General features: G+C 36.6%; 4 protein-coding genes and 1 long non-coding RNA gene across 5 annotated transcripts; 1 reads left to right on the plus strand and 4 right to left on the minus strand.

Moving 5' to 3' along the window:
- Positions 1-12823: 12823 nt before the first annotated feature.
- Positions 12824-13323, minus strand: LOC114518550. The gene is made up of 3 exons (XR_003686501.1): positions 13291-13323; positions 13179-13212; positions 12824-12988 (listed from the first exon to the last, which is right to left on the minus strand). It is a non-coding gene; the product is annotated as an uncharacterized LOC114518550 (long non-coding RNA).
- Positions 13324-13551: 228 nt separating this feature from the next.
- LOC114518701 (ATP-dependent DNA helicase PIF1-like) lies at positions 13552-14561 on the minus strand. The gene is made up of 2 exons (XM_028538704.1): positions 13661-14561; positions 13552-13574 (listed from the first exon to the last, which is right to left on the minus strand). Exons 1-2 carry the CDS (start codon positions 14559-14561, stop codon positions 13552-13554), a joined length of 924 nt encoding a protein of 307 aa, XP_028394505.1.
- Positions 14562-19865: 5304 nt separating this feature from the next.
- Positions 19866-20828, minus strand: LOC114518702. Its single transcript, XM_028538705.1, has one exon. The coding sequence runs from the start codon at positions 20826-20828 to the stop codon at positions 19866-19868; it is 963 nt and encodes a 320-aa protein (XP_028394506.1).
- A 55-nt stretch (positions 20829-20883) lies between these two features.
- On the minus strand, positions 20884-21432 carry LOC114518703 (zinc finger MYM-type protein 1-like). The gene has a single exon (XM_028538706.1). It carries the CDS (start codon positions 21430-21432, stop codon positions 20884-20886), a length of 549 nt encoding a protein of 182 aa, XP_028394507.1.
- A 16095-nt stretch (positions 21433-37527) lies between these two features.
- Positions 37528-38844, plus strand: LOC114518705. The gene has a single exon (XM_028538707.1). The coding sequence runs from the start codon at positions 37528-37530 to the stop codon at positions 38842-38844; it is 1317 nt and encodes a 438-aa protein (XP_028394508.1).
- Positions 38845-72089: the final 33245 nt, after the last annotated feature.

Consider the following 72089-nt stretch of genomic DNA (forward strand, 5'->3'; position numbering starts at 1 on the left):
AGATTAAAGTTTTGTTTTAAAAAGTTTAGGTAAGATTTTAGGATTATCATTCCAATGAGATTATCATCAAGTAATCATTCTTAATATTGTTTATGGCTGAATAGAAAACAGTGTCATTGTCTATATACATTTAAATAAACTATTGAAATAGACAAGTTGTCTACACAATGTATTACATTTATTCAGGATTATAATCATTATATGTCTGACAATTTTGGGTACAAGGTTGATACATGGCATGAAAACATTATCTTGGGGTTATAGAACAGCCTTTCCTGAATTCTGTAACAAACTAGTTACTGATCTTGCTGCTATTGATAATTATATTGAACAAGAGCTATTCACAGGAAAAAGTTTAGCAAAACCATTAATGGTTTTAAAAGTGGGGAACAATACATTTCCCATTGTAGATTCCCATTAATGGGTAAGGCGAATAATTTACATGAATGGTTTTCATTTTCATAACCATTAATGGTTTTAAGTATTTACCATTAATGTTAATAGAAAATACCATCAATGGTATGAATAGTTAATATCATGTTAATTACTTTTTTCCCATGAACAATATGAATGGTTTATATCCATATTACATCATGGTAATTACTCTTTTTCCATGAACAATATGAATGGTATATATCCATATTACATCATGGTAATTACGCTTTTTCCATGAACAATATGAATGGTTTATATCCATATTACATCATGGTAATTACACTTTTTCCATGAACAATATGAATGGTTTATATCCATATTACATCATGGTAATTACTCCTTTTCCATGAACAATATGAATGGTTTATATTCATATTACATCATGGTAATTACGCTTTTTCCATGAACAATATGAATGGTTTATATCCATATTGTCATGGTAATTACTCTTTTTCCATGAACAATATGAATGGTATATATCCATTTTACATCATGGTAATTACTCTTTTTCCATGAACAATATGAATGGTATATATCCATATTACATCATGGTAATTACGCTGTTTCCATGAACAATATGAATGGTATATATCCATATTACATCATGGTAATTACGCTTTTTCCATGAACAATATGAATGGTATATATCCATATTACATCATGGTAATTACGCTTTTTCCATGAACAATATGAATGGTATATATCCATATTACATCATGGTATTTAATCTCTTTCCATGAACAATATGAATCATGGTAATTACTCTTTTTCCGTGATCAATATTAATGAATTTATATCTATATTACATCATGGTAATTACTCCTAATTTTTCTGTAAATGATATGAAAGGTTTATCAATATGTGTATGTTACATCATGGTAATAACTTTCTCCATGAATGGTTATATAAATGGTTCATTCATGCACAACACTGTGGACAATACAATTTACCATATTTGGCCAAGGAGAAAAGTGTGTTTTTTATTATGAAAGGTTGAATTCAATAATACTGAAGCAGATATAAGGTCACAAAATAAAGCTATAACAAATACAAAATATGACCACCCCATAATTTTAACATTTAACACAACTCAACATTTGAAGTTTTATATACTGTAACCTGTAATGGTGCTGTTACAGTCGAGCCAATTTTTGCTGCAATGCAATTTCGGACATACTATGTGTATGTTATGCAAAAATTAGGTTGACCAAGAAATTGCAAATCTGAATCTCTCTTTCCCTCTTGGTAGACATGTCTAAATGGCAACAGTGAAGTGAAATGCGGGCTTTGTATGTTCACAGCATTTCTCTATTTACAATTTGCAGCAACAATTGCCTTGTGTAACAGCGCCTTAAAGTAACCAAGTTTAACATCTTGATCTTACTACAACAATATCAACTATTGTTCCAATGGATAATCATCACAATTGATATCTAATTAAAATGCTTTTAATCTAATAATCTCATCTCGAATAAGGTTCTGCAAATTACTACCTCCTTTTTTAATTTTTATGTACCCTGCATCTATAAGAGCTGTGGCCAATGGCACGAGAAACCCTTCTTTGCTACAACATTTCAACTTTAAATTTAGTGTCTTACTGGCTGAGAGAAGCTGGGTTCTTGTAATACTTTTTATGTTGATTGCTTGAAATGCAACTGAGATAATAAGTGCAGCTGACTTTACACTCATATTTTCCATCTCTGCTAGCGCTGCTGGCCTAACTGTAAAAAAAACATACAAAAGTGAATTATAAGAGTGTTGTTAATGCATGTATATTCCTGTGGTAAAAATAAATGTTATTGGCAAACTTACAGCTTACTTATGGCAAAACGTTATACAGAATAAAATAAATTGATCCTGCCATACTTCTCACATAAGATTGTGCATATATAATTGTACATATGTACATATATAATTGTACTATAAAAAATAATTTAGTCACCTGTGCTTGCATTAAAATTACACTGCTGTGGAGTTTCCATCTCATCACCACTTGATGAAATTCATTGACATCTTCCATTTCACTTTCATCATGTTCAATATCTTCTTCACTATCACTACCTTTAGCCTCATCGTTGCTTTTATCAGATTCATATTCACTTTTATCACTATCAACATACTGTTTCGGCAGTTCTGGAAACTTGCATTTCTTTGTACACAGCGGTCTTTGTTTCTGCTTTGGATCATTTAGACCAACAGACTCTTTTTCCTGAACAACTTTGGTGTTACTTTCTGCCTTTTTCCCTCTACCATCCCCCTTAATCAGATTATGAAAACAAATCAAAAGTTTCTTTTAAATAAGCAACTATAGTAATTCACATGATAAATTGACATTTTATCTGCCATGATTAAGTAATTGCAATATTTACCAAAAATACATTGCATATATGTATATGTGAAAAGAGTGTATGTCAAACACATTTTTCAAGAAAATTTTTCCTATTAATTACTTCCAGGCAAAACCTGAGAAATCGGGGTTCCAGCTGGCACCACGCTTGCTCTTGTCAGCTACCTCTGTAGCTTAGTGGTTAGATCATTGCACCGGCATCGCAAGGGTGTAGGTTCAATTCCTTCCAGAGGAGCTAAAGTTGAAGAATTTTTCCTCAACTGTTCCTGGCTTGAAAGTGATATTTGTATGATTTCCACTTGAAATTAAGAAACATTATCTCCCAAGAATTTATCTATAAAAATGTATAAGTGCCTGTATGTACGTACCTTCAATCAATCAATCAATCAAAAAATTTAATCAAGATACCTACAAATTATTACAAGAGGTAGGTCCTTGCAGGAGGAATCGGAAGGTTAACCCTATTTTAGAACCCCCTTAGGAAGATTAGTATTGATAAAAAAAAGTTATTTACATTAATAGTTTGTTAAAATTTAGAAAGCATATTAGTGTGTTATTGTTCTAGTAAATGTTCATGTGACGCTTAAGTTCCTGCTTGAAGCTGCGGAAACTATTCGCTTCCACAACATTTTGAGGTAATGCGTTCCATGGACTAACTATTCTAACAAAGAAAGAGTGCTTATAAGAGTTAACTCTAGAGAGCTTGGGATAAAGTGAATATTTATGATTTGATCTAGTTTTCCTCGATTTCTTAAATTCAAAAATTTCATCGAAGTTTATGCCATTTAGGCCAAGGACTGTTTTATAGCACTCTATGAGAGATAAGTATTCTCTATGTTTCTCCAAAGTATTCCATTTTAATAAGTCACAGCGATCTGGGTAGGACATCTCTCCCCGTTTCTGTTTAAGTGCAATCCGCGATGCTCTTCTCTGTACGGATTCGAGGGCCTTAATATCCTTTAATAAGTAAGGTGACCAAACTGGAGCAGAATATTCCAATATAGGTCTAACCAAAGCTTTATACAATAAAGTGAATATTGCTGAATTGGATGACCCGACGGTCCGCTTAACCAGACCTAACATACGGTTTGCTTTACTAGTGATATTGTGGACATGAGATGACCAAGCTAGGTTATGTGACATCATAATACCTAGATCTTTGAATTCGTTTGTTACTTCGAGTTTCCTGTTTGATAAATAGTATTCAGGTAGAGTGAGGTCTTTAGAATGTGTCATCCGCATTACTTCGCATTTCTCAAAGTTGAAATTTAGTTGCCAATTTTCAGTCCAGTTTCTCATGCGGTCTAAATCAGATTGTAAGATATTACTATCAGCAATCTTGTCAACCAATTTACGATAAATTTTTGTGTCATCCGCGAAGAGCTTGATTGAACTATGAATTTCCGAGGGTAAATCGTTTATGTAAATGAGGAACAAGATAGGACCTAGGATTGTTCCCTGGGGTACCCCTGATTTAACAGGGGCCCAACTTGACTGCGAGCCACGTACAATGACACGTTGATAGCGGTTCGTGAGGAAGTGTCTGAACCAATCAAGCAATGGTCCGTCTATACCGCATTGTTTCAATTTGTATAATAAGCGCTCATGTGGCACGCTGTCAAAAGCCTTGCAGAAGTCCATAATTACTACGTCAGTAGGAATAGCTTCGTCTCTAGTTTTGGCCCAGTCATTGAAACATAGTAGCAATTGAGATAGTGTAGACTTGTTTCGTTGAAAACCAAATTGATCTTCACAAAAGATATGTCGGTCCAGCCAAAATTGAACACATCTGTCTTGAACTATCTTCTCAGCAACTTTTGAGATAACTGACGTTAGGGAGATTTGGCGATAATTTTCTTTTTTGTATTTCGACTTTCGTATATGAATAGGGGCGATATTTGCAAGCTTCCAGTCACGCGGGAGTTTACCAATAGAAAAGGATTCATTTAATATAGTTGTTAGGGAAGGTGCAAGCTGTGTGCAACATTGTTTTAAAACTTGTGGGGAAATATCGTCTGGGCCAGGAGACTTATTCGTAGTCATGCCCTTTGTGAATTTGTCTTCTTCTCTCATTTAATGTATCTAGTATGTGCTGTCTTATACCATCTTTTCCAAATCCAGCAGGTGCATAAGTGCAACTCTCAGCCAGTTCATTCACCAAATGTTCAAGGTCATTTAAAGCAGTTTTATTTTTCCGAAAAATCGGAATCCCATTTCCTGGCCACCGCTTAACTGCACGTTCTTGAACAGTACGACGCCTACACACAAAAGAAGGAAGTGCAAGTTTCCAAAAATATAATCTTTGGTAATAAATAAAATAATATACATACTCTCTCTACATATATATAGCCCCCCCCCCCTCATAAATAAGACCTCCCTCTCTAATAAGCCTCCCTTTGAAAAGGAAGAAAAACTATAAAAATCTTTATCAGATATATATAAAGACACCGAAGTATACTTACTTAGCTTTGTATATTTTTGCATCTAACACAGACATACTTTTTAACGCATTGCGCGATGGCTTTTTACTTGATGCAGATGACGAAGGTGTGCTTGAGCTGTAACAGCTAGGCGAAGGAGGTACGGATATAACTTCATGTGTATCTTGCTGTGAAAACTGTCTCACAAGACGCTGAAATTTCAGTTGTGAACCTATGTCATCCAAACCGCATTCCTTTAACTGCTCTACTGTGCCATTTGCTGCCATATATTTCAATAAGGAACCTTTTATATTTTGCTCTACATAAAAGAAATTTATTTATATTAATCTTTGTCATGGGAGAAGTTTAAAAATAAAATCTTTAATCCGAAATTGAGTGATTTAATATAAATAAAAAGCACATTTAAATAAATTTACTAAGCTATGTAAATGTATGCAAAAAACTTAATAATACACAGTCAATTATCTTAAATGTGTTTCTATGGTCAAAGAAACTACAAATTTATTAAACAGAAGTAAATATTTGGGTAAAATATATAAACATTTTACAAATAAAACCTTTGAATTTGCCCGCCGTTTCTGCGTTGAAATGCTTCAAAATCCATTGGGAAACTTCGACTGTCGTCCAATTTTCTATGTCGGTTAAATCGGGTGCTTCTGATACATCCATATTCCAGTACTTTTGTCTTTAAAATAATAAAACTTCGACATATTACCAGTAAGAAGTTTTCAACAACAACTCTCAGTCTCTCACAAACGTTATTACGTTACTGTAATTTTCCCGCGCAAAGGCGGTTTTCCACTTACCACAACGTTCAGCGAAATTTCACTAATTGCGAACGGGAAAATTCATAGCATATAGCTCAGAGAAGAGTTCAAGAGTGACTGAGTGTTCAAATGCTATCTGATTTATGTTCATTTATAGACAATATTTATGTTAGCATTACTAATTTTCATAGTTTATTTGCCACACAAAATGACGTAATCTAATCTCAGTACTTTATACTATGATTTACAATACGTTCATCTAAGGAATTTTACGGGGAAATATGGGGAAAGTTTGAGAAATTTTTCAGAATTCTTAAATTTATTTGTGACGACAGCACTGACAGTCTGACAGACGTATCACGTGGCAGCATTTCAACCAATTTTCGCCCCTAATATTTTAAGTATAAGTATCTTTTCCTTTTTTTATTTCTGAATGAATGAGGAAAATTTATCGTTGGCTTGGTCAAGAAATGAAGTTTCAACGTGTACGTGCGATGAGCTCAGTTATAGACACTCGCATTGTCCATGTAATTATTGCAATGGAAAAGCCGTTTTCCTTCCACTGAGTATAACCACTGGGAAAGAAATAACCTATTGTTTCAGTAAGTTTTTAAAATGCAGTATTTATTAGACATATCTGGAAAGAGATTTTCTAGGAAAAATGATATTTTGTTGGGCAAATAGGATGTCAGTTCTGCGCATGCGCTAGAGGAATCATTCCATTGTGCAATCTTCATGCATCAGACATGTGCACAGCCAACCTCGCAAGCCAGGCTCTTTGGTGCACAGCTGGATGGGGTACCAGAACTAAGAAGGGTACCAGATCTAGAACTAGGATGGCTGTCATGAACCCCCTTGCATTTTCCCAGCAGGGAAGGGTGGAGAAGGGGGGTAATATAATGGTGTTGCTTGCAAGACAGCGAATTATCCATTTTTTTAAGAATATTTAAGAGGAGATTTTTTTCCATGTCACGTAATATGTGCTCAACACCACCTAATGCCAATTTAATGGTTATATTGTGCTTCAACATATTACTGAATTTTTCCACTTTCTAAACATTTTGCAAACTATAAATGCATCTAGAAAGTATGTTTATAAAATAACATGTATATACCGCGTGTTCTGATTGGTCGAAGCCCGTGTTTGGATCAGGCCCTCCAAACATGGAAATTTGGCGGGAATAAAACTCGCCTTTGGCTCGTGTTTTGCGCGCTTTTCTTAACCCTCGCAACATTCCCCCGTGTTTGGATCAGGCCATCCAAACATGGAACCATTAAGTAATTGTTTATTACTGTATAATCTACGAATAATGTTAAAATGAAGAGATTTCTCATGGTATGCATTATATTTTGGTAAAATCATTGTTGCTTGGGTTTTGGCAGCTCCCAAATAATACTGGTAAAAACTTAGTTTATGCAGAATAAAGTTAAAATAAAATAATTGTGAGTGGGTTAAGTTTTGAACATTTTCCTGCCAAAATACACAACATATAAAAAATCTCCCCCTAAAAACATGTATGTTCCAATGTATTCAATTGTAGCCTATGTGTAATAATATATGCAATCTTCTACACCTCTTTTATCATAATGGTCCTGTACTTCTGTTTCAATTTAGTAATTGTACCACAACTTCCCAGGGCAGTTCTAGACATAGTGAAGGTACATCAAGTAGCAGTGATGATGAAGGTAGTTCCAATGGATCCCTGCCAGACAGTATAGGTAGTGAACTTGAAGACAGCTTAGGTGATTATCACATGGATGAAGACATCAATATTGATCCACCAGGGGCCGAAAGCTCATCCGCAGACTCATCAACACCTAGTAAAACTATAAGCGTGAAAGATGAAATAGTATTAAATATCCTTAAAGATCTCATGCTAGCAGATGAAATGAAATCATCAGCCAAAAGTATTGAAAGTCTTTTAAATTATGCAAAGGACCTTTACTACAAAGGTGACAAAAACCTGGAGCAGTATTGGCCACCTAATTGGAGGGAAACTGAAACGTTACTGAAAGAGCTGGGTTATGAAGATCCGAAGGAATATTTCATATGCCTGGATGAAAGCCATTATGCTAATTATGATGTTATGGAAAGTAAAGATTCCCAATGCAGATTCTGTGGAAAACCTGGGACTATACAGTATTATTATATTTTCCTCCATCAAAAAGTCAAATTGTGGTGCTCTGATGATTCCATGTGTCAGAAAATGGCTAAATTCTGGGATGAGAAAGACCATTGGCTTGGTCATGAAGGGCCTTGGTTTCCTCTTAAAGAAGTTTGGGACGGCTCGCGATTTAGTGAAGTCTCCTGGTTTTGGGATCCAGATTCTGAGTGGTTATTACCCACCAGATGTTGTTTGCGTTCATCAGTTATAAGTGCAAAACAAATTGAAGAGTCCTATGATGGTAATAAGTACGATGTTACTTGCAATGAATGTGGTTCAGTGACTGCTTGTGCAGGTGAAAAAGCTCATGGTGATCCTAGAAATATTGCATTGATTGGGCACTGGGATGGGTGATACCCATTTCGGGGGAAATCTAGTCACACATGTGGTGCTATAGATGTGTCAGTCCTTAATATGTCAAAAAAAGATCGGTGCACCACAAGTGAAGTCTACGTTGTGGGTTTTGTCCCTTGTTATAAAGTCCCCAAAAGGCGTCCATGTGCTTTGGATGCCTTTTTGGAACCCCTTGTTCGAGATCTAGAGGACAGCTTTATCGAGGGGACGAAAGTTAATTATGCGAGAGATATTGGTCCATATAAGTGTGGTGAGACAATTGTGCGTTGTATGCTATTACTGTGGACTGGGGACTATCCAGCCCAATGTGAAGTGGAATCTATCCTTGCAGAAGACATCATCTGAAAGGTACAAATAAAGAATGTGCGAGTACTTATTATATTGGAGATAACAGGTATTGTGCTAGGTTTCCCGTTGCTTCTCGCATTTTGGAGGATGAAGTGCAGACGATGTCAAAAATTGAAGATGAAGATTGACCAAATGTTCGATCTAATCTAGCGAAGGAAAGTGGATACACTGGTTTGTCTATACTCCATAGACTCCACAAATTGTATGGTTTTAACGTGATATCAGATACTGTGTTTGATATGATGCACAATATTCCCCTTAATGTCATAAACAAACACATCAACCGCTTTTTCAATGATGGTGCAGTAACCTCCGCCACCAAGTCAATTTTGGATAAGAGACTTGAAGCAATGCCTTGGACTAGTGAGCTAAAAAGTGGAAGAGTTCCTAAATCTTCTGCTAAAATTGGCAAATGGAAAGCAGAAGAATACAGAAAATTTGCATTTCCCGCATCTGAGTGTGTGTTGGGAGGTCTTGTTGACGATGAATACTTCAAAATTTGGGTTTTAGCAGCACGAATGGCTGAAATGGTTTACTATTTTGGAAGGAATGGTTGCAAAGAAGATGACATCACATTATTTGACAATTTGGCAAAACGTCACATGATCCTTGTAGAAGAGCAGCTTGGACTAAACCAAGGTGTTGTGACTGCTCATAATCTTGAGCATGTAACTGAAGATATTCTTCGTTTTTCCTCACCTGATAATTACTGGTGTGAAGTTTATGAGAGGGCTGTTTCCCAATTTATTGCCACTTCGTCGAACAAAAAGAACATCGAACTGACTTTTGCAAAAAGTGAAGCGAGAAGGGAACTCTTAAAAAGCCACAAGTGCAAGATATATTCGCCACAGAATACAAGTTCGGGACACTGCAACCAAATTAAAGGATGTGCAAGCAGCATATCAGAAGCACAAAAACTCCTTGCAGAGCAACTTTCCACGTCACAAAATATCGATAGTGGAATCCTAATTGGTAAACAAGAAGGCAATAATTTAAAACTATCAAGTCACGAGAAGGACCTTATCCAAAAACATTATTCTCAATCTCAGAGAATTGAGACAGAGGGTCTTCTTTTTCTTCTTCTTCTTAATCTACAATTGACCATTTACTTTTAAACAAACTTTTTTAACTGGGAAAATTCATTAGTATAAGTAGCGATACAAATAGCATCCTAAGTTTAATAAAATTGCAAAGTTTGGGTTGCAAACTATGGAAAATATAGCGTTGCGAAGTTTATTTTATATACTTTTAATTTGTATTACGTACGCAAAATTCTTACCATTTTCTACAAGTGGTAAGCAATTTCCAGGTTTAATACAAAAATATACAAAATTTTTGAATTTTTTGTCTAAAAAGAAAATGGTACATTGACAACGTAATTGTCTCTTTTATAGTTACAGTAGATGTATTTTGATATATAAGTCAGTTTTAAAACCGAAATACGCAATATCGATCAACGAATTATTCATGCATAGAAGTCAATCGAATGCCAATCGAATATTGAAAAGTTAATTGAACAATGAATTTGCAAGGGGCAGCCGGGCAGGGCATTAGAAAATTGTTTGTTGGGGGACACAAAATCATGCAAGGCAAATTAGCAGTGTTGCCAGACTGTTAAATAACTAAGGCAAACATTGTTATAAGTGGTCCTTTTTCAATGGAATTTTATTGATATCCCATTTTGAAATTACCATTTACCATTAATGGGTTTCATATACCAAATAATAACCATTAATGTGTATTGCAATAACCACTTTGGCACTTTTACCACCTTGGGTTTTTTTTGAATACATTGATGGTAAAATGAGCAAATGACTTAAGAATCATTTTCCCATCTGTGGTTTTGAAGTACTTGGATGGGTTTAGTGGAAAATTCATTTTGTAATGTGAACCCATCAATGGTTTTTCCTTTATTGTTTCTTCATTCCATTAATGGTATTTTTTTAGTAATGGAAGCTACTCTTATTCCATTATGGTATCATCATTTACCGATATTGGAATTTTGGACAGAATAATTTTCCCATCTATGGTTTTGAAGTACTTGGATGGGTTTAGTGGAAAAACCATTTTATAATGTGAACCCATCAATGGTTTTTCCTCTATTGTTTCTTCATTCATTAATGGTATTTTTTTATTAATGGAATCTACTCTTAATCCATTATGGTATCAACATTTACCAATAATGGGATTTTGAATTTTTTTTCCTGTGATTGCTGTAGATAGTGTAAATATCTTCTATCAATCTCAAGATATTGTTATAAAAGTGAGGTTTAGATTTTACTTCTGTTACCACTATCATTTACAAAGGACCCTGGGCCAATCAATCAATCCGATAATTCAATCAGATGCATACTAAGCCAGTGAGAGGTGATAGTCTAATCTCAACCTCTATTCATTCCGAATATTCATTCCAATACAGGCTCACATAAATTTCATTTACAATTCAGTTCAATCTCTGCTGAATCAGAGCATTTATTTAACTAATGTTCTAGTAAAAATATTGACTACAAATTATCACACATGGCAGCCATCATGGAATTTAGGAAAGTTAATATCTCATTTATAAATGAGATCTGTTATCACATCTATATATTTGCTAAAACCCATATCGACTTAAAACGTTTTACTTGCAGTAGTAATTGAGCTAAGTAATAGTTGTTTTTAAACTAAATATTATCTTTTAAAGATTGACAATCTGTTCATATAAACTTTTCATGTAGATGAGAGTGTTTAAAATGTCTACTCAATACAGGATCTTTTCTAATGTATTTAACCCGAATACAATAATTTCATACAACCTAGCACAATCCTGACCCTAGAATAATACTTTTAGTTCCAAAAAGAAGTAAATTTACTTACTACTAGTAATACTCAAATATTAGTGAAGTGTGTTCGACTCCGAAAGATCAATTCAATCTAAAAATATATTGCAGAAGATATCAAGCCATTTTCATAGGGAAATCAGGCAAGTTATTTATTTACTTAATAACAAGGTGGGATATAATCACATAATATAGTTCTAATGGCTGTAAATAGATTAGAAATTACAACTGTAACAAAATTTAATAATGACAAAAGTCATGAATACAACGCCCTAATATAAACATGATGAAATGGTCATACAGTTCCTTGTTGTTCCTTGCATTATGAAATGAAAATATAAAATTAGTAAAGTTAAATTGGAACAAACCAGTGAAATTGAACTCTAGTACAATAGTTTTTAATGTCATAACGATTCAGTGGTGGTGTGGTCGAGTCGCATTTGAAGATTCTTCGTTAATTGGTCTTGTTGCTTGACAAGAATTCGTAAATTCCAATTAACATTACAGGTTGAAGGAAGCTGCTGCAATTTGCAGAAGCGGCACACAGCTTTGTTGGATGAAAGAATCTCGAGGCCTTGTTTTTGACATCCATTACAGGACAGGGTCTTGGAAGCTTGTTGGACTCCAATAATTTTGGCCATAACTTCTGTTGTTGTGTCAATTTCATGCTCATACGCAGCAACAGGGGCATCAAAGGCTGCAGATTCAACCGCAGAAAACTCTTCGTTCTTCGGTGTGTTGAGATAATTTTCGAATCTGGTACACTTTATTCTTACATTTTTCAAGACGTAAGTGTGGTCTACATCAAGAGTATTGACAAAGTCGCCCCATAGAACCAGTTTAATATAACCACTTGGATCTGCTACGATGACATCTTGTTTTTTGACCCTGCCAAAGCGCGTTGCTTGTACTTTCTGACCCAACACTTTTAGGACTTTCCCTTTAATAGTTATCAATTGCTCCGACACCAAATTGGATACTGAAGAAACGGAGACAGGTTCTCCAGTTGCAGACTGGGATAATTCTTCAGAAAAGGCAAAGTCGACCTCGCCTTGTTCGACTGGGGTGATCGTGGTATACTTTGTTATTGTTACGTTGTTTTCATCATTTCTTGCTCGTTTAAAGCTTGTAATCTTGACTGGACTTTTGGTGGTTGCGACGGCGCTCATCTCAGATCTCTTTTCTGGCGAAAAACATACGCCTCTCAGTGCCCTGTTATCACACTGAACCACACAGTTGAAGTACTTTCGTTTTGATTCAGTTGCTGTTTTAACTTGCGAAATGTTGTGCAAATAGCACAACAGGGTTTCTACATATAACACAAAAAGGAATGAAGATAAGTATTGAATAACATCGACAGCTGGTGGAACTGGTGTTATCAGACCCTGATCAAAATACACTGTTTCGATAATTACGTTATTTGGCCTCGTACCCTAGCTTTCATGAATCGTGAGCCAATCGCCTTGCGTCTGTTACTATTATACCTATACAAGACTTACCTGGTGGTGTATTAGAATTTGGATCATCAGCCATCTGCAAAAAAGAAATGTTATTAATGTTGTTACTGATAACTTTATTATTTTAACAATAATTCAAAAAAATAGAACTTACTTTATTTTGATATGACCTCAGCGGAACTGTGAAAAGAATACTTCACTGTCTTATGAAAAGCAAGAAAGCTGATGGTAATTAACTGTACAGTAGCATAAAGTTTGAATTTACGAACAATTAAGCAAAAATAAATACAATTACTATTCTACGATTATAACTTTTAAAATAATTCCCCGAGGAAGCGGTAAAATTTCCAAAAAATAAAATTAAAGATTTTGCCCTATAAATTGTTCAAATGTTTTTTTGGCCATTTCATGTAATCTATCCTCCTCTTTTCGTCTGTACTGGAATGTTTTCAATGAATTAAGTTTTGATAAACGCTCATAAGTCATAGGCTCAATGACACACGATGAGAGTGTTCTCACTCTACTTAAAGCCACATATGTCATTCCGGGACAACTTTCTTTCTTTCCAATATTAATCCAAGCTTTAGATAAAGTAAGACCTTGACTTTTATGTATTGTAATGGCCCAAGCTAATCGTAAAGGGAGTTGTTGCCTTTCATGGAATCCATCTAATGACTGGGTAGTAACATTGATGGGGCATATTGGTACATAGTTCGAGAGTGTCTGACAAAGAGATGGACCTCTGTAATTATCAAATTTAACAACAACTGCTATTGGCAGATCAGGAGGATGGTGGTTATTTTCATATATAAAATATTCAACAGTGCCTGTCGCACCATTGCAAAGACCAACAGTCGGCCATAAATTCATTGTCAGCATAATCTTTGCACCCTTAGCTAAATACAGCACAGGCTGAAGGCCAGAAAACTCATCTGCAGGAATTTTTCGAGCGGTGGCAGAAGAATGTCGAGCGTTTATTTGAGCAATTGGTTTTTGAAGTTTGACAAGGTTTTCATAATTAAAATTAGCAACTTCCTCATTGCTATAAAACAATCTTGTTGCATCATTAAATTCGGATAAATTGGAAATTTTTAAAGGTTGTCGAGTCAAAAGCAGTTTCCAGTCATCTACTGTTGATTCACCTTTTCTTAGCCTCAGCAATAACTCTCTAAATTGTGTTTGCTCTGGGTCATTTCCCTGTACACGCTGATTAACATCGAGTTTAACTACATTATCAAACATCTGATATGTAACATATCCCTGTTCACCAATACTATTCGTTGGTACCGCATGATAAAGCGGCTTGTCTGCTACTGGAGGTAATTGGCCTGGATCACCACATAAAATCATAGATTTACCACCAAGCAATCTGTCTTGGTAACCAGACACTTGCTTACACCATCTAACTATCCAACCAAATGTCATTTGACCAAGCATGGAATATTCGTCAATTATGATATAATCAATTTTGCTCAAAGATTCTTGTAATCTTATCTTGTAATCTTATCGAACCAGTCAGGTACATTTTCCTTTGCGTATTGTGTTTGAAGAAATTCTTGCCATTTACTGATCATATTTTCATTTGATGGCTCTACATTATCCCAAGCACTTTCTTGTGTTATTTGCCAAGGCTTGTATTTTAAAAGTTGATATTTGCAATACTGAGAAAAGTTTGGACCTGCTGGATTTGGTGAATATGTAGGAAAAATTCTAGGAACTACATTATCTGGAAGCTTTGCAAGCTTATTGTTCACAACTTTAAATTGTGTCGCAAATTGAACAAAATTTAATTTGGCTGTATCAATTGCACTGCAGTATTGCGCACGATTAGCGTAAATATCAAGTAGGGAATTGTTAGAACAGAGTTCACCATCTGCTGAAAACACGTTATTCCTGCGTGACCCATTCAAGCAAACAGGTATCACATTGAAGCTTGAACTGTGAAGTTTAAGAGAGAGCAGATGATGCATTGTTTCTTGTGCAGCATAATCTCTTTCACCAACAGTTTTCATAATAATTTTTTTAATAGCTTTATGAGAATTAGCATTGCTAGGAGTATTATTTACAATCCTGTTAAATGCTTCTTTAAGCACAGTGGTCCTAGGCTCACATTTTGCAGTGTATTTGGTAAGATACTCGACACAAGCATAGTGTTCAATAACTATTTGTATATCACAATTCGCTCTCCAACCTTGCAGTTGAAGCTGCTGGTGGTTATTTAGCCGAGAATCATTTCTCCTTGTGACCATTTTAGCTCTAAATTGTTGCTCATGACCATTAGTATTAACTTCTTCAAATTCTAGCCTCGTCTTACAGCATTTTTCCTGTGGATAATTAAATCTACATTTTGGTTCAGAATTAGGGGGCTTTTTTCTTAAGCAATAATTGGTGCTACAACGTGTATGGCGTTGAACCATATTTAAAAGATCACAAAAATCGTCATGCATATCACCATCTGAAATGTCATCATAGCGCTTTTGGCATGGATGTGTTTCTGGTCTAAGCCACAATCCATCATCTGGTGGATTTGGGTTCAATGTAGAAAGCAACCAATCTACATACTTACAAGCTAATTCAGAAGCTTTCTTACCAGCAATAATATCATTGTCGAGCGCTAGTGTGTTTTCAAGTTCTTTGTTTTCATTTTTGAACCTTTGTGCTATGAAGCCCTTAAGAGCAATCTTAGTTAGATCACACAAACCAGGGTCATTGTTTAGTTTTGCAATCCCATGGCAATGTATACCAATGCAATCTATACCAATGCCATTTGGCATCAAGTGTTTTGTACAACCAGTGCTTGATGAAAATTTCAAGTCTTTGAGTAAAAAACCAATCTACAATATGTGGGTTATTGATTACTGCTTGTCGCCTTTCTTCACTAGTGGCATTGACGCTCCCAAGTAGTGCATGTAAATCTGGCCAATGCATGTCTGCTGATGAGAATGTAAAGAAAAATGTAGGGGTTCCAACTGTTGTTACAATGGCTTTGAGTTCTTCTCTTACTTTATACCAGTAAGCATTAAAGCCAGCAATATTTGCTACATATCGGGATAATTTAGAAAGAAAGGCATTACTGTTACTAGAACTTGTAGCCATTTCACACAGTTCATCTATTGTCACCTGGATTTTGTTTAAGAAATATTCCGCCTTGTTGCAAGGTTCGTTTTCTCTGTATCATGTTAAATACCCAATAGCTAAACCTCGGGTGACTGGCGAATCTATAAATCCAATTGCCATCAATGTTTTCAGCAAATTTGATTAGGTGCTTTACTCTTTCAGCCAAAGGAATATCCTTTAAAAGCGAGGGATTTGTTGGATCTCCTTTACCAACAGGAAATAGTGTAGGAAATGCTAGTGTAGCTAAAAAGGGTGTTTCATATTCATTAATGGGCTGGTCATCAACTGTGGGCGAATTTATTTTTTCTTTTTGACAAATATGATTTTGTATGGCAACTACTTCTTGTGGTTGTGTTTGATTAACTGGCATAAAGCTACTAACTTCTGTTGTCTGATTATAAACTTTATCTTCATCATTTTCAGTAGGAGGACCCAAGTCAGGTAACGTAATTTCTTCAAGCACACTATCACTAATAGATTCAACAGTCATGATCTCAGATGGTACACCATCAACTGGTAATGACTCCAAAGCTTGTTTACTAATAGTAACATTTTTATAATGTGGATTGTTTTGCAAAAGCCATAATAAAGCATCCTGCACTTTTTTCCTTCTAACTTTTACATCTTTAAATGTATTGCCCTGACCTTTCATTTTTACTATAATTATAGACAGGTCCTTAGGATACCTGGGCAAAACTGATGCAAGCTTTTCAACATGCTGAGGCAAATTAATGCAATGTCCAGAATAAGCTCTCTGCCCACCAGGTTTAACATAAACCCTCATTATTGGAAGGGTTAGCATTAGCAATTAGCATTTCTTCTGTTTGAGTTAAACCTTGTAACTCAACAGGTACTGATCCTGGTATCATGGCATTGTCTTCAGAAAATCTTTTTGGAATGTTTTTATCTCTAGAGCATCGTAAGCAAACATATGTATCAGATTTTGGTTTGGTGTTGATTGGCCATGCCTCACAGCAGACTGTGCATTGGAAAATTGAATATTGCATAGATTTGTGAAATTGATTCATGTTGAATTTTGCCTTTTTTATGCTATCAAATTCATTCAAATATTCAGTTTTAACTGAGTCGCCAAGATAATCAGAGGCACTGGATGCCTTTTTCTTTTTAGCACACTTAGGGTTCACTACATCTTTGCTTTCATTTGCTCTGCATGATTTATTGAATGTGGTCTGCTTTTCAAGCCGGAGTTTTTTTGCATGCGTAGTTTCATTGGATTGCTGTTGCTTAGCAATTACTCTCTTTTTTGTAAGCATTTCTTTTCTTTTATTATCAGTTTCCTTGTCTGTACTTGGTAAAGTAGAGACATAATGTTTATTATTCAGATAACCCAGAAAAACAATATTTTGCCTCTGAGGCAATTTAACAGGTGTTATAATGGTTGCATTTGGATTTGCACTTGAATCAGTAATATGAATAGTACAGCAGAGTGCATTTGCCACTGCTTGCATGATTATGTTATCACACCAAGTTCCAGCTTTGGACATTTCCTGGATATATCTATCCCATGACATGTGCACAATATTTTCAATATAAAGGCTTGGATTGTTAATTAAATGTTTATTCCAGCAGTACGAATTTGAAAATGATAATCTGATTTTTATACAAAGCATGGCCCATGGATGCAAAAAAACAATCACCAAGTGGACCTTCACAATCATGGGGAACTCGACCTAGTAAAGCTAACTTTTTTTCTAAGTTGATCCACAACAAATCCCAGTCATGAGCAAAAGTCGTATTTGCTAAACAAATTTCATTAGTTGGTGGTTTTTTGCTAATTATAACTTTTTCTTTGGGAAGCAATTTTTTTCCTCTATGATTTTTATTATTACTTTTTTCATCTCTACTTAGAAAAGTAGAAACATAATGTTTATTATTCATATAGCCTAGAAAAGCAGTTTTTTCACTCTGAGAAAAATTGTTAACAGGTGTTATAATGGTTGCATTTGGATTTGCACTTGAATCAGTAATATGAATAGTACAGCAGAGTGCATTTGCCACTGCTTGCATGATTATGTTATCACACCAAGTTCCAGCTTTGGACATTTTCTGGATATATCTATCCCATGACATGTGCACAATATTTTCAATATAAAGGCTTGGATTGTTAATCAAATGATTTATTCCAGCAGTACGAATTTGAAAATGACAGTCTGTATCATTATACAGAGCATGACCAATAGATGCAAAAAACAATCACCAGGTGGACCTCTGCAATCATGAGGCACTCTACCCAGTAGAGCCAACTTGATCCACAACAAATCCCAGTCATCAGTACAAATATTATTTGCCAAAGGCATACCGCCACACAAGCCGAATTTAGCACAAGCATATCCTTTCAAGGATGAAATATTATATTCTTCTCTGACACAACTGCCAGATATTGTATCCAAACGTAACCCAGCCGAATAACTGGGTTGTGCATATATATTTCTGTGACCACCTTCTATAGACATGGTCATTGTGCTCATATGAGACCCAGCCAAATAACTGGGATTTGTGTAGATCTCTGTGCGAACACCTGCTGTAGGCACGTTGGCAAAGTCATATTTTCCAACGCTACAACTTGGCGAATTTACATAATCAATAATGTACATCTCATTTACATTACTTGACAAAGTAGAACATGTTGACCAGGTATCTACATCACTGATGCAAAGCGATACTAAATTTGCTCTAAACACAAACTGATCGAGAAAAATATTACTCTGATTACAGCTAGGAAATGTCGAAAACAGTGCAGCGCCGAGTTTCGGACATTTCATCGTCTGATTTCTACTGGAAAAAAACTTGATCCAAAGCTTTCTGATTCTTTGATAAATATATGTAGTCATATTGAGCATAATATATAAAAAAAGAAATAGAAATTTACTTACCCTTCGAAGAAAACAGCAATAATCAACGCCCAAGCAACAATTAAACAGACTGAGCACATGGAAAAGAATGAAAATCAACTGTCTTGCTTATAAGTAATATCAATGACTTGGTTATACACGTCATGCTCGAGTAATAATTTCATTGGACAAGATGTCACGACATCGAGGCTAACTCCACAAACATGAATTCTCAAATTCGCGTGGCATATCGAAACCCCCCGCAAAGACACAATTAGAATGCGTTCTCCTTCGTCGAACGCAATAAAGACGATGAGAGGCTTGAATAGTTGAATTCCAGAGAGAACAATCTCTTAACTGCTGCCAGTAACCACATTTCGTGAAGTGTGATGAAAATGATGGAACACAACGTGGGTTCACGATGCCTTGACGAAGATGACGTCACTATCGATCTACATATGATTGCGGAAATCGCGGAAAGCGCGATTTGCCGAAAGATACTGGAAGCTAGCTTCTCAAATATTAGTATACGAATAAAAAATACAAATTTGCTATCAGTGGCGGATCAAGCCTGCGCGGGGCCCCTGGCGCATCATTATTGGCTAGTTGATGCCCCCCTGAAAAAAAATTTTACGAATAACAAAAAAAAAGACAAGAAGAAAGAATCGGAAAAAATTTATAAGTGATGAAGACAATAATATTTACAAACAATGTTCCGGCAAAGCGATAATATTTACGAACAATGTTTTTGCAAAATGTTTTATGCAAATGGCATTTTTCTAGCCTTTGTAGAAGCAAAATCATTTGCTAGCTTATGGAAGTCAAGCGATCGTAAAATATCGGATTCCATGCTCATTATCGATAAGGCAGTTAAACGTTTTTGTGCCATCGTGCTGCGCAAGTCACTCTTTAACCGTTTTAGCTTTGAGAATGAGCGCTCCCCAGTACAGTTACTAACCATCATGGCAAGATAAATTCGTAAAGCAATTTCCACATTTGTGAAAGTTTCACTTAGCTCATTTTCTTTGAGACTGAGAAACATCAGTAACTCAACGGACCTCTTCTCGTCTTCCTCTTGTGGAACTCTCATCTTCCGAACACGTGCTCCAGGTTGCAATGGCTCGAAGAAATAATTAGTAAACTGGACGAGCTCATTAGGGAAGGTTTCTTCCAAATCATCTGGATAGGCTTTAGCAAGATTTCTGGCAGCAGCTTTCACATCCTCGTTGCACATGCTGCTAAGCTGAGAAAGAAAGCCAAATCTCTCAGAGACGGTTTTGTAACCATCGATTCTTTGTTTCAGAGCAGCGCAGATATGATCGATAATGGTATAGAACACTTCCACACGAAATTTGACACCAGCCCGCAAGACTGTATTCTCAGCTGGACCTTCGTCGCCCAGAAAGATCCGTTGATTTCGTTGGCGAGTACGTCTTGAAGAATCTGCATACTCGCTATGGCCACACTTTTCTGCACCTTTCTTCTCGTAATCATCAAAGTCCTCTCGGAGTTGCTCCACAAACATCAAAAGTGAATCCAACAAATTTACGGCAGAGTTCAATGGTAAACTGGCTTTCTGAAGAGAACAACTTGTTTTCTGAAACCGTTGTAGGATGTCATTCCACAATTTGAGTAAAATTGCAGTTTCAAGCTTTTCAAGACGTTTTATAAGGCCAGATGCTTCGTTTCTTGTTTCCGCCGATTGGTCTAGGTCAGCAGCCATTTCTTTTAGGGCATTCTTGTTCTGTTCGTAGCCATTGTTCAGTGCTTTCGCTGCATCACCTCGTTGCTGACCGGCGTGTCTCAGACAAAGATTTATCGACAGGCAGTCCCTCAAGATTATTCTTCAGAATTGTCCAGCGATGAGTGGATCCCGAAAAAAAATTGTAGAGACTCTGGATCAGGTTAAACATTTCACTGCCGTCTGAACAGGCCTCTGCTACATGTTTTCCCACCAGATTTAGCGAGTGGGCAGAACAAGGAACATACGCGGCATATGGTGAACTTGCTCGAACAACAGCTTGCACTCCTTTGTACTTTCCGCTCATGTTCGACGCATTGTCGTACGACTGTCCACGACATAGTTCAATTGGAATACCTTGCCCGGCCAGAAACTTCAGCAAATAATCGGCAATTTGGGCTCCAGTATGACCATACATGGGTAGAATTGTCAGGAATCGCTCGACAGGACCGGTGAATTTAACGTACCGGATTGTTACTGCAAGTTGATTAACGTGCGTTACATCTGGGGTGGAATCAACGGATACGGAATAGTGAATCAACAACTTGACTTCTTCTACAACGGTAGAAAGAACTTCTTTGCCCATGAGAACAATAATCTCTTCGCAAATTGACGATGACAAATAGGAAGCTTGTCCTTTGCCTTGGTTTCCATGCTTTTGGATATGCTGGGCCAGAAAGGGGTCATATTCGGCCAAAAGCTCCAGAATAGGCCCAAGTAATTGCTATTGTGTGCTGACCCAATGTGCTCATCTTTACCGCGGAGGGCTAGACCACGTTCGCATAAAAACTTGATGACACTGATCAGTCGCTTCAGTAGCTCCTGGCCATATGACACTTCATCCTGGTATTGCTTCATCAATGCTGCATCAACAGTGCCGCCTCTCTGCTTTCGTTTGTGCAGTGCTGTTTTCATGCTTAGAGATTTGCTCGCCTGCATGTTTCCAGTCGTTATAACCGACAACAAACTGGGAACTGGAATTCGTAGACATTACTTTGCACGCAAAACAGTATGTCCGCCCGGTTATTTTTGAGTAGCACAGCCATTTGCGATCATTTTCTTCTCGCCTGTGCGTGGAATTTTGGTGAAATATGGAAGCTGACAGTAACGATAAATCTGCTTGTTTCCACATTTTTTGGCTGATTCAGTAAATTTACCTAAATTGTCAATATGTCGACAGTCATCGCTTCCGTGTGCAATCCAGAAGTCATGCATACCATTAGGTATTTTATCAGGCCAAGCACCAAGATTGTTTGTGAATTTGCGCGAGTCGAACGCTAGCTCAGGTTGTTGAACATTTTTCGACGCGTTGCTTTCGGAAATATCATCATCCCTAACACGCTCGGTACCGGTTTCGCTAGCATCTTCATCAGCAGTTGCAGCGATGCCCTCAACGGTTACGGAATTTTCATTGATCGCGTTGGAATGATCTTCAGAAATAGAAACATTGGTAGTGGAACTGGATTGCGAGACAGTGGCATCACGACCAGTACTAGAGGTTGTCAAGTAAAACTGATCAAGACGGTGCATTTTCGCTTGTTCCTTATTCTCTTGCTCTTCTCGTTTTTTTTTTTTTGCGTTTTCGATAGCAGACAAATAATCAGCACGGCCAAGGTCTCTTTTCCTACCACCGCCGGATTCTCCAGACATACCGTTCTTTTACGCAATTAAGCACCTGTGACTCGTTGAAGACAATATGTGATGTGTTGTAAGCTTGGCCACAATTTTACTTTCCAGATGCGAAATTAGATGCCATTCATAGCCCATAACAAAACACCAAATTGACATCTAGAGGAAACACTTGAAAGTGGAAACTTTGGCCGCTACTAATCAGTTGCCAATTAACCACACGATTTTCCACAAAAAGTATTATGAAAACCTGAAAACGTTGTATGGTATTCCATACATATTTAACTTTTATTAACCCTTTATACAGCACAGTTGCTTTGTTTTGGCATTGTTTTGGCATTGTTTTGGCAACAAAATATTCCATCCCCTCGTGTATGGGGGCTTGGGCGCAAATGAAATTTTAAATAGTGTTACATCAAGTACTGCAAGAAAGAATTCATGGATAAACATGGCGGCCAGATGCAAGTCTTTTTTGATGGAATAATTTCAAGCTAAACATTCAAGCTAAACATTCAAGCTAAACATTGGTGAGATTGAAATCCGAAACCTCCAACGTCTTTTATACAATCTGTTAATCTGGCAATTGCTCGACACCGTGTGCTTGCCCGTGCAGGCTACAATATACAGTAGACGCGGCATATCCTTGAAAAAAGATGAAAAAAGACTGGCTTTGCGATGCGTGGGCATCCTTAATAGCGCGGGGCATTTGCCTTTCTGTTTGCCCTGCAACATACAGACAATATCCTTGAAAAAAACTGGCTTTGCGAAGCGCGGGGCCCTTCAAAAGCGCGGGGCCCCTGGCACCTGCCCATGCTGCCCCCTTGATCCGCCACTGTTTGTTATCTTGTTCGAATATTTCAAACAAGTTCTAAGCAGCTTTTTGAAATCGAAAACGTTCTTAACTAATTTAAAACGATAATTAAAACTTTTTATACGGGCTTGATGTTTATAAAATTTAAACATCACACAAAACGGCAAATGTTTTGTGTCAATCACAACGTTTTGAGAACCTATGGCTTAATTTAAGCCGGTGACTAATAAAATGTGATATATAAACATACTATTATCTCACATTTTCAAAATAATTCCATATGACGGTCTGTGAACGTTTATATTTCACAGTTCTGAGAACGTTCTGTCAACGTTAGTGAAAGACGTAATGAGAACGTTCCTATAACTTTTTGAGAACGTTGCTATAACATTGTGAGAACGTTCAAGAACGCGCGTACCGATTTGTAATTTGATCAGTCAATATAACAGGCAAAGATACGTTCCGATAACGTCCTGCCAACGTTGGTAAATTACGTAAAAGAAAAACGTTCCAATAACGTTCACACAACGTTGTGTGAATGTTTGGTCCAACCTAACCAAACCAGAACCATTATACAAGGTTTGGTGAACGTCCGTGCTAGCTGGGAATGCACTTTGGTATGTTTTATATAAATTTAAGGTTATGTTTCAAATTGCAAATTGAACATTTTTAATTACTTTTATGGCTGTTTCGCTCTATATCAGAGCTCGTCAGCATGCCTAGGACGTGTTGAAAGATGTTGATGAAATTTTGATAACATCAGTGAGTCCGACATGGACAGCCTGGCCCAAAAGGGTCTGGGGGTTTGAAATCAGAGTTTTCCTTCTCTTAGATGGACTGCCTACCATGGCTAATGAGCTCCATCTACCCAGAGTTTTTGAGTTTAGCTTTTAATCAAAATCTAGTTTTGTGTTTTTCAACAAGAGACTGCACTGAAGGTGGAGGAACTGCAGCTATATTGGGGGCAATCCTTCTAGGGTCATCACTATCCAGACCAATTCTTATGTCTATGGTTCCCTCTGAACTGATCCTTTTTGCAAAGACCTTAAGCAAGAGGTCAGTAATATATGTATATTCCTTCGGCACTAGGACTCTTGTTCGGCACCACTGCTTTGTCCGTTTGCTGTATTTACGTCCATATCTGGAAAATAAAAAAAAACACACAAAGTCAATGTTGAAGTAGCTAACATTCATTTTTTGTTCGTCCATATGAATATATCTTCCCTTCATGCCAAGGAATCAAAATTATGGTCAACCCATTAGGTAAATTCATTTAATACTAAAACATAGTGTGAAGGATAAAACAATATAACAATCCACTTACTTTGGTTCACCATCAGCTGTAGTTGCAAATGCTCTACCTCTGTGGTAATTAGAATCTAAGGCAGCTAGAAGGTTCCTTGCTTTGTATACTGAGTATCTGGCAAAAAAAAGAAGGGTTCTTATATCATCTGAACTTTGTGTTTGAAATAAAGTAATGGTTTACATTTTTCAGTTATACCGTTTTTGATTACTTACGAATAAGCCTGGCGTTTGGCAGCATACATCAAAATCACATTGTGATATGACTCTAAGAATCCAGTGTGTCTAAAAATATATTTTATAAAAATTTTAAATTTGTATACAAATGAATTTGTCTTCATAAAATACAATAACAAAATATATTAACATAGCATGACAAATATTACCTGAAATTGACATAATAGATCAATGTGTTCAAGAACCGCACATCCAAGACAATCTTTGAGAGAGCTTTGTGTGCTGTTGACTCCTTTTTCAACCAGGGCTTTGTTCTTGCTTCTTCACCCAGTGGGTCATGCCCACATTTCCCTCTGTTAATGCCCTCCTCAACCACCCATTCATGTTCATTCACAACATGGTGAAGAATGCCAATCCACTTCTCCTGTTGAAGGAAGACATGTATATATGATGCATGTGAGTTGCTCATTTTCACTGAAAATATATTAAAAAACTATTGCTTTATTGTTAGCAATACTTTACAGGCTTACCTTGAGATTCTTGGAATTTTTGTCACAGGTCTTCGCACAGTGCCAGAAATGATTCCGGAGATAGTACCCAAAGTAGCAACTGATCATTTCCTTTAGCCTTAGCTGTCTAAAAAGCAATGATGGATTTGTTTGTATTTCACACACTATATCAATATGTATAGAATAACTAATTGACTAAAAAAGTAATTCTTCATGGTATACATACAGCATTCATTTTCTTTGTGATGTTTTTTGCACCATGCCACATATCATTCTGATGCACAACCCTTTGTACTTGCTTTCTCTTTCTGAAAACAATTTAAATCACATACAGCAATGACAAAATTAATTAAGAATAGCATAACAATAAAAGAAAATGTCCAGCAACTCTATTCAGTTTGACAATATAGTTCATGGAATATATAGACAGTCACACACTACAAATAAAGGATACATACTCATCAATGCGGCAGTTTCCAGGTGGCCATCTGTCACAACTTCTTTTAGAATCATTGGCGAGGCAAGCAGTGCATCCATCCCTCTCTCAAATCCTATCCTTTCCATATTATTACTTTTCCCTGCTGCTTCTCTCACATCAACAATGCTCACTTGAACAATCGCTCTATCCTGCGTATCTGCCAAACTGTATGTACAGTGCTGTGCCCTGGGGAATCATTTCTACCATCACCACTCAATATGATTTCTTTTCCAGCTTTCTCATTCCATAACTTCTGTTGGTGTTCACTCCAGCACTCATTTATAGCAGGGATGATGTACAACTTCTGATACTGATTAAACAGTGTAGATGAAAAATACTGCAGTTACAGAAGTTGAACATCAGCCCTACTTTGGTATATGAGTTTCCAGATAATAGTAATGCTGATGCAAGCATCAGATTTCATGCTTTCAATTTAGCACAGGATGGTTGAGCTGCCCATCTTCCACCAAAATGACCAGCATTACAACTCCATGAATCAACAAGGCATGTCCCAATATATGTCTTTCTATATGCTAAGACACGACCACATCCCTCTCGTTTACAAACACACCCATGTAATGAAGTTAAAGGTGACATGAGGGTGTCTGTAAAGACAATGCATTTCTCCATTTTGATTGCTTCCGCTGGGCTGATCTCCTCAACAGTTGACCTGTATTCTGATGGTTTAGTGCTACTTGTTCCACCTCTGTTTTTACCATCTTCTGGATCATCATTTAATTCACCTTCATCATGTCCTTTGATTGTTATGTTGAGGGTATCATCATGTAAAGGGTCTTCTGTTGCAGTAAGTGTTCTAAAACATGATTTACAACCAGACATAAAATAAAATGCTCTCAAATGCACATTGTATAAAGATAGTAATAAGAACTCTTTTAAATGTACAGCAATAAAATCAACTTACTTAGAGCTTTCACCCCAAGGATTATCCAGGTCATCAAAACTGGAATCACTACCCCCCTCTCCTTCACTGGCAGTAATTGTGTCTTCAGTTAATGAAGTCCTTTTAATAGTACTATAAAAAGAATGTATAAACAACAATACACCATATATATGTATTAAAAGCTATTAAAAAGTTGACAGACCAACCTTTGTGTCTTCGCAGCATGTGGTGAACTGTCAACATCAGACAACAGTCTTTTTCTCGCTGATGACAGTGGAGTTGAGGAAAGCACTATGCAAAAGACATAAACTAGCATGTTATTAACGTTATTCTAGGTTTTTAGAGTTGTCTGTAAATGATATAATATGAAACAACTGAACAGAAATCCACTCACGTTGCGACGGTAATCTCCCTGTAATTTGAGGACTAATTGTCACTTTTTCGGACGTGCCTACTGTCTGAGTTTCGACGTGGCTAAAATATATATAAATTCCAGACTGAAAAAAACTGTTAAATAAAGAGTATTCTAACACCAATCTAATATATCCTTATATCTTACCATGTTTTCTTAGCTGACACTTTTTGGTACAAATTAAGCAGCATCTCGGCAACTTGTTCGTCTGTTTTTAAGTGGTTCTCCTCTTTAACCGCTTTCCACCTATCAAAAGTTTCAAGGAGGCAAACCTTCGTAGCATTTCTTTTCGAAAAATACTCTTTTCTCTTTGATTCTTTCTTTTTTTCACCGCAAGAAGCGGGATTTGTTGATGAACTCGAAGGTTCTAACTCCTGTGAGTCCGCCATCTTACTCGAGTAATAAGTAGACAGCGCGCAAACTTAATAGTGGAGACTGAGACGACTCAAAATGTAAACAAAAGTGTGAGCACACTTCGTACATGCGCAGAAGCGACTGTAACCTGTCTTTAATATATTTATGGAAATATTTTCTATTCATTTAATGAAAACTTTTTGTGACTTTTGTTTCTTGGGGTCAGTGGGTAATGATCAAATACCCTAAACCTGACATTGATAATGACAAACTACATTTGATGATACTGATCATTAAACAAAATTTCCATATTTTATTTATTATAAAATTTACCAGTGTACAGGGTGTCTAAAAAAAAACTCAACCACTTAATATTCTAAAATTCATATTGTTCATAAGCTCAATAGATTTTACGCCCATTTTATGCTAACTGTCGACCTTGTAAAATAAGTTGTAAATAAAAATTTACTCATTAAATACTTTCAATTCAGCTCGTTGGTTTACGCACCCGACTTTGTTTACGGACGATTGTGCCGCCTGAATATGATTACAAGCTTTCTCGCATTCCAGGGGCCAAATGTCTTTTGTGTTGTAGAATAAAGAGGATATTCATGAATATTCAGTGATTGCGTTTTTTTTATACACCCTGTATATTGCTGACTAAAATACATCAATTATACAAGTACAAATACAAGTTTACCATTTTGATTTGTCTCCTTTCATTTAACATTTATTGCATCAGATAAATTATGGCTATGTAAAGGTAGTTCAACTGAGTTACACTCATTGGAGCAATTCTACTGATTTTAGCAATTATTAAACATGCAACAATTCGACTATTTTAACAATAATAAATATTAATCAATTGTATATCTGTAATTAATAGCATTTGCTACTTCAAGCATTTAGTTTGGCATATTCAAATATTTAGTAAAACCATGTACAGGTACTATAAAGAATCAAAACATTAGTTCTGTCTGTCACAGTTCCTGCCTTTAATATCCCGTTGGAAATTAAATTTGGTAACAGTTCCTGTCCTGCCTTATCCAGTTGGAGATTAAATTTACGAACGGTTCCTGCCAAATTGGGAATTTTGGTAACACTTCCTGCCAATATGCAGTCGGACATTAAATTTGCTAACAGTTCCTGCCTTATCCAGTTGGACATTAAATTTGTTTCTGCCTTACCCAGTTGGAGATTAAATTTGCTAACACTTCCTGCCAATATGCAATTGGAGATTAAATTTGCTAATATAGTTTGGAAATTTTGGCAAATGCGCCTGTTGAGTCACCTGGTCGGTGAAGTACCTTGTCCAGTGCTTGACATGTGCTCGATGTCTGTGGGCTTGCATGGTGCAAACTCGAATATGGGGAGTAGAGAAGTTTCTGGTTATGTCCATAACCTTTCTTCCATAAAGTAAGGCCCAAAAAAGAAGTATTTTGACTTTAACCTTTAAACTGGGAAACAAGTTGTTGTGTGATTGATATGTTTCTCTCCATCAAAGTGAAGACGCGCTGAAGAGGCCTTGGAGACATCCTCTCCTATTAAGATCACAAAGTCTTTGGATGACAAGAAGCAAGGATCGACAGATATCTTAATGGGCGACAAAGTTGTTATTGCCCATCTTAAAGACAAAGATTTGCCATTTCAGAGAGAAGATTTGGTTCCCCCGAATATGAATTTGTCTATGTTGCCCATGATAACGCCAAATCAACTAATAATGCTGCAGGCAAAGGTTGGTGAATTTACAGAAACCGGAGAATGTTCACCCAATTTAATGCTAGCGATGGTAGAATTGTGAGTGTCACTTGCAACAATAGTAGACTTCAAAAGTCAATCTTGACGATGCTGAGCCTTTTTTTTAATAGCTCACCAATACCACATTGTTTGTTATTGATTGTTGGGCACACATAGTTTGTTTTGTTGTGCCAAGAGACCTGTGATAGAATTTCACTTAAATTGTTGTTCACTTCAATCAAAAGCGACAATGTTTAAATATGTGTTATTTTACTTTATATCTATTATTTAATCAGATACATTGATTTGATACCATTAACTATTGGGTAAATATAGTGTGTTATTTTGATGGTGATGTATATTATATTTGGTGTTATCTTAATAAAATTATTACCATTTGCGTTCAAGCTTGCGGCATGTGATTTTAAAATGTATGTTTGCCGTTTCAAAACGTACGTTTGCTGTTTCAAAACATAGGTTTTGTCACGCCCCCTTTCATGTTTGTGTTATTTGTAAATACAGTTTTAAAATACTGAATGCAGCTATTTGAAAAAAGAAAACTGCGCCTATATAGGTTTACTTTTTCAAAACATGCATTTTGAAACGGCAAACGTATGTTTAAAACATGAATCGTATGTTTTATTGTAAAATTGCATGCCTCAAGCTTGAACACAAATGGTAATATATCAAGCGGCGATCTGTTAGATGTACAGGTGTGCCTTAGTTAGCGAAAACAGAAGATATTCACAAATCTTGTGAATAGGTAAGACGTATACGGTCGTGTTTGATATTTCATGAGGAATGTCAAGGTGCTTTTCGTTTTCTCATTTACCTCGACAATTTTGTCCTGCACAGCAGGCAATTTGTTTTGGTGGCAACAAAGTGTTACACACACAGAGTGTTAGCAAAAACAGATATTCATAACTCTTGTGAATAGGTCAGACCTATACTGTCGTGTTCGAAATTTCACAAGGAATGTCATGCTCCTTTCGCTTTTCCCATTTACTGTGCAGACAATTTTCTACAGCGCAGCAGACGATTTGTTTTGGTGGCGCAAGCAGCCGTTAATTAAGCAACAAAGTGTTACACACACATTTAGAACATTCACAACTCTTGTGAATAGGTGATACCTTTACTGTTGTGTTTGAAATTCCACAAGGAATGTCCTGGTGCTTTCGGTTTCCCCAATTCCCAATACGGTGCAGACAATTTTCTTCAGCACAGCAGACAATTTGTTTAGGTTGTGCAAGCTGCCAAATGATGTAAATAAAGGTGTAATCAAGTTAAAGAATCAATTAGATATAATAAGCAAGTAAAGTAAGTTAGGCTGTCTGAAACAAAACCGATGGGGGGGATCTGGCTGCCCTGGATAAATTCCTCAATTCCCCAACCCACCACCCAGGAATCACCAGTTTCCCCAAAGCACCTTGCACAACCAAGATCTAACCATCCAACTTTGAATATTACCCAAACCACCATATCCTCCCAAACACCAACCACATCTCCAGTCACTCCAACCTCAACTGCCCCTCCCACAGCCAACACCCACCCACATCCCCTAACATGCCACTCCCAACCTCAATAAACATCCCTTCTCTCACCACACCCAACACTCACAGCCCCACCATCCTCGCCCCACACCAACCATCCATTTCACAATTCCACAATCCATCAATTCCCACTAATTTTAGCCACACACCATCCACCACCTTCAACCAACTTGTTGAACTCCACAAAACACACTCAAACCATCAACGCCAACAAACCATCCTCAATAAACATATCAATCACCACACAGCACCCACTGGTTTAACTATCAAGTTACAACCCTGGATTCAGTTGTCTTCAGAACACCAGCAAGCATGGAACAACCATATCCAAAACTGCCAAACACACCTCACTTCCATACTACACCAGCACCACACTCAACAATTGGAAAAAAATTGCTAAACACATAGCCACACTCTCCAAATCTATCCAAAACAACTACACAAAAGACGTCTCTATCACAATTCTCTACATTGCCAGCACCTCTAATACAAAACAAAAACATAAAAGAAATAAAAGCCGCCACAAGTCAACCCATCAACCACCATACAAATGCAACAAATCCCACCACACCCATGAAACAACACCACCCAAACAACAAATCCACACCAAACCCACCAAACAACACCACCCACCCCCCCTATATTCAGAAACCACTAAATCTGCATCCCAAACCAACACCTCCACCCATCAAACCAACACAAACACCTGTACCGATGTCCAATGAGACATTAACAGCAACCATCCACAAATGCCTGGTGGAGAAACAGACACAATTAACTCCCCACCATATACAACATGTTCATAAAAGAAAAGCAATAAAAACATTCTTTCATGACACCACTCGACGGAAAGCCTCTCACAAAAACCGGGATAAAAAACATCATGACCAAATCACAAATCACACCAACAATAATCTCACAGTCAACCTGACAAACCAGACACACCACCGCTCAAATCCTTGCTTTCAAACGGCTTGAAATTCATACCCACACCCACACCAGACAATACCAGTCTAAAAACAATCACTAATGCATGTAAACAATTCAGACGCTCCATAAATTATCATTATGATTTCGTCCAACAAACAACCAAACCCTCTCAAAACCATCAGCACTTGGCAACCACCACTCCCAGATAACCCTAACCTCATCTCATACATCTGCTCAGTAGCGGAATCCATCAACCTCACCTTCAAACATGGAACAACACATAACAAACCTCACTGAGGAAGGAACAAACTTATTCACCTCACATAACATTTACAATAAAAAATATGTCATAGGGAGCTATTGTTATATGGTCTACTCTCGTCTATGATAAAGAAACCCTCTCTCAACTCAATGACAAAAAATACTACAAACACATACAGGCCCCTCCAACATCAATCATCACAACACAAACCACAAAAATCACACAGTATGTCAAAGATCTCTTTAAATATGGAGACATTGATTACAAAACCATGACATACCTGTTACCATGCTCACTCTCCCGCATACCTATCTTCTACCTACTACCAAAAATACACAAACCTGGAAATCCAGGCAGACCAATCATATCTGGATGCGATTCACCAACAGACAAGCTTTCCTCATTCATTGACACGTTTACAACCATTCTGCAGCTCTCTGCCATCCTGCATAAAAGACACAAATCACTTCCTACAAATCATTTTCAGCATTAAAACACCATTACCACCAAATAAAATCATAGAAACCATTGATGTCAAATCCTTATACACAAAAATCCAAAGATTCCAAACATGGGCGCACATGGCCTCTCCGTAAAGTCATACATCAGTTCCTTGAATATATACTCAAGGATAATTACTTCACCTTCAAAAACAAACTTTACCTCCAGAAACATGGTACTGCCATTGCCCGAAAATGGCACCCTCATTTGCAAACATCTTCATGGGTGCACTGGAGGACTCTTTACGTTCATCTGCACCAAACCACCAACATCCTCTCTGTGGAAAAGATACATAAATGATATATTTTTACTTTGGACACACGGGAGGATGCATTTAAAACATTTACCACACATCTAAATACATTTCACCCAACCATCAAATGCGAGGTAACACACTCCACAAAAAGTGTCAACTTCCTACAACAGTATACATAACCTCTGAAAACACTCTTGAAACCACCTTATACATCAAACCAACCAACTGCATGCCTCTCCTACAAACAATTCACATCACCCAAATTCCTGCAAGTAGGGCCTCATCTACAGCCAAATGTTAAGATACAGGAAGATTATCACTAAAGATGAAGATTTTCATCAGAAAGCTCAAAATCTGAAAGTAGCCCTCATAGGAAGAGGCTACCATGACAAGGATATCCTACCACACATTAACAATGCTGCTACATTCACTCAATCACCACCCACAACCACAAGAACCCTTTCAGACGAGACGCAAAAAGGTCGATGTTTAGAGGGCACCATTTCTGATAAAGAAGGTCGAAAATTGTTGGATTCAGCTTCCAGTCGCTGGAATCTAGGAACAACCTGGATTCTCAATCTGCCTGAACATTCAGTATGCCCGGAATGTAGTGTACTCTTATCAAGACATTGTGATTCAGACACCAATCCCATAGGTTTTTGGCTAGCTAGGACAATAGAAGAGAGTGTGTGCCCCCTATCTTGTTTATGTAAGTTACTGCCGTAACATTGTTCATTAACAAAAGCACTTGCGCTCTGGCCCTGGACTTAATGAAACATTTGACAGCTAGGGACCCTGCTAGTAGTTCTAAGCAGTTTATGTGATACATGCTCTCCTCTGGGGACCACCTGCCCCCTGTGGAAATCCTTGGCAATAAGCCCCCCACCCTTGAAGGGACGCATCCGTTTCGATTGTAAGATCCGAAGCCTGTTGGAGGAGGGCCTTTCCATTCCATGCAACTAGGTTGTCTTTCCACCACTGGTCCTCTCTTACAGCATCCTGGTCGAGATTGACCAGGGCTTTGTACGAGTTTTTTGCATGTTGGAGGTACCGGTAGTGAAGTGGGGCAGGAAACACTGCCTGTATCGATGAGGACAGAAGACCTAGAAATTTTCCTCGCTGAAGTGACTGGGTTGTCCAACAGTTGTTGACAGCTTTGTATTACTTTCTTTAGTTTGTCTTTGGGTAGGCTCAAAATTAGATTGACTGAGTTTACTGTGTACCCTAAAACTCTATTTGTTGTGAGGGTACTAAGATTGATTTCTGGTAGTTTACTACAAACCCCAATCCCTCTAGTATATTAAGGGTCGTTGCCACATTTTTTAAGGCAAGCTGCTTTGATTCTGCCATTATTAGGAAGTCGTCTAAGTACGCTATGAGCCGGATGCCTCTCTGTTGTAGGACTGACAGAACCGGTTTCACTAGCTTCGTAAATACCCGTGGAGCACCTGCGAGACCAAATGGGAGCCCTCCATAGGAATCAAAGGTATTTAAATCTAGTTTTACTAGGTAATCGTCTTTTCTTAAAAGATCCTTCAACATGTGAATTGAGTCCATTTTGAAGTGTTCGTATGGTAGAAAACTGTTCAGAGGTTTTAAATTGATGACTGGTCGGTGATCCCCACCCTTTTTGGGGACAACGAAAAGCAAGCTGGTGAATCCTTGCTTGGCCTGACAACTGGTCGAGACAAAATGAACTGCTTGTTTGGCGAGCAGTTCCTGGACTTTCTGATCTATTATGGTTTGGTCTTTATTCAAAATAAACATGATTGCTGGAGCATGCACCTGTACTTGGTTTGTTAGAAATTGAATTTGATAACCTTGAGAAACCTGAAGGACCCAATGGTCGTTTGTAATTTCTTGCCATGCTGTTAAGAAATGTTTTAGTCGACCCGCCATTGGCAGGCTGAGGTAATTTACACAATTTCGAAACATACCTGGTGGTAAATGGTTTGGACGCTTTGCAGGTATCACTGTCGCTTTGGTTGGAACTGGCGTGGAGAGCTGAAGGTGTGGGCCCTGCCACGGCCGCGGAAGAAGGGGTTTGGGTCCTGGAAACCATGTGTTGCTTGGTAAAATTTTGGGCGGAAGAAACCTCTGCCACCTCGGAACCGCCCTTGAGAACGCCGAGGGGCAGCCCTACAAAAAAACTGTCAACCAGCCAGTTTTGCCTGGGCAACAGTGTTTGCCGTTTCTGATCGTAGCTTGAGTCGAGATTCGAACCCACTACCAAATAATTGTTTTCCCGAGTCATGATCCGAGATGAGTGTTTGTATCGTCTATGTCACTGATGGTGGAACATTTTTACTTACGTCTTCCGGAGGATTGTTCTGGATTGTAGAAACAATTTCAGCAGAATTTCTTTTTGCATCCATTGTTGATGAGGAGCGAATGAAAAAGACGCGGCCCTGGAGAAGTCAGCGGTATTGGTGGTAGAGCGTATGAACTTTATGTTGTTGTTATTGTTGTTACTTTAAAGTCACTGTATTATTAAGGAGTGAATAAAGGACATTGCATTGTTAAATTGAGCCGAGTATTTTGAAGTATAATTCCACAATCCACCTTGGAACAAACACACATGAGTTGAAATATTGCTCCAAACGTCCTCCAAATGGGAACTCGTAATTATATAATTTGAATCAGTGAATTAGAATATACAATTTGTCATTAAACCGGCCGCTATTTGCAACATCGTACTTTAAAAAGTATAGAAGTTCAATTGTTGAAAAATATAAATAAACCGCATGATACATTCGCTTTGTCTTACACTTTGCCTTTGAAATTTGCGCTTATATAGTTATATTAAATCTTCAATCCTGTGGAAACAACAATGTGTCAACACGCCCATACATGACCACATCTTGTTAAACAGGAAATAGCAGCGATATCATTAAAATAGAACGAGAATTTGCATGTATTAAATATTTAATTTTCTTACCCCAATTAAATCTAAACTTAATCGAACAACATGAAAAGAACTGTTTATTTGTTCCTCTTAGGGGAATTGCTTTATCATGCACGCAAAATTGAATCGTGCATCAGAAAATTAGCCATAGTTGTGCACCACAACTCTTAGGAGAAAAGACTGGGACATAGATAAATATGGTCGCACACACATTTCAAATACTAGTGTATTTTGCACCATTACACACTTGCGACAATGAAAAAAAAAAAAAAACCTGAGGCGAATTTTCAACTCCGTCGCTGGCGCTGGAGTAATTAGCAAACCCCCAAAACAAATTCGGCCCCACTTTCATGATTCACAACCTCGGTGTCACACAGCACACTCATTTTACCTTTCTTGCGGGTGAACACTAAAGCAAACTTCGGTAAGCATCTGGATGCTCGCTTTTCCTCAAATTGAAGGGTAAGTAAGATCATTAAAATATCTTATATATGTAATTCCTAAAATAACAGTCCCCGGGGCACCAGCCAGCCATTTCAGATATTATATTTACAGAGATGTGGGCCTAACATAAAATAACATTTTCTTTGGCACACTCACATGCAGTGTTTCACAATTTCACTAACACAAACACATGTGGGATTGAACATCACCCTTTTTCACAAAATATCCACACATTAGGTTTTTTTTATGAAACCAATCGATTCAGGGAACAGGAACCAATCGATTCTGGGATTAGCCCCCAATAGCAAACCAATAGTTCACTACATATGGATAAACAGCATGCTCATATGCTGTTTCAAAATGGGGGAAGAAAAACTTCATTCAATGTTAAATAAATGTCACTGATACAAAAATAACTTAATATTACAAACTTAGTTGAGAAATGATTGCAACACTTCATGTACTATTTGATAAGATGCAATGCCATTCTTATCCTCAATAGAGTCTTGAATATAATGGCGTAATGGGGGCATGTAATGTTTTTCTGAGCTCCGTCTATCTGGCCTGTTTTGCCGTGCTTGTTTGGTTTGGAAGAGATGTTATCGATAACAACTTATATGGCAGTGTTTGTCTGTCAATAGTGAATGATTTTGGCAAAATAAACGAGCAACATTTTCGTGAAATAACGGATAATTTGTTATATGTCGAAGGTCTGTCTGATCATGCGAATTATGCTGAACGGGACTGGAGTTTCTTCATTGATTATGCTCCTAATAATAATCTGAGAAAAGTTGGCTTTTGCATTTGTTCACCTGGTGGGACTGCTTTGTCGACGGAGCTTGTTTTTGGATGTAGGATCTGTGTGATTACAGAAAATCGGCAGAAAATACAATGAATTCTAAGTTTGATGCTTGTCTTGAAAGTCCTACCCAATCAAGTGGAACAAGCTAAGATTTGCACATTATCTCATTTCTGCATTTGTAAAACTCGAAGCAAATACAGCTGGAAATGGTTAGGAAGGCGTATTTCGTACTATAATAATTCAACTGCTATGTTTTGTCTGTTACTCCAAAGTGGTGATATTGAAACAAATCCGAGGCCTGCATGTAATATCTCAAATCTTACAGAAATACAGCGTGTTTCATTGAATACAGAAGCACAAAATAGCGGTCTATCGCTTTGTTTAATAAATGCGCAATCTATACGAAACAAGAAAGCCAATTTTGTTGATTATGTTTACGATAACAAATTTGATTTAGTTATTGTCACTGAGACCTGGCTACAGAAAAGGGATGATGCAGTGCGTGTTGAACTGTGTCCAGCTGGTTATAAATTAGTTGATCATCCACGTTTAAGACGGAAAGGTGGGGGCATTGGTCTTCTTCACCGTGACTGTATGAGAGTTACTACAGTTAGAACTTGATTACTCTGAGCTTCTGATACAGCTATCAACTTCTTGCAAGCTTAGGATTGTCATTGTTTACAGATCCCTACCCTCAGAAGGCCACAAGGTTTCTATTAACATGTGTATGAAAGAGTTTTCTAATGTCTTAGAATCGGTTATCCTCTCGAAGGAGAGCTTGCTTGTCCTTGGGGACTTCAACATTCATGTGGATGACTCCAAGGACAGTGGCGCTATGAAGTTCCTTGGACTTGAGCAGCACGTCATGCAACCGACTCACATCCATGGTCACACCCTGGATCTTATTATCACACGAAAAATGGAGTCACTCATAAGGTCGCCACCACGTAGTTGCCACTATTTTTCTGATCATGCAGCTATTCATAGCAGTCTTCACTTAGGGAGGCCTGTTTCCCAAGTCAAAAGAGTTACCTACAGGAAAATAAAGGCGGTGAATCTTCAGTGTCCTAAACAGGATTTCGTGTTGTCAGATTTGTGTAAGCGGGAACACGCTAAACCTTTAACCAGCTACGAAGATCTTGAAAAGCTCGTGTGTAATTATAACATTGTTCTCAGGAACATAACCGATAGTCATGCGCCCCTTAAAACAAAAGTTGTAAGATCAAGACCACAAGTCCCCTGGTATAATCAAGATATAGCTGAAGCGAAGAGAAAGCGGCGCAGGGCTGAGCAGGCCTGGAGGAGATCAAAGTTAGCTGAAGACCTTTTGGTGTTCAAACGTCTAAAAAATCATGTCACACACATCAGTAACAAGGCGCGCAAGGAATTTTACACAAACTTTATACAAGAACATGAAGGTGATCAGTGTAAACTCTTTAAGGCGACTAAAGCTATGCTCCAGCCAAAAAGTGATCTATGTTTTCCTGATTATCATAATAACACTGTTCTTGCAAATGATATTGGAAGCTATTTTCACCGTAAGGTTGCTAATATTCGTAATGAGCTTGACGTTCCTCATAATTTTTACGATGAGCTTGTTAGGGTAATTGACAACCCTGAATTTAATACCGATCACGAGAAATTATCCAACTTTAAAGAACTTACTCAAGATGACGAATATCAACTTATTAGAACTACAACCAAGAAAACCTGCTTGTTTTATCCTATGCCTACTTCTCTGTTAACAAGCTTTCTCGAGGAAATTCTTCCGACTATTACATCTATGATTAATTCTTCTCTGTCGCTTGGATATGTCCCATTTGAGTGGAAAGCTGGTTTGGTCGACCCGAGGTTGAAGAAATCTGCTCATAATATTTCCCTTCCGAATTTGAGACTTATAAATATGAATAACCAGAAGGTCACTTTTCTCATACTGCTGGATCTGAGCTCCGCATTTGACACGGTAGATCATCAAATTCTCCTCCATCATCTCCAGGTTACCTTTGGAATTACCGGAAACGCCCTTAGTTGGTTTTGATCTTACTTGTCAGGACGATCACAGCAAGTAGCAATAAATGGAAGTTGTTCAAGAGATTTTTCTCTGCCTCACAGTGTCCCTCAGGGCTCCTGCTTGGGACCATTGCTGTGTATAATATACTCCAGTAAGCTATTCAAAGTCATAAAGAGCCATCTTCCAGACGGTTTCATCGGTATCCAACGCTCGGAATCTTGGATCGTGGTTTGATAACAAGTTAAGCATGAAAACGGCAATTAATAAGACGTGCCAATCTGTGATTTATCACTTACATAATATTAGGCGCATTAGGAAATATTTAAACTTCGAAGACAAGAAATCGATCGTTCAGGCCATTGTCATATCAAGAATAGATTATTGTTATTTGGTGTCTCATCCATGCACCTGATGAAGCTTCAAAGAGTGCAGAATGCTGCAGCCCGCTTAGTGTGCTCTGTACCAAAACATGAACATATTACGCCATCGTTAATCAGATTACTCTGGCTCCCAGTTAAATTTCGAGTAAATTTTAAAATTGCAATGCTTACATTCAAATGTATTAACAAAACTGCTCCTGAATATCTAAGAAGTTTAGTGACAATCAGGAAGACATCTTGTTATAATTTGAGATCAAACACAGGAACGTTACTACAGAATAACACTGCGAGATCGAAAAAGATGTTAGGGGACAGGGCATTTTCGAATGCCTCAGCAATTGTATGGAACAGTCTTTCTGTTTTAATAAGAAGACAAGAGAATTTTAGTGTTTTTAAGTCACTTCTTAAAACACATTATTTTAGGGAAGCTTTTAACGTTTAGATTGTCTTTTTACAACTAATTGTAAATATTCTAACTCTCAATAATTGTAAATATTCTACTTATCAATAATTGTAAATATTCTAACACTCAATAATTGTAAATATCCTAGTTTCAGTTTGTAAAGCGCATTTGATCATATCAATGCATTTTAATTTGCGCTATATAAGTAATAAATTATTACTAGAAATACATGCATGCAGCAACCCCTCGCTATTTCAAACCAAGTACACAATTTCCTGAGTTAACCTGACCTAAACTTATATTATGAAATGACACAAAACTCAAATCAGTCTTTATATTCTACCGAGTATATTATAGCTAATGTTTCCATCATTCAATACAAAAATAATCATAAACCTTGTGTAAACATTGCCCGTTCAATTTTGCTGCATTATACCATGCCAGCAATTAAATAACGGTTTAAAATCGAAGTTTCAAACGATTAAAACAGTACAAAATCTTCACAGACAAAGAAAAAAGTCGACGCCGGCGGCTAAAAGTTTTATACTTTATAAACATAGTGCGTATTTTTGATACCAAAATTCAAATTAAACTTTCAAAAACACTTTTTGAAGTTAAACCAAAGGTGTAATAGCCTTTCACAGGTTTATGCGTTTGCATAAAAAGCTGAAAATTTAACAAATAAACGGCATACAAAGCTGAAAAGTATACAAATACGGCTCATTCTTATCGCGAAACAAATACGAAATAAACAAAGTAAACACGTACCCTTTGTCTTTGAAAACATTTATAAGTTTGCAGATTATGAATTATTCCTCTTACACGGCTTTGTCTTGACCGTATCCACGTTCATCTTTGCTCACTGTCATGCTTCATATATCTTGTTTCTTCTCGTTTTAGTTTCTTTGCACAAAGTTTATCGAAACGCTTTTACATTTACAAAAATGTTTACGAAATGACAGTTAATGTAAATTGCTGACGTTCTCATTGAAATACAAACTTTCTGTCTTAGCCAATCAGAACGTTCGTTGATTACCAGACGTTACTCGTGCATGCGCATAACTTACAAAACCACCCAACGTCGACCGTCCATGACAAAGAATTTGGACAACTTTGGATTCGGCTATGTTCTACCGGGTTCCGGGTGTAATTCCTAATCTCCGAGCGGAATTAGTACCCTCGCAGGCGCTCCGCGCCCGCTCGGGGATTATTATTATTGTTATTATTATTATTATTATTGTTATTATTATTATTATTATTATTATTATTATTATTTTTTTAATTTTTATTATCATTATCATTATCATTATCATTATCATTATCATTATTATTATTATTAGAACTGTTAATTAGCAATCGTCTCATACCTACAATTAATATCGGAGAATCTTTTAAATATTTAGGACGTTTCTTTGATTTTAATATGACTGACCAAAAACACAAATCCGAACTTGTATCTGTCCTTGATGATCTAATGTCTGATATTGACCAAAAACCTCTACACCCGAAAAACAAACTTCTTTTGTACAACCGTTACGTCCTATCAAAAATATCTTGGCATTTTACTGTTGCAACTCTGTCCAAAACATGGGTAACTGAGACAATGGATTCCGTAGTTAATAAATACATTCGGAAATGGCTGGAAATACCAATTTCTGGAACATTAAGTAACATCTATCTATCTCCTAATAAATTTGGTCTTAGCATCCTCCCTCCCTCCATAAAATTCATCCAGTGCCAAACAGTGATGCGTAATGCATTAAAGAATTCTCCAAATGAACAAATAAAAGAACTTTGGAAATCAACAAACAACCACACTAATATCCAATATGATATATATAATTCAACCAAGGAAGTTCTCAAGAAATTTCACTCTGGACAAGAAGATAAACTTCAAAACAACTTGGTATGCCAAAGTTCATTCTTCACTAACGTCTCAAAGTTCTCCCTGTCACAGTTCAACACTCTTTGGTCCGTTGCTCAATCGAAACTACCGAAGAATATTTTCAACTTCACCATCCATCCTCTCTCCTGAAACTCTGTTACACGTTGTTGCGGGATGTCAGTCTTATCTTGAACGCTTTACCTGGAGACATGATTCTATATTAAAATTTCTCGCTAGTACATTTCAAAGTATAACCATGCATAAAGTATATGCCGACATCCCTGGATACAGAAATCCTTCAATCATAACTGGGGACACATATCGGCCGGATTTATTACTAATCACTCCTGAAAAATCCCTTTACATCGTCGAACTTACTGTTGGTTTTGAAACTAACCTGAATAACAACGTTATGCGTAAAAAAGCTAAATACAAAAATTTAATTGAAGAACAAAAAGAAAGCTTTGTGGGAGTTAAATTCGTAAACTTATCAATCAGCTCTCTTGGTGTTTTTGATAAAGAATGCCTTTCCTTCGTAACCATGATGGACAATTTAGGCTTAGATAAAAAGCACCAACTCTATTGCATGAAAAAGATCATATCTATTGCTATTAGAACAACATACTTTGTTTTCTGCTGCAGAAACAAAGAATGGACCAATCCTGAACTGTTTGATTATTAATATAATTATTCAAATAAACCATTATTCTGATTAAATAGTTAATATAGTATTTTAAGATTCATGTAGCCAATTTGTAAATTACCTAAAATAGAGAGATTTGCAATTGTATGTATAAGAAAAAATTCCAATAAAGTTTTCATTATTATTATTATTATTATTATTATTATTATTATTATTATTATTATTATTATTATTATTATTATTATTATAATTATTATTATTATTATTATTATTATTATTATTATTATTATTATTATTATTATGATCATCATCATCATCATCATCATCATCATCATCATCATCATCATCATCATCATCATCATCATCATCACCGATCTCATCATGAATTCACGTCACAATTTCTGCTCATTACCACAAATCACATATGCGAACACGTCATTCCAACACATGCTAGCGGGTTAGAAACATGCTTTCCCTAGTTATGCTTGGAGCCTGATGAGACATAACAACAGTTTTCAACGAAAAACAAACGAAAGGGACTTGACCATGCTTGAATGGGCAATAATTCTGGCCAAGGCATCTCACGTCTCCATATTGCACCCGTGTTTTGCCAAAAAACAAACACATATTCATAGCATTTCAAAAATATAATTTTAAAATCCACAATTATCCACAATATTCTACATTCCACAATTCCTATAACCGAATCTTATTAAATGTTACCAATCATCAATCATCTCATTTTCAAAAGGCACCCTCCAACACCCCTGCAATGAGGGCACAGCCATCTCAACATGATCTGAATACCTGCAACCACATATAAAATAAGAATATTGACTAAAAACGAGAATATGGCATAGATTCCAACCCATACTAGTATATTAATTACTATGAGATTGGAATGTAAGATTCCAATCGGATCCTCAATTATAATTAACAATACCAGTGTACCTGGAAAATGAATGAAGATATAGTAGAATCAAAACTATTAGATAACATTTTACTAAATAAGAGAATTTTGCATAAATTCCAATCCATACTAATATAATTACTATGAGATTAGAATGTAAGATACCATTTGAATCCCAGAATATCATTAACAATACAAGTCTAACTCAAAATGAATGAAGATTAACTAGATCTCAACTATTAGGCCTCAGTTTACTAAATAAGAGAATATGGCATAGATTCCAATCCAAACTAGTATAATTGAAAATTAAATGAGACTTACCTGTAAGTTGAAGTTTGATTGTAATTCTGTCTTGTCATCAGCCAGGAACGAAGAAGTCACATTAGATGTGCATGCGTTCATTGCCAATCAGTTTACAAAGCATGTACAAGAAACAAATTATAGAACAAAGGAGTAAAACTGGGAAGGGAGGGATAATATGGGCATGCATGAGATGTGCATGCGTGCATCGCCAATCAGTTTACAAAGCAAGTACAAGCAGGATATTATAGAACAAATGAGTAAAACTGGGAAGGGAGGGATAATATGGGCATATGACTCCTTCGTTCCTGGCTGATGACAAGACAGAATTACAATCAAACTTAAACTTACAAGTAAGTCTTGTTTAATTTTCAATTCTATCTTGTCATCAGCCTATGTCACTACGGAGTCACATGAGATTTCAAAGTCCTGCTTGGACAACGGATATCAACACACGACAAATAACCACTGGATCTTTGATCTAATAAACGCTAACATTACAATCAACAAACGTTGGCTATGTACAGTCAATCTCAATTACTGAGAACACACAAACTAAAATTTGATGAAGTTTGTATTGGTTTCTTGTAGTATCTTGGGAAAATTGCGTCCGAAGACCAGCTAAGATACTTCATGATCTCTTGTACAGAAAGTCCTTTAGACTTTGCATGTGATGTTGAGGTTGCCCGGCTACTGTGTGCACTGTACTTCGATACATCAATACCAGCTAGTTGAATAACTGTTTTAATCCATCTGGCTATAGTCTCTTTGGAAACTGGTGCATGGGGCTTTACAAAACTTAATGACAATTGTGAATTAGAACCTTTGATAACTTTGGTCTTTCGTAAATACACACGAAGATGTTCCACAACACATAGTTTTCTGTCAGGTGGGAACTCTAAAAGTTCCATAGGTTCCAAATGATGTCCAGGTTTGTTTAAGTTTGCTTAATAAAACAATTCGGTACCTGTCCTCCATCTCTTGCATATAATTGATATCCATCAAGTGACTTGTGTGACATTGTTGAGTGGGAAGTAGGCATAGGGCCATAGTTAGAGCATAGGGTAAGCTCTTTTAATGATAATTCCTCTGAAGGCTTATATAATCTCAAGTGAGCCAGAACTATATTAACATCCTAGACCTTGGTATATCTTGGTAGTGCAGGTTTTAGTTTGAAGATCCCTTTGAGGAAATGCAAAACGAAAGGATGATCTCCAAATCTAAATCCTTCTTGTACTGGAAGTATAGAGGATAAAGCCAATTGTGCTGTATTTGTTGAACTGTAGCCTAAACCCGAATCAAATAATTTTGTAAAAAAATCAATGGCATTCTCTACTGAAGGGTTGAATTGATCGATTTGATTTTCAATATGATTCTATGTGCTTCGTCAACAAATGCTTTCTGCATCACAAATGCCGGCACTAACATTTTTTTCTAAAACACGAATCGTCTCACTACTGATACTTCTGAGGAAACACCAACATATTCACATATAACTGGATTGTTCTTATATAACTTTCATAAATCGTTTTCTATGACGTTCCTCAAAACACTGATAGTTCTTATCCTCGGTTGCTCTCGTCAGGATGATGTGATCACTTTCAGAATCAGGTTCAAATAGGAATGCATCAACTTCTTCCTCAAAAGACTGAACAACTCTGATGTCACAATCTGATTGCTTCTTAGTAATATGGCGAGAACCATAGTCTGCAATGTTAAGTTTCCCTTTCTCGTATCTCACAATATAATCCAGTCCTTGGATAGCTAAGATTTGTCTTTCAATCCTCATTGGGGCTTGTAACTTCGGATTGTTGAACAAATATTCTAGTGGTTTACAATCAGTGAATATTTCAAACCTCAGGGCTCCGAATAAGTACTGCTGGAGTGCATCACAACATGCCCACTTGATTGCCACTGTAATTTCTTTTGTAATTTAACTAATTTGCCACACAATACAACTTTTAAAGAATAAATAAGTAAATATATAAATATATACAATTAAATAAATACAGATAGCAACAAATCAGTTATCGAGTGGCGAGGAAGTCCAAAATAGAAACCATGGGGCTTATAATAAATTTGGACTCCTCATTAACAGGTAGAAGCATTGAATTGAATATTTGAGGCAGGAGCGACATAGTTAAACCATATGTTGATATTTTACACTATACATACGATCAATTATTAAGTAAGTATATTTTTAATTTCGAATGAAATTGAGAAACGGAGGCAGCATCACAAATGCCAGCATCCAAAGAGTTATAAAAACAAGGACCCTGATAATTTACGGAGAATTTTCTAATATTGGTTTGACAGCTTGGAACATAAAATAATCTATTGGCACAAGTATTATAATTGTGAACTTGATTGGTTCTTATAAATGAGTTGGCTAAATTTGCAGGCAATAGGTTGTTTTCACATTTATACATAAATATTATTCAGTTTTAAGATACTTAGATTCCTAAAAATAGCATCGGTATGTGCATCATATATTTCCCTGTTGATGATTCTAATGACACGCTTTTGTAGTGGATTAATTCAATGTAAGCAAGATGGATACGTAGATCCCCAAATTATTATACAATACTGGAGATATGGATGTATAAGAGCATAATAAAGAGTATGCAATGCAGATCTAGATAGGAAAAAGCTTGATTTGTATATAATTCCTATAGACTTTGATATTTTACTTGCAATATGTGATATGTGACTTTTCCAAGATATGTGTTCATCCAATATTACCCCATAGAAACATAGTTTCCTTGACTTGATCTATATTTCGACTATTTATCTTTAACGATAAATCAAACGTTTGCCTTTTTTGTCTCGGTCTGAAGATAATAGAATTAGTTTTCTTCTCATTTAATGACAACATATTAGCCCTAAGCCATTCGGAAATATTTTGCATTTGCGAGTTGGCAACATTCATTAATTTGGACATATCATCATGTGAGAAAAATATATTAGTGTCATCAGCAAACAATATTAATTCCAATACATTTGACGCATTACAAATATCATTGATATATATTAGAGAAAGCAAGGGACCAAGGACTGACCCCTGAGGCACACCACAAATTACATTATTATAGGAAGAACAAGTCCCATTGTATTCCACAAATTGTTGCCTACCAGAAGATAACTCTTAATCCAATCAAAGGCCAGTCCTCGAATCCCATAATGATAGAGTTTAGTCAACAATATACCACGATTTACAGTATCAAATGCCTTAGATAAGTCAATAAAAATGCCTATATATGGTATAATTTTTTTAATCAACCGCTTCGGTGATTTTATTAGATAAGCTTTGTAACCGCTTCAGTGATTTTATTAGATAAGCTTTGTAAAGCTAATGAAGGAGAATGACTTTTCCTAAATCCATACTGGTTATGAAATAGTATATCATGTTGTTCAAGGTAATTAGTTATACGATTATGAACAATCTTTTCGAATATTTTAGAGAATATAGGAAGAACAGAAATAGGTCTGTAGTTGGAGAAAACACTATTATCACCCGATTTAAATATAGGAACAACTTGAGCAATTTTCAATTGCTGGGGAACAACACCTGAGTTAATAGATAAATTAATTAAATGCGTCAATGGTTCAAGAATTTGATGACTTAAGCCTCTTACTAGCCACATAGGTATGCCATCATAACCAGAAGCCACGCAATAACAAAGCGTATTAATAATCTTATAAACCTCTTGCTCAGTTGTAGGTTCAAGAAACAAGGAATTCATAAAGTTACCACCGAGATAGGAATAAAAAGAACTAGCGCCTATAGGAATTGTTTTAGCCAGATTCTGACCAATAATTTGTAAAGTAATCACAAAAACGATCAGCAATCGCTTTAGGATTAGAAATTATTTGATTATTATCTTTAAACTCATGCGTAAATTTCCAAGTTGGTTTTTTCTTATTTATAACCTCATTTAGAATCTTCCAGGTATTTTTAGTATTGGATTTAACATGTTCAAGTTTTCGTTCATAGTACATCCGCTTGGCAATGCGTATGGAATGATTAAGTTTATTCTTATAGCTTTTATATTGAATTGCATTAACAGAGTACGGACTACGCAAGAATCTTTGATACAGTTTGTTCTTTCTTTTTATAGATTTTAGAAGACCTGTAGTCATCCAAGGTTTCCTAAGACAATATCTAGAGGGTTTTACTCTTTTCAAAGGGAAATATTGATTGAACACCTCATAAAATTTGTTTACAAAACTAGCATAAGCATTTTGCGGATCATCATATCGCGGAATATCAGACCAAACAGTTCTGCATAACTGCTTTTGAAATTTAAATAAGTTATTTGCATTTTTTTCACGAACAACAATAAAGGTGTCTTCATCAACATTGGGGAGCATATCATGAACAATACAGAATATAGGTAAATGATCAGATATATTAGTAAACAATAGACCACTAAAAGAAAAGCTCTCAAGATGATTAGAAAATATGTTATCAATAAGCGTCACAGTGTTTGAGGTTATTCTTGTCGGACGAGTTACTAAGGGTAAAAACATATTTGAATACATAATGTTGCCGAGAAATTCACTAGTAATTGATGACAATGGTATTTCATTAAATCTAGGTTGAAATCACCATAGATAACAGAGTTTATTTCTTAGAAATCGTAGTCATCAGAGTATCAGTGCTTTTAACAAATTCATTTACCAGCTGATGTGGGGGTCTATAGACAACCCCGACAATAATATTTTTCCCTTGTGGGCAACATATCTCTATAAATAACATTTCTATTGTAGAATCCTCAAAACTAAGGTCATTACGAGGTTTATATTGCAAATTGAAATCTAGATAAATGCCAACTCCCCCTCCTATTCTATGTTGATGATGGTTGTGCACAAAATTATAGCCCTCAATACTACAACTATGTTGATCATTTTGCAACCAAGTTTCTGTAATACCGATGACTGAAAATTTAGTGTCAACACTAGCGAGTAAACTAGTCAAGTTAGCATAGTTACGAGACAAACTACGCATATTAAGATGAATAAGAGAAAACAGATTACACTTCGTACTAGGTACAATATTTCTTAGTTTATCACCAAAAGTAACCTAAGTAAAATAATCACAGCTAAGTTCTTGAGGATAAAAATTATAATCTGGATCTAAATCAGTAGAGAGGGCTAAACCAGATTTATGACAACAAGGCAACAATGGATTAAATTTCAATGAACGAAAACGGTCCTCATCAAAACTAACAGGGCCATTTGAAAGTTCAAATACTGCTAATTGAAATTCATCATCATCAAGATGATGAAACGGAAATACAGAAACGAATTAAAGTTTTAAACAACAAATAACTTATCTGAACAATCTTTAGCTAGGCCTCTATTCATATCTGATCTTGTAATCTTGAAATTCTTTCAACTCAGTCTGCCCATATCGTGTTTCTACATCCGTCAAACTTGTGTTTGCGACATGGCAAATTTTCCGATCTCAACTATTAGGCCACATTTTACTAAACAAGACGCCTGTTTTGGTGTTAACTCCGGCGCACGTGCCAGTCTTTAATATAGAGCTTCTGAACATAAACAATACAGTTCATATTCGCATTTAGATGCCTTGCGAACCTACATGTTTGATTGCAAAATTCAGAAGCACATTGTACTTTAAAAAGTATAGAAGTTCAATTGTTCAAAATGTAAATAAACCATGTGACACATTCGCTTTGTCTTACACCTTTCCTTTGAAATTCATGCTTATATAGTTATAATTATAGTTATGCTTATATAGATTATATAGTCAATCCTGTGCAAACTACAATGTGTCAATGCGCCCATACACGACCACATCATCTTGTTACATGGCGAAATAGCAGCGATATGATTAAAATAGGACCAGAATCTACATGTATTAAATATATTTTTACCGCAATTTAATCTAAACTTAATCGAACAGCATGAAAACCACAATTTATTTGTTCCTCTTGGAGGAATTGCCGTATCATGTGAGCGAAATCGAATCCCGCATCAGAAAATTAGCCAAAGCTGTGCACCACAAGTCTTGGCAGATAAGACTGGGATGTAAATAAATATGGTCACATACACATTTCAAATACTAGAATGTTTCGCGCCATTTCAGACTTGCGACGACAAAAAATAAAAAAACAAAACAAAACCGGGGCGAATTTTCAACTCCGTCACTGGCGCCAGAGTAGTAACAAAATATGGCATAGATACTAAGAGATAGAATGTAAGATTCCAATTGGATCCCCAATTATAATGAACAATACGAGTGTAACTTGAAATGAATTAAGATAAACTAGATCTAATTTATTAGATGGATTTAATCAATTTCATCAAATCCTGTATCCAATACATTTTCACCATCAATAAAAATTACATTTGTATCATCTTCTTCACAAACTACTGGGTCTTTGATTTCCAGTGCTCTTCCTTTAACAAATACGGATTGGTAGCAGGAAAGAATCTCCACAGGATCTGATACATCATTAGAATGACAATATTGGACTAATTCTGCAGTGATATCATTAACCGTCTTTCTATAATGCATGATTAACAGAAGTAGAGTTGTACTGTTATTGGTCATGATAGGTAAGCCAATAAAAGGAACGGATTCCGATGGGACTGAAGACATAATAAATGGTTTAATTTCCAAATCATCAATTTGGCGTGGACCATCTTAGGTGTGTGGGTTACATCTTCTTGCTTTTCTCCCTTGCCCTCATCACTTGTATTAAACATCTTTGTGCACAGAAAACTGTGTTTTTGCAGTTCATGAACTAAAAATTCTTGATCACAACTAATGCACTTTTCTTTTACTTCTGACTTTTTACGAGAAAAAAGAGGTTTTGTCGAGAGAGACTTATGGATTGGTCTCAGATAGATTTTTCCCTGAGGGCCGCTATTTGCTTTTAATTATTTTACAGACCATTAGCCATCAATAACAACAAGTTCCCTGCAATTCGCTATGCACCTGGTCAGTTCAAAACCACCACAATTATTAAGCTGTGGAAAACCAAGAACTTCAGAAGAGCAATTCTCAGTCTCACTTGAAGTTATTTTCTTTATTTCCTTGTCATCATCTACATTGAATTTGATCTTCTTACATCCTATTCCTGCCTTAAACAGAACTAGTTTTTTGGCTGCAGTAGGGACTTTGTACGCTATTCTATCCATAAGGCCTTTTTCTTGTTTTGTTCCCTTTTTGCTTCCTTTTCGGTTATTGTGAAACAATTCTCAAACTGGCTCCAGATGTAGAACGCCCTTGAGCAGATTTTTTTGCAAGATTGCTGTAATCACACCCTATCCCCAATAGTTGAAACCCCAATGCAAATAAGTTATCTCATCTATCCTTTCTGCAACAAATCAACTTAAAAGATTTGCTAGTCCAAGCTGCTGTAAAATTTTCTCCATTTTTGCAAAAAGTCGGCCATGTCAAATTCCATACCAATTTTGCATGAAGTATTCCTTTCGACTATCAAATGAACTGGCTATAATAACTGCAGATTTGGCGGTGAAATTGCAAAATAAAATACGGGAGTTTTATTTCGTCTGGTATCGGAAATAAAGACGACAGTAAGACACTGCATTAAGTAACAAAACTACCACATATAATAGTGAAAGCAGTGCGAATGCATATATCAGCGTATAATATTGAAAGCACCAGGTATAATAATAGAACCACCGCGTGTATTGTTGAATGCACCACATATAATAATAAAACTACCACGTATATTGTTGAAAGCACCACATATAATGATAAAACTACCACGTATATTACTGTAAGCACCACATATAACAATAGAACTACCACAAATAATGTTAAATGCACTACATATAATGATTAAACGGCCACGTATATTAGTAAGAGGACCATCTATAATATGGGGCGCCGAACGTAAAAATATTATTTCAGTCTAATAACGTAATATTTTTCATTATTTAAGATGGTTATGTGAAATAACCAATTTCGCATTTTGGTTATTTAGTAAATAACCAATTTCGCATTTTGGTTATTTACTAAATAACCAATTTTGCATTTTGGTTATTTACTAAATAACCAATTTTGTAAAAATGGTAATAACAATCAATGTATCGACTGGTTGTTTACTAAATAACCAATTTTGTAAAATGGTAAATAACAATTCTTTTCTTTACACTTGGCACGCTGAAGGTCTAAAGTACATCATTTCGCCCTCTGGGCGATGTGAATTAATGACGACTGCTCGCCGTAATTACCCGCGCTTTTAATTCAGTCTTTGCAATATGGCGGAGAGCAACAATCCAACCCGTCCAACGTTTGCAAGAACACTGGCTGATGCGGTTGGAAGAGCGATAAGTGAGACGCTGGGAAATACTTCCCGGGTGAGTGTTGATAATTCAGAGTTCCTGGTTCATTATAGCTCTTTCCAAGTGCTCTCAATAATGCAAAATACAGTAGATTATAGAAGAATGACATTAATAATTACATGAATAATACAATATGCATTGCAAATGCAATATAATTATAATTATTCAAATTTCAAATTCAAAATTGACACTTGAAACACTTCTGTCATCTCTTGTTTGTATTGCAGTCGTTGGCTGATGCCAATTTATATTTTACATTGGCAGATCACATTTTTTATCCGTACATGGGGGTTTTGGACATCGGAATTCCCAGTAGGGGGTGGGGAAGAAAATTCCAGGGAGAGGGTGGTAAAATGGATACATTTTCCAGGGAGATGGTGAAAAAAGTAGGTATTTTCCAGGGAAAAATGTGATATATTATATATAATATACTAACCAGCTATTGGGGTATTCGCCAATAACTCACAATTATGCTGGCAGAATGTATCATCGTTCAAGATAAGTTATTTCATTTTGTTCAGTGTATACCCTTGAAAACTGTAGAGTTTTTTCAAACTTTAAGAATTTCTCACTTTAGGTTGACATAAGAGGACTTAAAATATGGTGTATATAAGCATGCTTTCAATCCATCAAAAAGGCTTTATGAAATAGTACAACCACAATGCGCCATGTTTTTACATAGTAGTAAAACATTAACTTTACATTTTGTATCAATAATTATTCATAGATCCAAAATCAATTAAGTCATCTAGCCTTATTTACCTCATCCAATAATAATTGTTTACTATTATGCAGAATGAAAATGATGAAGACCCTGAGACAGATGAAGACTTTCCAGTTTTTGGTAATGAAGAAGAATTGCAATTAAAGTCAGAACCTCTACCTACATCCAGGACGACACAGCCTAATGTTGTGCAACACCGGCAACAGATGTCAAACAGACCTTCTACTTCAACCTCAACATCTTCTGTAGAACAACTTACATCCAGCTATGGGTATGTGCAGTATCTTTCATCCATCCATACAGTATGTCTGACATGTATCACATGAAGGTGGCTCATTTAACCCAACCAGTGAAAGTGACATGCCAATTGCCATGGGGTGGAGAGGACAAGCCATCACAATTATGCATTATTGGGGTGTCATTGATGTGGTCGAGAAATGACTGAATATTCAATTAATTAGATTGATTAGATTGATTAGATACATATGTTTTCTTCTAGCGGACTATCACAACTTTAACTAAACTTTTTGCAGAATGTAAAGCACTTAAGATCTCAAATCATGGAGCAGGGGGGTGTTTAGCATCACTTGGAGTGCAAAAATAAATACTTGATGTAGGATGTACCAATACCAATGTAGTGAAGTAGACTGTATTTTGGGTGGGTTTACTGACCCATGATCTTTATCTTATCATATAATGTCATATTTTATATGTCTATGATTGTGCAGGTCCTACCTTGGTTTGCTAGCAGTTGACTTTATTGAGATCAGTGATGATGAGGCAGATGAAGATCTACAAACTGCAATACAGAATAGTTTGGATTCACAAGATATGTATGTGAGCAAACTAATAACCTGCATGGTAGCCTAGCTAGCTAATTAGTGAGTGCATGCTTTTTTGTGTGTGACCTGAAACTACTGTATATAGTTATTTTTATACATGTTACAATACTCATTTAGTGACATCTCTACTGATGAAACATTGACAAGCATTCTTGGTCAACATGTCACCATGGTAATGGCTGGACAACCTGCTGATGTTGATGTCCCAAAAAACCTAATCAATGTGAGGCGAAAATGCGTATTTAAGGATGAACTGAGGAAAATAAGCCGACCCAAGTTCCAGAACACCCACCCAATTTCTGTGAAGTTTGCCGATGAGGCAGGTTCAAGTGAAGGGGCTGTTGATCTTGGTGGTCCTACAAGGGAGTTTCTTCGTTTCTTGGGTTAATGCACAACGTATTGTTAAGGTGGTACATATACCAACAACCAAGAAATCAAGCAATGTTCCCTTTCTGTTAGTTCGGTTAACATTGTGTGATATAGCTTAGCATTAATGGACATTGTCATAACCGTTGCCATTAGATGGCTCATGGCCCCCTAAATCTCTAATTGCTGAAATACAGGATGTTCAAGATCCCGATGTTAAACAGATATTACAAGGGGTATGCATATTACTGGTCAATTAGTGTAAGTCATATTTCAGCAACACAAATTGTTTGCCTTATGTAGATAATAGCTTTCTTACAGGTATGTGTTACATTTTAGATATGTGATTCAAAGAACAAGTCTGAGTTTTCCACCTTAGTTTCCTCTGATAAGGCCATGGAATGTTTTTGGCAAGCGGGCTACACAGGTGTACCCAAGTTTGAAGAAAAGGATAAACTTTTAAAGGAAGTGTGTTATTTTTTTGTAATTGACAAATCCCGTTCTGCCATTGAGCAATTCAAAGATGGTCTTGCAACATTGGATATACTGCGTTTGATCAAAGAACATCCACAGACAATGCTACAATGCTTCTGCTATGATGGAAAACCGCTCACTGCATCAATTCTTGATGGTATTTTTGTACCACGCTTTTCCGAAGATGGTACCAGACAAAGGTCACAAGAGGAATTGGTTGTCATGCACTGGCGCGATTATTTACAAGAATGTGAAGGTACAGTATGAGGATCACCCATGGTTTTCAAGCAACATTAAGCATCAATTAATCTGTCTCGTCCCGGTTGCTTGTGCTCATTGGCAGATGCTCGTCTTGCACACAGCCGATAACGCATGCAAGTGCCTGGGGACAAAGCAAATTATTTTAACTTGTTGCCATTGGGAGCCTCCCTCCATCACATTGACACACATTGACACACATTGACAAGTAAAAAAAGCATCTGGTGTTAAACAGAGTAAAAAACACTCTAATCCGTTGTGCTTATCCTTAATAGATGATACTGCTACTCTGGTTACACTTGAAGGAATTTTGGTGTTTGCCACAGGTGCTGATAGTGTCCCCCCTACGGGATTTTTTCCGAAGCCAAGGTTAGAGTTTTGGAAAGATGTTCGGCCACGGAGCAACACCTGTGCAAATGTTCTGTATTTGCCTCTGCATCCTGAGTGCAATGGTGACGTTGAGTTTGAGGCCTTCAAATCATATATGGATGATGCTATTTTGAACTCTCCATCATTTGGCGTTGCATAGATACTGAGTGCACTACAGCCATCCTTAGATAATACCATAACAATGTTTGTTATTTACTAGTATTCTTATATTTATGTTTGCATATACTGTAGTTACAATAATTATTGCTATTGTATATGCCTAACGTTTGTTTCCTGGGTTCTGTTAATGTTAAACCTCATATAATTTTTGTTTTCAGTTTTCAGTTTTTGTTCAAATCAGTAATCACTGTGCATCGCTTAACATAAGTTGGCCAACAAATCTAACAACTTCCCTATATACAAACATATTTTCTGAGTCTGGTAAGTTTCTGACATGGTTGTTGAGCCTTTGCATGTGGTCCTCACTCAGAGGAGTAGGTATATCTGGAATCATCACATGTGGTAAATCAGAAGCTATCAACTGGTTGAGATCTGGTTGGTTAGCATCACGAGGTAGAACAGTGTGGTGATAATCGGCCAAGCGGACATTACACCAAAACATCTGTGCAGGTGATTGGTTTCTTTCTGTTGAAACTCTATGGCTGTTGTGAGCAGCAACAAACTCATCGAGGACATGGTTCACACGTGGTAGGTACACATAGTGGAGACAAAACATATCAGTATTGTTATCCACATCCAGAATTCCTTCGCCTTCTAACTGGTAGAATTCCCCTTTGAACCGTGCAATAACCTGTTCATTCAGGTTGCGATTATGCCTCTCGATCTGCTGATTATGTACCGATTTGCCAACCAATACAGGTGTGGTCTCGATACCTCTTGAGCTCACCATATCACGGCAAATACAGACATTCTCTCCACCATGATCAGTTCTAACTCTTAGCGGCCTGCCATATTTTTGGGATCCCCTCTAAGAAAGCAGCATATGCAGTTTCTGCACGATTATTTGGTGAGCAGCGAGCAAAAGGCACAAGACGGCTGTAGCCATCAATGCCATGATGAACCACTAGTTTCCAGGGAATCATCTTGTGGTTGCCATCCATATGCCAGACATAATTAGGGCATGGCACGGAATAAATTCGCTGTTTTATTGGCTTACTTTTCCTTGTGGCAACCCCTTCTGGATCAACAATGTGTATTGCTTCCAGTACCTTTTTTCTCTGGACATGTACACCACGTGCTGCTAGATGACCTTGGATCATCACTTCACCAGCATTCGGGTGCTCCTGCTTAGCTGCTACCACTGCTTTTTCAACTTGTTCCTGGGTTTCACCAGTATGCCTTGCATATGTTATGCCATGTTCCCTGATGTTTTTGTGACAGTAGGATGCAAAATGCCATACATTTTTGCAATGTCAGCAACACTGACCTTAAGTTGCAACAGGTTTTCTAGTTCTCTTTTTGCAATCACTTTTCGTGGTTTTCCTGGTTTACCCTGATCAGTATTCTGGTTGCCTCTAATGGGTAAAATATTCTGTTTTAATATCTTACATTTATTATTATTCAATTTTAAGCTATAACACTGTATCTGTGTGGAATTTTTTTTGTAATTCCACATGCTCACCATAAAAAATTCATGCATATCTACCATGCAGGAAAATAATTTTTATTGGAAGACTCAAATAAAGCTCAGGATTTCAGTTGAAATTACAATTTCTGATTTTGTATCTCGAATACCCCTTGTGTACACCTTGCCTTTGGCAACATGTATCATAGTAGATGAGCAGCATTAAAGCAATACATAACCTACTAACTACACATTTTGGAATAATAACATTATAAAAAATTAAAATAACGTTAGATTTGATCAAAATCTAAGTTACTGTATATACTTCTCACAATACCTAGTGGTACTTTCATCTATAGACCTGATGTCTGTTGGATCTACCTATTTTTAAAGAAATGTACAATATGGAGATCAGGAACATTGCATATTCATAAAATAGGACCTAGTTGACCTTTTCACATCAAGTACACACAACCCAAGGTGCACTTTCAGTGCCATCATCATTATTATGCTAGACAATCGGATTGTATGGCACATGTCATGTTTTGATTGTTTTCCTCACATTCATGTCAACAGTTTAAAAAGGTTTACATAATGGCAGATTGCATCTTTAACCATACATGGGGGGTTGAGGTCAAACCATATATTAGACCCCTCCACCTGAAAAATTCTCACATTTTAACACCCTCCCTCTGGAAAATCATTGCATATCAGACCCCCCCTGGAAAATCTCTACTTTTTAGGGCCCTCCCTCTGGGAAATCCTTGCATTTTAGACCCCCCCTGGAAAATACCTACTTTTGCTCTCCGCCATATTGCAAAGACTGAATTAAAAGCGCAGGTAATTACGGCGAGCAGTCGTCATTAATTCACATCGCCCAGAGGGCGAAATGATGTACTTTAGACCTTCAGGGTGCCAAGTGTAAAGAAAAGAATGGTTATTTACCATTTTACAAAATTGGTTATTTAGTAAATAACCAGTCGATACATTGATTGTTATTACCATTTTACAAAATTGGTTATTTAGTAAATAACCAAAATGCAAAATTGGTTATTTAGTAAATAACCAAAATGCGAAATTGGTGATTTACTAAATAACCAAAATGTGAAATTGGTTATTTCATATGACCATCTTAAATAATGAAAAATATTACGTTATTAGACTGAAATAATATTTTTATGTTCGGCGCCCCATACTATAATGATAAAACTGCCGCGTATATTATTAATAGCACCACATATAATGTTTGATCACTTAAGACAGTCATGGCGTTCCATATAGGGTTATATATAATACAGTATAGTCTAGACCACGGCCACTGAGATGGATGGCAGGTGGGGAGGGGGGGGGGTGGCAACTTGCCCTGGGCCACAACATGTCAGGGCTTCCCAAATTTGAGGCAAATTCTAAAATTGAGCCCAGGTTCTGTTTCAATTTATGTTCTAAAAAAAATTGTGCGTGAAAGGCCCGACTATTTTCTCTTCCGAAATCGTAAAACAGGTCCTGACGTTGATTAAAGCATGGCTTGCTTCATGCTTCGGTTTTCTTGAAATATGATGCTTGCGGTAAAACATTTTGGTGCGTTTCAAAGTGCGTATAATCGTCTTTGATATATTGAAAACAAAAGTTACAGATGTTTTTCGCAAAACTAGAATATTTAGGATGATAAAACACCATAAATGAAATGGGACAGCAAACAATGAAACATTATTGCCAGGTTAAAACGGAGTTTGCATCCACATTTTTTTGTCATCTATCTAAAAGATACAATGATATTTTTTCGATTTCAAAATCCCTGGTATCAGTTAGTCCATATCCTGGAGAAAAAAGGAAAATATGTCCTAAGAAAATAAATTGTGCTTAAAAGGCCCAACTCTTTTCTTTTCCGAAGTCGTAAAATACGTCCTGATGTGATTAAAGCATAGCATGCTTCCTTCATGCTTGGGTTTTCCTGACATAGGATGCTTCCGGTAAAACATTTTGATGCGTTTCAAAGTGCGTATAATCGTCTTTGATATGCTGAAAACAAAAGTTACAGATGTTTTTTGCAAAACTAGAATATTTAGGATGATACAACACCATAAATGAAATGTGACAGCGAACCATAAAACATTATTGCCAGGATAAAACGGAGTTTGCATCCACATTTTTTTTGTCATCTATCTAAAAGATACGAAGATATTTTTTCGATTTTAAAATCCCTGGTATCAGTTAGTCCATATCGTGGAGAAAAATGAAAAATGTTATGTTCTAAAACAATAAATTGCACTTGAAAGGCCCAACTCTTTTCTTTTCCGAAGTCGTAAAACAGGTCCTGAGGTTGATTAAAGCATGGCTTGCTTCATGCTTGGGTTTTCTTGACATATGATGCTTCCGGTAAAACATTTTCATGTGTTTCAAAGTGCATATAATCGTCTTTGATATGCTGAAAACAAAAGTTAGAGATGTTTTCCGCAAAACTAGAATATTTAGGATGATACAACACCATGAATGAAATGGGACAGCGAACCATTATTGCTGGGATAGAACAGAGTTTGCATCCAAATTTTTTTTGTCCAGTATCTAAAAGATAGGATGATATTTTTTCGATTTGAAAATGGCTTGTATCAGTTAGTATATATTGTGGAGAAGAATGGAAAATATTATGTTCTAAAAAAAATAAATTACGCTTGAACGCCCTGACTCTTTTCTCTTCCGAAATTGTAAAACACGTCCTGACGTTGATTAAAGCATGGCTTGCTTCATGCTTGAGTTTTTCTGACATATGATGGTTCCGGTAAAACATTTTGATGCGTTTCAAAGTGCATATAATCGTCTTTGATATGCTGAAAACAAAAGTTAGAGATGTTTTTCGCAAAACTAGAATATTTAGGATGATACAACACCATAAATGAAATGTGACAGCGAACAATGAAACATTATTGCCGGGATAAGACGGAGTTTGCATCCACATTTTTTTTTGTCATCTATCTAAAAGATACGATAATATTTTTTCGATTTGAAAATGCCTTGTATCAGTTAGTATATATCCTGGAGAAAAATGAAAAATATTATGTTCTGAAAAAAATAAATTACGCTTGAACGGCCCGACTCTTTAACCAATTTACCTGAAGTTATTCCCTCCCTATTTGGGCTTTTTTAAAAATTTGGTTACAAGTTAATTTGACCAAAATTCCTTTGGTTAGGTGAAATCCCCCCAATGCAAGTCTAATATGCTCAAACTATAAGAAAACATATAACATATATCACCAAACCATCAAAAATCATTTATGTCTACCATATCGCCACCATCATCAGAAATTTCATTGTCAAATTCATTTTCGCTATTTTCGTCATGTCCCCCAACATCGGTATTGCGACAGTCAACACAAGAGCACAATTCCGTGCATGTTAATCCCACCTTCTGGCATGAGCACCGCTTAGATTGGCACCCCGTTTGCACTTGCAAATAGTGCATTCCAACAAATTATCTGGAGCTGAAGGACGCGTCATCCATTCGATTTGTATCTCCCCATCTGAAAGTTTCCAGCCATTTCCAATTGGAGAAGGGATGACAATTTGAGCAGTAAGGCACCAAGACCATACACCGGTTTGGTAGATTGTCGCGTGTTGGTGGTAAAACCTCGTCGGAGCATTTGCCTGATTTAAACAGGGCGTATCTGCATTCATCAACATTCCTGGAACTGGAATCTCCGTAAAGAAGGAACGTAAACTTATTGAGCGCATGTACAAGGTCGTCAGAAGGTGGAAAGCTGCTGCCCAGTAAGGAAAATGCCTCAATGAACTGTGGATTATTCATGAGCGTTTTCCATGCCGTTGCTTTTCCTTTTCCGAACAAAGAACTGGTGGAATCACTTCCTGTAAAATTAGAGACATTGTGACCTTTAAGGCCGATTTCCACTTACAGCGAAATCGTTCGCTAGCAAAATATTTGCATATTTTCTTTTGAATTGAGAACAGTCAAGTCGAACTAATTTATTTATACTGTTAAAATTCAAAAGAAAATATGATAATATTTCGCTGGCAAACGATTTCGCTGTAAGTGGAAATCCGCCTTTAGCTTAACCAACACAGTAAACCGCTAATGGCAAACGACAAATTTTGAGTCCCGCTTGTAGGTAGGTTCTGTCGCATTTACGGCAATAATTTGTTTACGTTGTTAATTTATTTTTGAAGCGATAATTCACCAATTTTTTCAACTTCTAAACCGGACATTTGTTTTAAATAAAAACTGGAATTAAAGTTTGCGGTTAGAGATTTATCGTAAACGCTAAACTAAAGGTCTCTAATATCAAATAAACTGGAGATTTGCATGTACAGATATAACTGTTATAGAACTGTTATAGAACAGAAATACTAATTTTATATTTTACATTGTAATAGTTTTTACCTGAATAAGCATGGAAACCAAGCAAACAATGGCACAATTTTTCACCTAAAGCATTGATAACGGCGTTAATGTGTATGGTAAGGTATTTCGTCCCTGTTCAAGTTGTAAAAAACAGTTCCTTAGTACGGTCACACACGAAGAACCAGGGTATCATAGCTCTGAACAATGGCAAATGAAGGTTCCTGTCAATGACTCTTGTTCCTCTTACGAACATCAGCAAAATCCCTATGTAGTCAAAATTAAAAATCGTTTACGTATTTGTGTAGCTCGCCCGATAATGCCTATAATGGGGCGATACACCACATGAAGATTTGTGGACACAGTGCAGTGCGACGATTGTTTGTTATTTCCTTTTCTGACATATCTGGTCAATTGGTTATTGTATGAAAATTAGTTTTGCATGCTCACTCCTAGTGTACAATTATTAATAATTTCACATCTATCTAGCATGGTGTTTAAACCAGTCCATCCCGGAAGTGGTCTTTCATCAGTAGCAGAAACCATTTTCGTCAAAATGTACGCCAAATCAAGCATGTTGGCCGACCGTCCTGCACCATCTCTTAAAGCAATGGACCTAAGAACCTGGGTATCTTCGTAAATTTTCTGGAATGTTGGTGTCTCTTTAGCATCGAGGTGATATTCTGCGATAGTACAGGAAGGCACTTCTACAGTTCTTTGAGACTTCTTGATGACGGTGTTGGATTGTGGTGAACTGTTATTGAGCGACCATTTTCTGGGTAATGATTCCATTGGTTACGTAAGTTTATTTTACGATTTCTTCGCCAAAATCAATATTATCGTAGATTAGGTTAACGTGTTCCTCAGCTACAAAGTTTCTTAGAACAATGTTCGATGTAGTGCAAAGTTTCACAGAAACTTTGCACTAAAAACGTTGTTTTTTCTCCTACTTCTCTTTGCTTTCAATCCAATGTCTTCCAAATTTCACTACATTCTAAAACTTGTTTGTAAGCATGTTTCGTAAAGCGCGCGAATTGTCCACTTTCACCATCAAAATGAATTAAACAAACTGGCACAGAAGCCATGTTTGCACAATTACCATGCACTGTAAGTACATGTTCTCTTTACATACTTCATGCAAAGGAAAAAAATAATGCACCAGTCAATGTAAATCCCCGCCCACCCCAACTTGGGAAAGGGCGGGGAATAGCAGGGCAAATGGCTGACATTTACTAGTTTGTTGTTCCCTGCTTGGCAGGGAATGCGCTGTCTTTTGTTCCCTTGCCACACAGGTCGGGGAAACAGTGGGGAAATAAGCGGGGAATTTGACAACCGCCATTTTGAAAACCGAGGCAAAACCTGGGCAGGAATGAAACCGTTTTTCCTTGGGTTTTTTTCCAATATTCAACAAAATTACAAAATGCTTTGCAAAGTTGTACATGGAACGAAAAAAAAGGCTGTAGGAGCCGAAACATTTTTGGGTCTAATAGAAAAAGGTGAGTGTATTCTATTTTTATTAAAATATTCAAATTTAATCCTATTAATATGCAAATAAATTAAACCACATGTTTCACAGTTTTTAATATGTTATATATTTATATAAAAACAGTTCTGCACTTTAAAGCCTATTGGACTTTAATATTTAAATATTAATTGTTCACCTTTAGATATAATGTTATACAAATTTTGTACTTTGCATCAGTGTATATTGCAGATAGTTTAAATGGTATTTTTCATAAAAACATATAAAATATTTTTGAGCCTTTAAACTTTATTCAATTAATTTCTGGTTCAGTAGATATAAAATTTTAACTACAGATTTAAATAAAATTAAAGAATGGGTATAATATTTATAATGACTTATATCACGCAGTGTTTTTTCTTGGATATATAAAATTTTATACATTAAAATACATAGATTCATGTCAACATGCCACTCACATTTTATTTTGTGCATGGACTCTGGACTGTGCTAGTGTGCTTCCATTTCAGTGCTTCCACCTGCTTAGATCTAAATTTCATTTCCATGTAAAACATGTCAACTAACAACTGTTGGCGCGACCGTCTAACATCAAAGAAGTGGCCCTTCTGGTTCTCACTATGTTGTGGCCATGCCTTCGATATTAAGTGGTTTTAAATTAAGAACTGGTAGTATATTTGTATTATAGTTATATATTTATATTTGTTTGAACTAGGGAAAATAAAACTTGGTATATCACAAGATGTTACATGTTTCCTACAAGACGGAACTGAAACAGATGATGATGAAACAATGCCTGCCTGTCCAAGTGGAACAGTGTTTATTTTTGTGCCAAAAGGGGAACAGTTTAGCTCACATATGCAAACACCAATGGCAATGAATATGCAGGCTGTGGTATCTGCTAACAATAATAACAATGTTGTACAGCCAATATTACCAGCCCCAATTATGAGTAAAATTGCCTCATTATTTGTCTGGCGACTAATAGAGCAAAATAAGCCTTCAAATGGGTTAACAATAGACATGGGTTGATTGTTGGGCAAATCCATTTAGCTAACATCCGGTACCTTTTTCTTGTTAAGTTGAAGTTTTCAACAGAGTAAGATAACAATTTAAAGGTGCAATAGAATGCACTGATTTAATTAGAAATATGTAATTCCTATACAGCATTTTTTAATGTATTATAAAGTCAGTTTTCCTTTCAATTAAAGTGCATGTGTCGCAGCAAATGACAATATCAACTAATGATGGGACGATAGGACTGGGAGCTCCTGTTGAAGTAAGTTGAGTATAGAGCTGTATATATAATTATAGATTTTTACTCCAAGCTATTAGGACTATTTTGAAAGATTATTAAAAATACTATTGTTGGCTGTTGTAGATACCAACTACAAATCCAGTGATAGTGGAGGTAGACAGTGGAAGTAGACCCAGAAAAGCTGAAGGAAGACTCTCGTATTTATCCCAATCTCGAGCCTGGATGCTTCTTCTTTAGATGGCGAAGAAGCCTCCAAAAATCAGGAAGACGAAGTAATCAAAGGCAATGGGGAAGAATGCACCGTAAACCAGGTGAAAGAATGCAGCGAAAATCTGGAAAAAGAAGGCCCCAAAAGCCAAGAAGATGAAGTAACCCCAAGCCAACACGAGTCACCACAAACGTATCAGCAAAGTATACAGCCTCAAGATTTTTAGAAGATGAGACCGGTAGGACGTTAAATGATGAAGTTTACCAACAATATCTTAAATTTTGTAGAAATAAATTGAGTGAGAATTTTAAGAAAGAAGATGGCATTTACATTTCCGATATTAGTGACATTAGTATGGAACAGTTTATACAATGCAGAAATAAATTATGTCTCTCTCAACATAAAACAGGTTGCAAAGAATGCGTTTTGTTGATTAATGTTGCTGATGAAATCTTATCATACGGTGTTTGTGAACTTTCTAAACTTTACAGAAAACATTTCTCATCATCCTACCGGTCATCAAATGCTATAAGACTGCAGCTACCTGTTGTGATATTTAAAATAGATGCAAAACCTGGAACACAGAAATTGTTCGTTGTTGAAAATATGTTTGGCATTGATTTTAAGAAAATAGTTCAATTGATTAATAAGTTCACACTGGAAATGAGGCTTGAAACGGAGGGTGTAGGAAAAGAAACTCTGCGTGATCTTTGTAAGTTAGCGTCAACAGAAGCAGATAGAAAGCTCAATTTGCCGTATGTCAAGCGAACATGTACTCATGCAAGAAAGCTCAGAAGCAGCTCGGTATACAAAATGTTAACAAGTTGAAGGAAGAAGTAATAAGTGCCATAGCTGAAGCAGAAGAAATTAGAAAAGAAGTTTTAGACCTTGCTTTGATAAAGGAGAAATCTGCTTTACGATGTCTCGGCTTGCATTCTCTTAGTGACAGTGATTCAAGTGATAGTGATGGTAACTCCGAAAGTGACAGTGAAATTGTCAAAGAGGAAAATATAACAATAGACAAACAAGCTGAAGATACAAATGAAAAGCAACAAAGCATCATTCCAAACCATGCTCAGCTATTGGTGTTACTGAAAGAAAATAAGTTAAATTGGTTTGCTTTTGTCGAGGAGTTAAACCTGTTAATGCGTGAATGCACGGAAGAAGGCATTGACGTTGTTAATCAAGTTCTTGTTGACTTTATTCAAACTATTCCTTCAATGAACTTGGATCATAACGAACGAGAACATGTGGAAATCTCAAGACAAGCATACCTGAATAGTGAGAAAGTAGCGGGAGTAACCGACACTGGACTTACCGATTCAGAAATTGACACTTGATTTTAAACTGAATTCAGAAAAGGGCAAAGATATACTGCTTAAACAAAGGGCCATTATCAAGCAAATGGCAAAGCGGCAGCAAGCTAAGATAATTGCCGAAAGATGTTTCCTTAAACGAAAAGTATCCAAAAAAGTTAGTTCAACACTGAAAAAGTTCCCAAATATTGGGAAAGACATTGAGGAATTTGTGAATAACAAAAGGTGCGGAGCGGACTCATGGCGAAGAACAGGCGTTACCACTTTCGATGGCAACAGAAAGCAGGGACCCAAGGCTTCTTTTCGCTCGATTCAAAGATATTTGGAGGATAAATACAATACGAAGATAGGGTATGGCACAATTGTTCAAATGTGTGTTGTCCGCAACAAAAGAAAGTTGTCCACAAAGCGGTACAAAGGTGTGGCACGAGTAACTTGTCGGCGAACGAGAAAGGGATTTAATACAAAGTTCAATCCTGATGCGCATTACAGTAGCGCTATGTATAAGGTGCTTGATAAAGTCCAACTATCAAACAGAAGTGATAAAACCGTATTAAACCGAGATGATCAAGCTGGGTTTAGACTTGATACCACATATACCCACTCACAGCATAAAGTATAATCAATGGAAGATCAAGAAGTAACAACGCGCACAGATTTCGTAAACAAATATTCATCAGTGCTACAAACGTCCACTTATCTTTTCATGGAAACTGGCACTAATGAAGAAATGGCTGCAGTTATAGTGAAGAACCATTTCTCATTTGAAAAGAATCCTTCACAACATGCTGCCGACTTCAAGTTTTTGAAAACCACCCCAGAATTCAAGGATTTTTTGTCTGGTAAAACTGTCGACTGCATTCGTGTTGATGGTGCCACCGATGAACGCCCATCTATTTTAGAAGTTCAGTTCATGTGGACTAAAGTTCACCTGGCAGAAGAGAAAGTATGCACTTGCGTCACAGCTCGCAACAGTGGAGGTAGCTTTTTAAACAGAGTAGAACTGGTAAATGGTTGCATAGCAAGAGCACACAGCAACGTTTTCATCCCATCAACCTTAAATGGTTCAAATCTTTCATCAGATGGCTTGGATAAAGAGAAGCTTACGGAAAATTTAGATGCTGCAGCAGATGTTTATCTGGATAGAGTTCAGGGTGCCCCTTTTGGGAAAACAAAAATAACATTCTTCAAAGGTGCTAGTAATGAGCATGCCAAGTATTTACAGCAAAGAAGATCGAATCTCATCATCATCTTCCTACACGGTTCAAATAAAGCAAAGGAAGCACTGAAGCTAAAAAATCAACTTCAGTATCAGTACTTTGAAGAAGTATGGCAGGTTCGAAATTATCATTTCGTTGAAGGATACCCAGAACAGTATGTTTTTTTGTTACATTTATTTGTGTTACCTGCCTAAGTGTATCCACTTATTGTGCAAGAAAGGCAAACCTCTAGTGGAACCAAAGTGGTATGATAGCGGTCCAAAACTCAAATGTCTTCCAATGCCAGTAAAGGATCCAAGCCGGCCGTGGGGAGGAGAGTGTAACAATTGCAAAGGTACATGCACTGGGCACTACATGAACGCAGATGATTGCATAGCAAATGTAATGGAAAACTCAACAACCAACTGTGTAATGGAACCCCCTTCTCTTGTTCTGAAAAGGCACCTTTTGAGAGTTGTTGAAAAAGGCGATATATCCAAAGTCAGCGAAGATGTCATTTTGGAATGCGCCAAAGAAACGCTACTCACGCAAGAGGAAGTTCAGTTGTGGTTTTCTCACTTGTTTGAAGTACACGAGCAACGAAAAGCGGGTGCATTAAAAGCTGCAGCAACTAGAGCAAAAAAGAAAGGTAAGTTAGATTGTGTACATGACCTGTATTGATATTCATTGACAGTACTTTGGTTTGCGTGTGTAGATTTTTATATTATTATTGAAGTGTCCAGCTAATACCCGGTTCCTCTTATTAGCCAATAGGGGGAACCAATCATTTAGACATATTTTTATTTTTCATTCTCAGTGAACTTGTTTGAAAATGGTTGTTATCCTTGTGGCAAAGAAGACAATGATTACATGGTTGGATGTGATGGAGAAAATTGTACATTCGAGTGGTTTCACTATTTGTGTGTGGGGCTTAAAGTGCACAAACTATTCCAGATGGAGAGTGGTTTTGCACGGAATGCAAGAGTATGTTTTCTGAATTGATTCTAAAATCCGGCAAATGCTTCAGTTTTGAACAAACTAAAGGGAATTTGTCAATACAGTAGGGCATTAAAGGGAGTAAAACATACAAGTGGAAAGACTATTTAATGTTGAATTACAGTTGGTATTTGAAATGCACTAATGAACATAACTATACTATGTATGATACACAGTACATGCATTGGGAATTTATGATTTGTTATGATTTAAATAATGTTTGAATTTTTCATCTTTTCCTAGGAAAACAAGTGCCAGAAAGAAGAAAAAAGAACAGTCAATAGTAGACTAGATAAGGTTTGTTTGCTCCAATGAGTTTTTACTTGTACATAGTTATTATCATTTTTTATAGCCTTTTCAGTTTACTTCATGGTTTGCATGCTTTTTATCCACTGTAGAAGGTTTCATCATGCCTTTTAGCCACTCTCACAATATTCAAAGTGCAGTGTAGTGCATTATTATTTGTCGAACTATATGTGCTTATGCTTACATTATTTTAAAGGCAAACTCTTGCATAAAAATACATATAGTGTATACCAGTAGGGCTAAAATCAAACAGAATGTTTCCCGTTGAAATGGTATACAATCTTAATTGTCTCGGAATCAAAATCATATTTACTTTCTTTACGCTAAAATCCATTGAGTTTGTGCCACACTTTTACACACTATCGCAAAACCTTTAACAGTATACTTCATCTTCATAAAGAGCTGGCCCACAAGGCGGAGAAATCTTCAACTCCATTTGCAGACAATCAATAGTTCACCTTACATGATGTTCTGAAATTGTTTATATATTGAAGTGATTTATATTAAAGTTGATGTTTTTTGGCCAAAAGTAAATCATAGTCTCAAGAACAGGGGGGGGCATATGCGGCAAAATCCAATTCCCCACCCTTTCCCGGGTCAGGGTGGGCGGGGATTTACATTGACTGATGATGCAAGACTTTGATATAGCTCAGTTGTACTTTTTACATCATAATGGTTTCGAACAGTTTTTCGTAACCGCTCTAGAGGTCCTTATAAGTTTCTACATTTCCTTATAAGTATCTCTAGAGGTCCTTATAAGTTTCTAGAGGTCCTTATAAGTTTCTACATAACTTTGAAGAACCATTCCCCCATTAATTGCACGAATAACACCGTCCACAACTTCCTGCTCTTTGTACCCCTGTTTAACCCCAGTATCAATTTGTCTTGTCAATGATGTGAAGCTCAACTTGTTTTCCTCATTTGGCTGTCCAATTGTAGATTCTAACATACCTTGTAATGTGCTTTGTCCTGCATTTTGCTGAACAGGGGGTGCTGATCCTGAAACATCCTTTTCTTTTGGTTCTGGGCTCTTAAAGTAGCGTGAGCCAAGTTCTGTCAAGAATAACATTCGTTGTTCGTCGTTTTTGTCCATCAACTCTTTATCAATGTGGTTAAAAATCATGCAAACCATTGTACTTTTCCTTTGTTAGCAATATCAAGTTTAAAATCCTTTGCCATAGCCCGGAGCGTTTCTTCGGGTGCTTGGCAAACCATTGTTTGCATCTTTACTTGTAGTTTATCAGCCATAATCGCCAGCAATACACCAAACACAGACCAAAATCAACAAGTAAAAATCATACTTTTTCCTTCACATTCACAGCTTCTTTTATGTATAAAAGTCTCGGTGGGACCTCCAATTTGTTGCCCGCTCACTAAATTCTCGATTTATTCCATGATTCAAGCATTAAAACAGTATAAAAGACTCTTTATTTCATTTAATGCGAACACTAAAAAACAACGTGGTTGATAATCGCCATCTTAAAAAATCTCGTTACTATGGTAACTGTCACGACTGTATGATGCAATAGTTCCTATTTAACTAATGTTACATGACGTATTACTAATGGGCATCCTACACCAGCATACAGTGTTTGGAATGCTGAAATGTAGTTACTTCCTCTTGCACTCACAAATTTTAGTTGAAATGGTTTTCCAGGTGGGTTTTCACCGTTTACATTCAGCCCAAAATTTGTGATGTCGTAGTTCTTGAAGTTAAACGAATTCTTTGCATAACTACTATTGAATTGCATCTGCATCGACCATACCAATAATGACACAATTTAGCAAAATACCACGAAATATGTTGGGTTGATTTCCCGACATGTTTCCTCGGGGTGCAGTGACAACTTTACATTCAATGCAATTGATCGGATATTTGGCCGTCGTATGCTGTAGGGCTTGGGCACGGTTTACTATTACACTCATTTAATCATTCTTTGATAACTACTTTGAAACTTGGGTCCTCAGCAGATGAGAGTAAACAAAATGTGTTTCGTGATCAAAGCAGTTTAATCTTTATTGAAACAGCCCCAAGAATATAGCGCTCTTGTGCAAATAGATCCGAAGGTATTCTCCCTTCCATAGCAACAGATCTACTCCCACGAGTATGTGTATGACATTCTTTTACACCTGTATTCACATCTTCTTGAAGAGCTAGCGGGTTTACATTGTCCATTTTTCCTGCACTATCTTTGTAAAATAAAGCGAAGGTTTCGAAAGCGAGAAATGAATATGTTTCGCCATATACATTTCTCGGTTTCGCAGTTTAAGTATATGCAAGCTAAATAGGCACAAAGCCAACCAAAGTTTGAAACATTTATTTCTTTGTATAGCTGTTCTTAATCACGACAATCACCTCGCGATATACTCCCATGGTTTAAAAGCGTGAGCAATATTCTGAATACAAGAGTATATGAACACCATTTGTACTGAATTCTCAGTTCTACAATAAAAACACAGAGCATTTGGCCTTCAAAGCATTGTGCCATATACTGCTCAGCCTCCTTGAAAAAATTGGTAGTTTTTAGTTTGAAACTGATGAAAAAGTGAAAAGTCATAAACTGTCATGAAATTGAAGATCGGTTAATTTTCATTGAAGAGCGAAGCATAGAGTTACAGACCTGCCAAGATGGGCTAACAAAAATGAGTGAAATTTCTAGTCGCAACAACAATTCAAATAACAACTACAATCAGTGACATAAATATTGGACCGCTTAGCCTGGAAAGGCAACATTTTCCCCCTCCCCCCTTTTTTCAATGTTGTATGCCGAAATAAAACCTTCACGGGGCAAGCCATTGCCTTGGATTTGTTTGCCAACATTTTTTTCACCAGAAAAAGCAACATTGAAACGGGGGAGGGGGGTTACGAGTTAATTTTCTAAGATCACGTAAAAATGTACTCTGTCTATACAATTTTAATGTCACTGATTGTACATATACGTACATACAAATTATTCATTTATGTCATTATCAATATTTCTGCATTATGTTATTAATCATGATGCTGTTGGTTATTAGCACATGAACTTCTAGAGGAATGTTCTTTATTGTACTCCCCCAAGTAACTTTCTTTGACCTAGAAATATCACTCTCAGATGGTTGGTACTGGTAATATGTCTCTTCTTGTTTACGGTTCAATTGAAAACTGATGATGCTTGAAAGTGTGCCATCCAGGGATAAACTTGCTCGTTGTGTTGTCAAATTCTTCCTAACCCTTGAGAAAAGAGACTCTGGATATGGATAATAACCAAAATTACTTTAACCAGCCTGAATGGATTGTGAAATTTACTTCTGTTGCTACCAGGCACCCTCATAAGAAATATGTGATACCACAACACATTGATGCAGTATGTGACACTGTCTTCATCTTCATCTACTCGGATTGTAGCTTCTTCTCTTGCCTGTGAAGTAAAATCCTCTAATTCCAGTGACTAAACACACATGAATTCTTGCTTCATCTCTACCGATTCAGACACTGTCAATGAAGTATAGTATTTAAATAGTTGCACCAAGAACAAGACACTCTCAAATAAACATTGCTTGTCAAAAATATTCGAGAAGCGGGAATGTTTGAGAACTTCATTATCCATTGGGAAATTTTTGATAGCATACAAAAATGCTGCTTTGTGGAACTGAAGGCATGCATTGTAAAATTTATCCACAACCCTTTGAGAAACATCACCTTCTTCCAACAATTTCTTTGCATTGTTTTTTGCGAAAAGACTAACAAATAATTTGTCATATGTTAAGTAATTTGTCGGATCTTCAACTGCTATTTTGATTTCTTCATTGAAAATTCCCCTCTCCTGTACTTGGCAACAGTTTCAGGTTTCACAAAATGACTAAGAAGAGTAGATGTAGCAGTGAATAAGACATCATAAAGTAAATGGATGATTGGATTGGCTCTTTGCAGCATAAGGTTGAGCTGGATCAAACGAGGTAATGCTCCATCAAGAAACATCCAGTAAGCCTGAAAAGGAAAATGTTAACAAATATTCTTTTTAGAAAAGCAAATATATTCTTAACAAGAGTTACATTGTTTCCAGAACTAGAGTTTTATAACAATACTATCACTGTTAAATACATAAAATTTATTACTCTTATATATTATTTAAATATAATAAAACTGTACCTCCACATCAGGGGGTTTTCAAATGCCCCAATTCATCTATTCAAGTGAGCCATAATTCTCTCACCATCCCTTATTTCTGGATTCTGTGAAAGGAAGTAACTTCGCAATGATGGAAACATAAGCAGTATTCTTCCAATACATGTTATGATAGTCTTGATAAAAAACTGACAGAATTCAACAAGCAGATTCTTATGTTTTGATGTGGAAATGGAAATAGAGATCTACAAGCAATTCTTTGATATCAAAGCCTTTGACACAATTTTCAATTGCATCTGTAGCTTTAGCTGCAGTGTTGGGTGCAATATGACAGGGACATCCCATCAGCATTATGTGTGGATTTAATTTTTTGGCTTCATCAAACGAAGATTTATGTTTTCCCACATTGACAGATGCATTATCCACCCATAGTGACACACAATTGTCCCATGATACTTTATTTTTGACAAATGCATTGTTTGAGATAAAAATGGCAGCAGCAGTGGACGCTCTTGATGTTAAGAAATTTTGTGACAACTTTATGCAGGTTGATGTCAAACAGTCTGACAAT

This window comes from Dendronephthya gigantea, unplaced genomic scaffold (genome assembly GCF_004324835.1).
Source record: "Dendronephthya gigantea isolate DGI-Jeju-01 unplaced genomic scaffold, DenGig_1.0 000011F, whole genome shotgun sequence".
Classification (NCBI taxonomy): domain Eukaryota; kingdom Metazoa; phylum Cnidaria; class Anthozoa; order Malacalcyonacea; family Nephtheidae; genus Dendronephthya; species Dendronephthya gigantea.

Bases quoted from the DNA above. Each gene is read 5' to 3' on its own strand.
- LOC114518701 (XM_028538704.1), bottom strand. From the start codon at position 14,561: ATGACATTTGGTTGGATAGTTAGATGGTGTAAGCAAGTGTCTGGTTAC. The intron at 13,575-13,660 runs GTAGAGTGAGAA...AAAACATTCCAG, and splicing joins AATGACATATGTGGCTTTAA to TACAGACGAAAAGAGGAGGA.
- LOC114518702 (XM_028538705.1), bottom strand. From the start codon at position 20,828: ATGGCTGCTGACCTAGACCAATCGGCGGAAACAAGAAACGAAGCATCT.
- LOC114518703 (XM_028538706.1), bottom strand. From the start codon at position 21,432: ATGGGCAAAGAAGTTCTTTCTACCGTTGTAGAAGAAGTCAAGTTGTTG.
- LOC114518705 (XM_028538707.1), top strand. From the start codon at position 37,528: ATGTGTATGAAAGAGTTTTCTAATGTCTTAGAATCGGTTATCCTCTCG.